The following is a 72,089-nucleotide window of genomic DNA, read 5'->3' on the forward strand; positions in this document are numbered from 1 at the left end:
TTGGAACTAAGTAGTTAAAGAAGAATTTCAGTTATTTGAACACTTAAGAGGATTTACAGTCCAAATACTTGCCTATTTCCCTTGAATACCTTTAGCCATAATTTTCTATAATTTATTTTCATAAGAATATCTGTTCCTTTTAATTTATTATCCTTTTACTTTTAGCAATTTCATCAACAAAATTTATTTTTCATATTTATTAACAATTACGCAATTAAGGAAGAATTTCTTAATAATAGTCCCTGTGGATACGACACTTGGTACTTTAATTTTTCATAATATTACTCTGACAACGGGTACACTTGCCCAGTAATTCAATTTTTACACATCATGAGATTCAGAATTTAGAATGAGATTGCATTCCCTTTTCTTCCATTTAATTTTGCACAGCATTTTCTGATTTTTGCAACATTTTAATTGCTTTTCATGTATCAATTTATGCATTTATGCACGAATTTGTTTTCTATTTTTCTTTTTAATACTTTGCTTTTCACTTTTCTCTTCAGATTTTTGTTACTTTTCTTTTCAAATAACTCATAACTTTGCTGTTACCCACCCTAAACTTAAAACTTTGCTTGTCCTCAAGCAAAGTTATACAATATCACAACATGTCACCCCAAACTTAATTATGAAAATCTTCTTTGGTTAAACTTAAATTGCCTCTTTCTTATTTGGATAAGACTCATAGTTTTTCAGTAGGGCTAGTATTGAAGTTTACCAAAAGAAAGGTTAAAGGCTCAAAAGGGTGAACTAAGAATTTCAGCACAAGGGAGGTTTATTTAGGCTTTAAGCATAAACAAAGAAGACCTCTATCATATATGTGAATTGTACATTTTACAAATTCAATCAAGAAACAATGCAAGTTCTAGAGGTGCAGCAAAATATGAGATCACTCAACACACAGTAAGAAATGCATGAGGTTCAAGTCTCACCAAGGATATTTAAGTGAACATGTTAATCAATAAGGCTCACAATTCACTTTTTCAGAATTATATGCACACAGTGGCATGACTACCTCATTTGAAAATTACAAGTGTGATCTCATTTTGAGAATGGAAAAACAACTTAAAAAGAAAAATTAAATCAGAATGCATAGAATTGTCAATTAAAATGCAATTATTTCACAGAAAGCAGTTCAATATCTATACTACTATTTTATGTTTTTTTGAAAATTTTTCAGTGTATTGTGAAGCTAACACATGAACAAGAGGTAAAGAATTAACCCCCCTTTTATGGTAGCTTGTGTAGGTGTCAACATCCCTGTATTTGAGTGCTGTGTGATAGTGACAAATTCTGCACAAAACACCAAAATTTTCTCAATTAGCAAGTAAAGAGGCAATTAGTTGCAAAATAGAAATATTCATAACTAACATTAAACCAAAATGTAATTACAATACCAAAAGTTTGAAATTTAATTACAAAAATTTACAAAAATTCTAATTGACAGAAATTAAAAGTCCTATTCTATTCATCTGCTTCCTCTTCATCTGAGGTGTCCTCTTCTTCTTTTGCCTCCCCCTTCACTTTAGTTGGCTTTAGGAAATGAGTTTTATAGATTGACAAGTCTTTCAAAACTGAGGAGCGCAGGCACTAAGCATTTTCTGCCAAATCTAGAGTATGGTACATCTCATCCTTGGTCATTCCTATCTTCTGACCAAGGTTCAGCAGAACACACTCTAGCAGCATGATTCCAGCTTTAACACTGCTATGAAGTTCAGTCTGTCTCTCAGCCAACTGGTTCTGCCTTTTAGCCATCAATGATAGTGTGTCCTTTGTAGCACCTTATAATTATAATTTCTAAATAAAATGAATTTCATAAAAATGTTAACAAAATAGAGGTTTTCATTCAAACAGTAGTTCAAAAACTCAATTTTATAAAATGGTTCTTAATAGGAAATGATTACAAGTTTGTTTCATAGCTCGCTACAGGACTCAAATATACATTAAATTTTCAAAATAAACTTCTAAGTCCTATAGCAGTGTCATCCATCCTTTCTTTAAGGGGCCCGGTGCTGATCATCTTGGTTACCTGAAAAATAAGCGTAAGGGTGGGTCCTTTACACTAGTATAAACGTACAGACAAGCATTAGACTCACCTGACCCATTATACATAAATTCTAATCATATTAGGAGCATACATCAATTATCATCATACATCCAAATTCTCAATTACAATAGGTTCACTCACTGTACCAATTACGAATCCATGCATTTGCACAAACACACGTGTGCTCACTGCACTTAGCCACGCTCACTGTGGCACTGTGATCACAGATTCCTGATGCCCTCAACCTCAGGGACTTACTCAGTTATACCATGAATGGTCGCCCAAATAGCTCCCACTCCACGAATACAACATGTGCGGTATTGAGCCCCCCAGGCAAAGGTGTCAGTTAGAGGCCGAGTCAGGAGGAGAGTGTGTGGCCAGTGGTGCACCCACGCTTACTGTTGGTGTCACAACCACCCTCTCTTCCCCAAGGTATTACTACCGCCCCCATCTTCCATACCCCCAATGTATCTCTGAACCATTCATAGTTCCAACACCCAAACACATCATCATTCATTCAACATGCCATCCACACTCATTTTCAACCATTCACATTATCCAAATTGCAATCAAGGGCATGTCAACACAATCTAATACATCCCTATCACCATCAAGTCAAACATCATACTACAAAATAGAATATATATATATATATATATATATATATATTCAAACAATATTACATTTTTGGGGCGTTACATCCTTCATCTTCATTGGCTTGTCTTTCTTGAATTGAGAGGGGATAGGGGCTGCTAAGGTGCAGGAGGTGGTGGTATAGATCTTTTTCACCATGGATACAGAGATAGGGGAAACAGATCTGATCCTCTCTTGATAGTCTCCAAACTCTACCCCTACATCCTCACAAAGTAAAGTTATTAATGAAGGAAAGGCTAGTGAATCTCTCTTTATTTTCAAAATATTTAGGATACATTCACTTATGACCTCTCCCACATCAATATTCATGTCATTGACAATGGCAAAAAGAAATTTTGCCCTTTTTACTGCCAATATTGAGCTATGCTTGACTGGCGTAAAAGAATTCAGAATAAATGTGCTCCAAACTTTGGCAAAGGGCAGCAAATTCTTAGTAGTGATGCACTTGGGCTTCTTGGCCTAGTTCAGCTGCCAAGTTGTTCTGGTCTTTCAATCTTTCACAAAATCTCCACATAAACTTTGTCAGGGCTATTCTTGAAAATGCTGAACTCCAGCTGCCCAAGTTTCTTCTCAGTGTTGATGTTTAGCACTCTGTTGGTGTCGGCAATTGTAAAATCCACTCTTATCCCCTTGACCATTGTGTGGAATTTGGGGATTTGATCTCCCTTGAATCTCATGGCATTGGCATAAAAATCCTGTGTGATTTCTCTCCAGCCCATGCCAGCCCATGAGTAGAAGGAGTCCCATTCCCTCTTCTGGATCTCCTCCTTGTATTCAAGGTAATTTTCTCTATCAATCTCAAATGCTCTGTCTAGGACAATTTTTCTTCTCAGTATATTTGCCCTGAAGTAGTTTTCATGGGCCAGACTCTTAAATCTAGGGTCATGCATTTCAATTGGTCTAGAGGCTGAAGCTCCATCCATTCTGCCCCTCTTTGATCTGGAAGTGCCCCTAGAAGATCCAACTAGAGTGTTGTTTGATGTTCTTGCCATTTTTCAGTTTGCTGCAATGAAAAATCAATTTAACAGGTTAAAATTACAATGCATAAAAGTAAAAGTACAGATTGCTGCTATGAAGAAAAATCAATTGAACAAGTTACAGAAATTCATTTTTTGCTAACAACTTAACATGCAGTCTGTTGTGAGGACAATTTAATATACAAATGCAGAAGTACAAATGCACAACATTGAATAATCAATACTCAGAGAGATTTCTAATTTATATCCCTAAATGGCTAGTTCAGAATGCATTCACTATCATAGAAAAATAGGGTAACATAGAGGGCTATTTTCAGGGTTCAACCAATTTTCAAACACAGTTCTGCAACCCAATCATTTTCAGCAAAAATCTATTTTATCAGAATAATGCAAAGATGATTACCATGACATTTTTCAAGCATTCAATTATATTTCAGAAGAGCAGATACTTGCAGATAATCATTTACAACAATTTTAATTCAAACATTTTCACTGAAGTCTGCGTAGGTCACTCAATTTCTGCATAAATTTATGCAGATAAATGGCACAATGCAGATTCGAATCTTCCAATAAAAGCAAAAACTATAGTGAAAACTTAGTTACAATATTTCTAGTTCCATTATTAAATCAAGTAACTCAGAACATTACCCCATTTGCCCTATTCGACATTTTCCCAAAAACTTCAAATACAGATAATCCTAACCACAGATTCATATAAATGAGGAGAAGCGTACCTTGAAGAAAGATGCAGAAATGTGTGGGAAAGAGATATTGCTTCTGGGTCGACACACACAGAGGCAAAAATCAGAGATTGTTCAGAGAGAAATGTGATTTCGTTAGGGATGAGAGTGTGTGCGTGTTCACTTTACTCAATATTTATAGTTATGCTTAGCACGTGACCACTTTCAAAATGAAAAGTGAACGTTACAACATTAAAAGCATTCAGCATGATTACTCTTTTTAAACAAAGTGAGCGTTCTAGAGAGGTTAATTTTTATAAATGAAGAGTGTGTTGTCACTATTGTTGGGCAAAGTGACAACGTGCAGGCTTATTTCCTGAGTGTGATTACTTTTATCAATGAAAGGAGGTACGCACACAAAAATTTTTGTACTTACCTGTGCGTGGTCACTTTTTCCAAAAAAAGTAAGCGTTCTAAAGAAGGGTGTCTCCTTCAGACTTTTGCATGTTTACTCTTATAAGCAAGAGTGAATGTTCCAAAAGGTATGTTTTGCAGTCAGCCTCTGCGTGATCACTCTCATGAGTGAGAGTGATTGTTCCAGAGGAGTGTGTTGTCTTTCTTGCCTCTGCGTGATCACTTTTATCAGCAAAAGTGATTGTTCTAGAGGGAAACATCAAAATGTAGTCTCTGCGTGGCTCCTTTCCTGCAAAATAGTGACTCCTTTCATCAATCTAAATTCTCTAAAACCTTATCTAGCTCACTTATCAAACTCTAATCCTTTAAATACACACTCACAACATCAAATCTTAATTCATTCAGCAGATTAATATCAGAAAACAAGTATTGCAGAATTAACAGAAATGAAATTGCAAAATTTGAACAGACTAAATGATAAAACTCAAAATGCAATACAAGAAGCTTAAAATGGTTCAGAAATGTGAGTTGCCTCTCACAAAGCACTCTTTTTACGTCACTAGCTTGACGTTAAATGTTTCTCACTCAGGAGAAACCAGTTTGACATATGAGATGTTCCTTACAATTTCCTTTCCATGATAAACCTTCAATCTTTGGTCATTGACCTTTAATTCTCTCCCTGTCTTTTGATCCTCAATCAAAATTACTCCAAAGGGGGATGTTTCTTTGATTAGAAAAGGTCTAGACCATCTTGATTTCAGTTTTCTTGGAAATAGTTTCAGCTTAGAATTAAACAATAACACTTGCTGTCCAGGTAGAAATTCTCTTTGCAGAATAAACTTGCCATGAATTCTCTTGGTTCTCTCTTTGTACAACTTTGCATTCTCATAAGCTTGATGTCTGAACTCTTCTAATTCGTGCAGCTACAAAATTCTCTTCTTTTCACCACTTGGTAAATCAAAGTTCAGCCATTTAGTGGTCCAATAAGCCTTATGTTCCAATTCCAAAGGTAAGGGACATGCCTTTCCAAAGACTAATTGGACATACCAATTGGAGTCTTAAAGGCAGTTCTATATGCCCAAAGAGTCATCTAGCTTCTTTGACTAATCCTTCCTTGCACTATTCACCACTTTCTCCAAAATTTGCTTGATTTCTCTGTTTGATACTTCAACTTGTCCACTTGTTTGTGGATGATATAGAGTAGCAACCTTGTGCTTCACACCATATTTCATTAGTACTGTTTCAAGGTGTTTGTTACAGAAATAAGTACCTCCATCATTGATTAGAAATCTGGGTACTCCAAACCTTGCAAAAATATTCCTTCTTATGAAAGAGATCACAACCTTGACATCATTTGTTCTTATAGGAATGACTTCCACCCACTTAGAAACATAGTCGACTGCCACTAAAATGTATTCATGAGAAAATGATGTGGGAAAAGGTCCCATGAAGTCAATTCCCCATACATCAAATAATTCCACTTCTAGGATGATTATCAATGGCAACTCATGCTTCCTAGAGATGTTGCATGTCCTTTGACACTTATCACAACTTTCAACATATTTCTTGGCATTCTTGAAGAGTGTAGGCCAAAAGAAACCTACTTGCAAGACTTTTGTAACAGTCCTTGAACTTGCATGATGGCCTTCATATTCTAAGTTGTGGCAATGCCATAATATCTCAGCTTGCTCACTTTGTGGGATACACCTCTTAATTAAACCATCCACCCCAATCTTGAACAAATAAGGGTCTTCCCACACGTAAAATTTGCTGCCATGGAAGAATTTCTTCTTTTGCTGCCAAGTAAACCTCTTTGGAATGAGTTGAGTGGCCTTAAAATTTGCAATATCAGCAAACCAAGGCATGTCTTCTACTACAAGCAGCCTTTCATCTGATGAAGGAGTTAGTGGTTATACTTTCTAATGAAGTCTGGACAGGTGATCAACTACCCCATTTTCCTTTCCCTTTTTGTCTATAATTTCCAATTCAAATTCCTGCAACAAGAGAATCCATCTCAACAATCTTGGCTTGGCATCCTGCTTGGACAACAAATATTTAAGTGCAGAATGGTCAGTATACACTATGACTTTTGATCCCATTAAATATGATCTAAATTTGTCAAAGGCAAACACAATGGCTAGGAGTTCTTTTTTCTGTAGTTATGTAATTTACTTGTGCAAAATTCAAAACCTTGCTAGAATAATAGATGACATGCAATTTCCTATCCTTTTTCTGTCCTAGCATAACACCTACGACACTATCACTTGCATCACACATCAACTCAGAAGGTAAATTCCAATCAGGTTTTGCAAGAATAGGTGCAGAAATAAGTCTTTCTTTTAAAACAAAAAATGCATGCAAACAAGTATCATCAAATACAAAATCGACATCTTTCACAAGTAAATCACTAAGAGGTTTTGCAATTTTTGAAAAGTCTTTGATAAACCTCCTATAAAAGCCTGCATGACCTAGACAACTCCTAACTCTCTTAACATTAATTGGTGGAGGTAGTTTACTAATAACTTCTCTTTTTGCTTGATCCACCTCTATTCCTTTTTCTAAAAATTTATGGCCAAGGACAATGCCCTTTTGGACCATGAAATGACACTTTTCTCAGTTCAACACAAGGTTAGTATCTTGATATCTCTGCAAAACAGTGGATAGATTAGCTAAACAATCATCAAATGAGTTACCAAAAATAGAGAAGTCATCCATAAGCACTTCAATTATTTTCTCTACCAAATCAGAAAAGATGGATAGCATACACCTTTGAAATGTAGCAGGAGTATTGCATAATCCAAATGGCATTCTTCTATATGCAAAAACTCCAAATAGAAATGTAAATGCAGTCTTCTCTTGATCCATAAGGTCCACTACTATTTGGTTGTAACCTGAATATCCATCAAGGAAACAATAGAATGCATGTCCAGCAAGTCTTTGTAGCATTTGGTCAACAAATGGAAGTGGGAAATGATCCTTTCTAGTTGCATCATTCAACTTTCTATAGTCAATACACATGCGCCAACCAGTGACAGTCCTAGTAGGTATGAGTTCATTCTTCTTATTAGGCACAACTGTCATCCCTCCTTTCTTAGGGACAACTTGGACTGGACTCACCCATTGGCTGTCTAAAATTGGATAAATGATCCTATATCTAGCAATTTTATGACTTCTTTCTTGACCACTTCTTTCATGGCTGGGTTCAACCTTCTTTGTGGCTACACAACTGGTTTAAATTCTCTTCAAATAAATTTCTATGTTTACAAAAAGAAGGATTTATACCTTTCAAGTCTAAAATGCTCCTACCTATTGCTGATTTGTGCTCTATCAAAATTCTCAGCAACTTTTCCTCTTCTTCCTCCTTGAGTTCATTGTTGATGATGACTGGATTTTCGTGATTCTTATCCAAGAAAGCATATCTTAAGTGAGAGGGTAGTTGCTTGAGTTCTAGCTTCTGATTTTGATCTTCTTTCACTTCCTTTCTCAACTCTTCTTTGACTGAGTTTTTGCAGGGGTTAGAATTGGCAGAGCTTCCAATTGCTGCTGAATTTCCATGATGTATTCTGCTCTATAAATCTCAGATTTGGTACTCCCTGCAACTATGGTTTCTCTTAACATAGAATTTTCATCAAGCTTATTAATAGGATAGTATGTAATAAGAGAATCCAATATATCTACTCTCATGCATGAATTATCTTCAACTGGATATTTCAATGCTTCAAAAACATTAAACACTACCTTTTCATCTTGAACTCTAAGCATTAGCTCTCCTTTTTGCACATTAATAAGATCTCTCCCAGTTGCAAGAAATGGTTTGCCTAGAATCAAAGATATGTTTCCATCCACCTCCATGTCCAGAATTACAAAATCTGCAGGAAAAATGAACTTATAATTTAACCAATAAATCTTCAACAACTCCATATGGATAAGTGTATGATATATCAGCTAGCTGCAGTGTAATGTTGGTGGGTTTCACTTCTTCTATGCCCAGTTTCTTCATGATAGCTAATAAATCCACATCTTACCATAGTTTTTAATATAATTTTGTCAATAATTAAGTAGTAAAGTGCTAAGTAAACTTGAAAATATCATAAAAATTGTATTAATATTCATAATTGTGTAAATAGTTTTGATTTTTAGATTTTTAGTCCAATTCTGAACAATTTGACTTAAAAAATGACTTAATCCTTCTGCAGAAGCTTAAGCTGAGAATTTGAGTTGAAGATTGAAGTGAAGAAAGTAGAGAAATTAAGCTTAAAAAATGAAGAATCAAGTATTATATGAAGGGCGTAATCACTCTGAGTACATAGAGTGAACACTTTGAAGAAGAAAATTCATGAAGATCAAGAGAGTAGCTACTTCAAGTGTTCAGAGTAGCTACTCAAACATGCGCGTAGCCACTTCAAGTGCCCAGAGTAGCTACGCAGAGCGCGTAGCCACTTCAAGCGTTCAGAGTAGCTACGCCCAAGGCTAATTCAGAACTGCATAGTGCGTGTAGCTACTTCAAGTGATCAGAGTAGCTACGCAATTCAACGCGTAGCCACTTCAAGTGCCTAGAGTAGCTACGCAATTCAACGCGTAGCCACTTCAAGTGCCTAGAGTAGCTACGCAATTCAACGCGTAGCTACTTCAAGTGATCAGAGTAGCTATGCAAAAATAACAGAGTTTTAAATATCACTTCTAAGTGTCAACTTTGGACGATTGGAGTTCTTAAATTAGTTTTAGAAGCTTCTAGAAGACCTTTGATGCTAGAATTCTCAGAGATTGACATGTAGAAAAGCAAAAGGCAGGAAATACCATATAAATAGAAGTTGAAGGTTTAGAAAAAAGGGACTTTTGTTTATTTTTGTTATTTTCCACTTTGTAACTGTTTTAACTTCCAAGGGAAGTCAGAGAAAGAGATTGGGAGCGACTTTCAAGCTTCATTTCTAGAGGAATCAAAGTGAAGATTGGGTCTTGGAAGATGTTCTTCTGCTTCTTGTCTTCTTCTTTTACTTCTCCTCTCTCCATTGTAATGTTGTTCTAAAACTTTTTAGTTAGGGATCTATGGATCCAGATTTGATGTTGTGATGTAATTGTGGATTGAATCTTGTGATTTTAATTGAATTGAGTATGTGATTCTGTTCTTAATGCAGTTGTGAACTACTCCTTCATTCAATTGAATTTAGAGGAATTTTCATCAATGGAAATTGAGTTTATTTCTCATATCTGAATCATATGCCTAGGTTATTGAGATCTTAGGAATAAGTATTATGATCTAGTAATCCTATAATTTCCAGAACTTAATGCAGTATTTGATTAAATTTCACTTAAGGGATTAGGGAGGTTTAATTAGGTATTAGGATCAATGAGGCAAGAAATTGTCTTTTGGTTAAAGAAGTGAAATTGATTAGCAATAAATTAAAATTCTCAAGAGTTCAGAACATGATTATATTGCAGTTGAAAATCTGGTGAAGTGATTCTTAACTATTTTCCACATAGTATTCTTAGTACAAATTTTGTATTCTATTTTTACAGCAATTCCATTACCTTTTATTGTCTTTATTTCTTACTTTCACATATTACAAACCTCTCAATGAATTGTTTTGGTCAACTAATTGTTGAAATGTGAAGTGGTAATTGAAATAAGATCTTTGTGGATGATACTTGGGGCTCATATCGAATTTCAAATTTTATTACTTACTACAACTACCTAGTACACTTTCTAGTTAGTTCTCCAATTGTGTAACAATAGCTAAAGGCATCAAGTTAATGCTTGCTCTCAAGTCACACAATGCTCTTCCTACAGTACATTGTCCTATTCCGCATGGTATGCTGAAGAATCCTGGATCTTCTAGTTTTTGAGGTAGCTTTCTTTTAAGAATGGCACTGCATTCCTCTGTCAATGGTACTGTCTTATCATGTTCTAGTTTCCTTTTTCTGAAGGGTAGTTTTTTCGTAAACTTTGCATATGATGGCATTTGCTCCAAAGCTTCTACAAAAGGAATATTAATTTGTAATTTCTTTAAAACATTCAGAAATCTCTCAAATTGTTCCTCTTGTTTAGGATTTTGCACTCTTTGAGGATAAGGCAGCTTCTTGTATTTTTCTAGATCTATTGGCTTGCAAGCATCTTCAGAAAGCTGCTTCTTGGTCTTCCTCTCAGAATTTATAGGAACTTCTACCTTTTCTTCTGAATGATCTCTCTTCAATAATTTGAAATTTCCTTGTTGCAGATCTTGTTCAATTCTTCCTTCTTCTACTACATTACTTGCTTTCTTTTCTACAAGTTTAGGACTTGCAACCACAGCTCCAGTCCTTGTAGTTATGGCTTGACACTGCTCTTTAGGATTTATTACTATGTTGCTTGGAAACCTTCCTTCATCTTTGCTAGACAGTTGCTCAGCTAGCTGTCCAATTTATGTTTCCAACTTCTTCATGCAAGCCTCTTGATTCTTGAAACTTGTTTGGGTTACTTTCATGAACTGCAGCATGGTTTCCTCTGTCTCAGTCAACCTTTCAGTCATAGTCTTGAAAAACTTCTGATTTCCTTGAGGTTGAGTAACTGGATTCCTTTGGAAATAAGGTTATTATGCTGCTGGACCAGCATTTGAAAAAGGCAAATTAGAATTAGAATTCTTGACAGCAGAATATTGATTATTCCAATTAGAATACTGCTGCTTTCTATTATTTGAAAATTGCTCATATAATTCACTTGTTCCTGTGGTTCACTTATAGATGCATCGCATGCACCATTGGCATAATTTCCTCCACAAAAATCACAGCTTAGTTGACTGGTTTGCACACTTCCTGCTTGAAGATTGCTAATCTGTTGAGTCAAGGCAGCTATTTGTTCTGAAAATATCTGGTTTTGTAGCTGATTCTGTGCAAGAAAAGTTTCTAACATCTTGGCTTCATATCCAGTACTTCTCCCTGCATTTCTTTAGTTTGCATTCTGTTACATTGATGAAGCCATCATCTCAATGATTCTTTGAGCTTCTTCTAAAGATTTCATGTTTAAAGAGCCTCCTGCAGCTGCATTAACCATGGTTCTTGTTGCTGCATTCATCCAATTGTAGAAAGTCTCCAATTGCATCCAATTTGGAATACAATGATGTGGACACCTTCTCAATAATTCCTTGTATCTTTCCCAAGCTTCATACAATGACTCTCCTTCTTACTGCACGAAGGATGTAATTTCTTCTCTCAGCTTGGCAGCTTTGGATGGAGGGAAGTACTTGGTTAAAAATTTGTTCACAAGCTCTATCCAAGTTGTAATGCTTCCTTGTGGTTGAGCTTGTAACCAACATTTTGCTTTGTCTCTTAGAGAGAATGGAAACAATCTCAATCTTGTGGCATCTTCACTTACTCCATTCATTCTTATAGTATCACATAGCTACAAAAAATTTGAAATATGCATATTAGGATCATAAAAAATTCCACTAGAAAATTGGTCCTATTTCACTAAATGTAGCAAAGCTGGTTTAATTTCAAAGTGATTAGCTTGGATGGCTGGTCTAACTATGGAAGAGTTATAGCCCTGCATGTTTGGAATTGCATAGTCTCCTAATGTTCTCATCATATGTTGCTCTGCCATCTCTATTTCTGGAGTTAACTGTCTTAGAGGTGTAGGTGTTCCTTTTTGGATAGGAGTATTTTGAATCTCTAGAGATTAGATAACCTCAAATTCATTATCACTTCCTAAGAAATTTTTGCTCTAGCCTTTCTTCTTAATTTTCTCAAAGTTATATCTATATCAGGATCAAAGACCAGAGTTGATTTATTTTTATTTTTGCTATGCATATACAATCAACAATACAGATATAGTAGAAAGAAAACAGAAAATTGCACTAATTCGCAATATACATATGCAAAATAACTACTTACAACAATATAAAATCAATCAGAAATCAAAACTACACAATTATGAAATTAACTATTTCAACTAATTGCAAATAGAAAAAATTTAAATGTAATCTAATATTGCAGAAACTTTAAAGAAAAAGAAATGCTCAATCTAATTACTTTCTTGTTACTAATGATATTGGAAACAATTATTCCTCAGCAATGGCGCCAAAAACTTGTCACACTTCTAAAGAGAAGTTGATTTTACTAGTAAGTGTACTAGTCTTGATGTAGCAAGTTATAAAAATGATAAAACTGTGTTAGAGTCCCAAGTATTGATCTCAGGGAATAAAAGTGTCCAATTACTACTTTACAAGCCCACAATTAGTTGAGCTTCACGAATTTCAAAGAGTGTTTGGAATTAAAATTGACATATATTGAAATCAGAAGAAAAATAGAACAATTAATATGTAAATGTGTGATGAACAGATGTGGAAGACATAGCTAGGGAGTTGTTTCACCAAAACTTCAATGTTGAATTAATAAGGATCTGAACTTTCAAGTAATTAGAAAGAATGACAATCAGTTTCATGTTTTATTATTCAGAGGTTAATTTCTTAACTCACTGAACCTAACATGCAATCAAAATACTCTAATTCTTTAAGTCTGGTTTAATTCAATGTTGCTTTAAGTGTGAGAAACCAAAAGATTGCAAGATCAAGTTCTCTTATCCCTAAGAAAGCTATAATTCTAGTAATTGATTAAGATATGAGTAACAAATCCAATTTCCATTAATAAGAATTTGTTCTTCAGATCTGAATCAATCACCGAGATTTTAGTTTTCTTAGGGATAAGGAACTTTGATCTTGCAATCTTTTGGTTTCTTACACTTAAAGCAATATTGAATTGAATTAGATCTAAGGAATTAGAATGGTTTAATTGAATGTTAGGTTCACTGAGTTAAGGAATTAACCTCTGAATAGTATAATGTGAAACTGATTGTCATTCTTTCCAATTGCTTGTTAATTCAGAACTTTATTGATTAAACATTGGAGTTTTGGTGAAGCAATTCCCTAGCTATGGTTTCTCCCTCTGTTATCACATAACTGTGTGTTCATTGTTTTGTTTTCTACAAGTTCATTTTACTTTTAATTGTTCCAGTTTGCTGTTATTAGATGTTACCACTCTTCTTACAATTTCAAAAAAGCTTAAATGGTTATAATTCTATGAAGTGATACTTGAATCTAAATTCCCTGTGGAGACGATATTTGGATCTTAAATTTACTCATCACTTGCTGCAATCCTAGTGCACTTGCTAGTGTAGATTGCTAACAACAAGTTTTTGGTGCCGTTGCCGGGGAATTTTGCATTTCAATATCATTAGTAGTAGAAAAGTAACTAGATTGAGCATTTAATTTGTTGCTTTGCTTTCAAATTGCTTTCTGCATAATTTTACTGCACCTTGTGTAATATTCTGCATAATATTTCTGTCTGCTGCATAGAATTTTTACATCTTTGTTATCTGCATAATTTCAGTTTTCATTGTTCTTCATAGTTGTAATTGTCATTCTGCATATTTGTACATGATTTTACAATTCTGCAACTGCTAGATTTAAGTTTCTATATGCTTTTACTGATAGATTTTGCATGAATTCTGTTGTACATTTCTGAGTATCAATTGTAGTCTAATTTTGCTTCAAACTGATTTGTATATGCGTGGTAAAAACAAGAATAAATCAATTCTGGTCTTTGATCCTGACATAGACATAACTTTGAGAAGATTGAGAAAATAGTCTAGAGCAGAAAAAGCCATAGGGAGTGATAGTGAGTTAGAAGCTGTCCATTCTTTAGAATCTCATAGTAATTCTAGAGTAAAAAGAACATCTACACCCTTGAGACAACCAAATCCAGCAATAGAAATGGCAAAACAGAACAGATTTAGAACATTAGGGCACTATGCTATTCCTAACATGCAAGGTTTTAACTCTTCTATAATTAGGCCAACTATTCAAGCCAACCATTTTGAGATTAAACCTGCCCTACTACATTTAGTCCAACAGGATTAGTTTTCTGGTGGAAATTCTGATGATCCTAACCTGCATATTTCAAATTTTCTGCAGCTATGTGACACCATAAGAATGAATGGAGTTAGTGAAGAAGCTATCAGATTAAGACTATTTCCTTTTTCCTTGAGAGATAGAGCAAAATGTTGGTTACAAGCTCAACCACAAGGAAGCATCACAACCTGGACAGAACTTGTGAATAAGTTTTTAACCAAGTACTTCCCTCCATCCAAAGCTGCTAAATTGAGAGGAGAAATTACATCCTTTGTTCAGCAAGAAGGAGAATCATTGTATGAAGCTTGGGAAAGATACAAAGAACTGCTTAGAAGGTGTCCACATCATTGTATTCCAGATTGGATGCAATTGGAGACTTTTTATAATGGGATGAATGCAGTAACAAGAACAATGGTTGATGCTGCTGCTGGAGGTTCATTAAATACAAAGTCCTTAGAAGAAGCTCAAAGGATTATTGACATGATGGCATCTTCAATGTATCAAAATTCAAACTCAAGGAACCAAGGAAGAAACTCTGGTCATGAAGCTAAAGTTCTGGAAACTTTTCTTGCACAAAATCAGCTACAAAATCAAATGTTTTCAGAACAATTAGCTGCCTTAACACAACAAATCAACAATCTGCAAATAGGGAGTGTGCCTGCCAGTCAGCTAAGTTGTGATTTTTGTGGAGGAAACCATGCAAATGGTGCATGTGAGGCATCCACAAGTGAACCACAAGAGCAAGTGAATTATATGAATAATTTTCAGAGACAACAGCCATCATATCCCCCTAGATTTCAATTTCGAATAATAGAACTCAGCAGTATTCTAATTGGAATAATCAATATTCTGCTGCAAAGAATTCTAACTCAACTTTGCCTTTTTCTAATGCAGGTCCAGCAACACAACAACCTTATTTTCAGAGGAATTCATCCACTCAACCTCAAGGAAATCAAAAATTTTCGAGACCTATGAATGAGAAGTTGACTGAGATGGAAGAGACTATGCTGCAATTCATGAAGGTGACTCAAACAAGCTTCAAAAACCAAGAAGCCTCCATGAAGAAACTAGAGACACAGATCGGACAATTAGCTGACAACTATCCAGCAGGGATGAAGGAAGATTTCCAAGCAATACAGTAATCAATCCTAAAGAACAATGTCAAGCCATAACTATAAGGAGTGGAGTTGTAGTTGCAAGCCCTAAACCAGCAGAAAAGAAAGTGAATGATGCAACAGAAAGAAAATTGAACAAGATCTGCAACAAGGAAATTTTAAGCTATTGAAGAAAGAACATTCAGAAGAAAAAGTAAAAGTTCCTATGAATTCTGAAAGGAAAACCAAAAAGCAACTCTTTGAGGAAGCTTGTAAGCCAATAGACCCAGAAAAATACAAGAGGCTGCCTTATCCTCAAAGAGTCCAAAATCCTAAACAAGAGGAACAATTCGAAAGGTTTATGAATGTCTTTAAGAAATTACAAATTAACATTCCTTTTGCAGAAGCTTTGGAGCAAATGCCTTCATATGCAAAGTTCATGAAAGAACTACTTTCCAAAAAAAGAAGCTAGAGCATGACAAAACAGTACCTTTGACAGAGGAGTGCAGTGCCATTCTAAGAGAAAACTTCCTCAAAAGTTGAAAGATCCTGGATCATTTAGCATTCCTTGTGAAATAGGAAACTGCACTGTGGGAAGAGCATTGTGTGACTTGGGAGCAAGCATAAATCTGATGCCATTGGCTGTTCTGCAGAAACTTGGCATAGAGGAAGTGAAGCCCACCAACATTACACTGCAGCTAGCTGATAGATCATACACTTATCCATATGGAGTTGTTGAAGATTTATTAGTTAAAGTTGACAAGTTCATTTTTCCTGCAGATTTTGTAATCTGGACATTGGAGGTGGATTCTAACATTCCTTTGATCCTAGGGAGACCATTTCTTGCAACAGGAGAGCTTTAATAGATGTGCAGAAAGGTGAACTTATGCTTAGAGTTCAAGATGAGAAGGTAGTGTTTAATGTGTTTGAAGCTTTAAAATATCCAATTGAAGATAGCACATGTATGAAGGTAGTCATCATTCCAATTAATGAACTTAAAGGGAAGAACAAGAGGAAAAAATTGCTTCCAGAAATTTTGGAGAGAGAACACAAATCTGCAATTGGATGGAATATTGCAGATCTGAAAGGTATAAATCCTTCATTTTGTAAGCACAGAATTTTATTTGAAGAGAATTTTAAACCTGTTGTGCAGCCACAAAGGAGGTTAAACCCAGCCATGAAAGAGGTAGTTAAAAAAGAGGTCATAAAGCTGTTAGATGCAGGAATAATATACCCAATTTCTGACAGCAATTGGGTAAGTCCAGTCCAAGTTGTTCCAAAGAAAGGTGGTACGACAGTTGTACCTAATGAAAAGAATGAACTTGTCCCTACTAGGACTGTGACTGGATGGAGAATGTGCATAGACTATAGGAAATTAAATGATGCAACCAGAAAAGATCATTTCCCACTACCATTTGCAGATCAAATGCTAGAAAGACTTGCTAGACATTCATTTTATTATTTTCTTGATGGGTATTCAGGATATAATCAAATAGCTGTAGATCCTTTAGATCAAGAGAAAACTGCATTTACATGTCCATTTGGAGTCTTTGTATATAGGAGAATGCCATTTGGTTTGGGTAATGCCCCTGCCACTTTCCAAAGATGCATGCTTTCTATTTTTTCTGATTTGGTGGAAAACATCATAGAAGTATTCATGGATGATTTCTCTGTTTTTGGTGATTCTTTTGATGATTGTTTAGCTAATCTATCCACTATTTTGCAGAGATGTCAAGACACTAATCTTGTGTTAAATTGGGAAAAGTGTCATTTCATGGTACAAGAAGGCATTGTCCTTGGTCACAAAATTTTAGAGAAAGGAATGGAGGTGGACCAAGCTAAAATAGAAGTCATTAGTAAATTGCCTCCACCTATCAATGTTAAGGGAGTTAGAAGTTTTTTAGGACATGTTGGTTTTTATAGAAGATTCATATCAGATTTTTCCAAGATTGCTAAACCCTTGAGTAATTTATTTATAAAGGATGCAGATTTCATATTTAATGATAATTGTTTTCATGCATTTTCTGTTTTAAAAGAGAAACTGATTTCTGCACCTATTCTTGCAAAACCAGATTGGAAACTACCTTTTGAACTCATGTGTGATGCAAGTGATAGTGCAGTGGGTGCTGTTTTAGGACAGAGAAAATGTAGGAAATTACATGCTATCTATTATTCAAGCAAAGTGTTAAATCCTGCACAAGTGAATTACACAATAACAGAAAAAGAACTTTTAGCTGTTGTATATGCTTTTGATAAGTTCAGATCATATTTAATGGGTTCAAAAGTGATTGTATACACTGATCATGTTGCTCTTAAATATCTCTTGACAAAACAGGATGCAAAGCCCAGATTATTAAGATGGATTCTACTCCTCCAAGAATTTGAGCTAGAGATCAAAGATAAGAAAGGGAAAGAAAACAGTGTTGCTGACCACCTATCTAGATTACCTTTGGAGAGTTCACCCACTGAATCATTGGAAATAAATGAAGAATTTCCAGATGAAAAGCTGTTCGCAGTGGATAAAATGCCTTGGTTTGCTGACATTGCAAATTTTAAAGCCACTCAATTCATTCCAAAGAGGTTTACTTGGCAACAAAAGAAGAAGTTCCTACATGACAGCAAATTCTATGTGTGGGAAGACCCATACCTGTTCAAAATTGGAGTAGATGGGTTACTTAGAAGATGCATTCCACAAAGTGAGCAAGCTGAGATATTATGGCATTGTCATAATTCAGAATATGGAGGCCACCATGCAAGTTCAAGAACTGCTGCAAAAGTTTTGCAAGCAGGCTTCTTTTGGCCCACACTCTTCAAAGATGCCAAGAGGTATGTAGAAAACTGTGACAAATGTCAAAGAACTGGAAATATATCAAGAAGACATGAGCTGCCATTAACCAACATCTTAGAAGTGGAATTATTTGATGTATGGGGGATTGATTTCATGGGACCATTTCCCCCATCATTTTCACACGAATATATTCTAATGGCAGTGGATTATGTGTCTAAATGGGTAGAAGCAATTCCCACCAGATCAAATGATGTGAAGGTAGTGATTTCTTTTATAAGAAAGAACATTTTTTCAAGATTTGGTGTGCCTAGAGTGCTAATAAGTGATGGAGGTACTCACTTCTGCAACAAGTATCTTGAAGCTGTATTAATGAAATATGGTGTGAAGCATAAGGCTGCTACTCCTTACCATCCACAAACAAGTGGACAAGTGGAGGTTTCAAATAGAGAAATCAAGCAAATTCTGGAGAAGGTAGTGAACAGCTCAAGGAAGGATTGGTCAAAGAGGCTGGATGATTCATTGTGGGCATACAGAACTGCTTTTAAAACTCCAATTGGTATGTCTCCATATCAGTTAGTATTTGGAAAGGCCTGTCACCTACCCCTAGAGCTGGAACATAGAGCATATTGGACTACAAAATGACTTAATTTCGATCTGTCAAGTGCTGGAAGGAATAGAGTTCTGCAGCTGCATGAATTAGAGGAATTCAGACAGCAAGCATATGAGAATGCAAAGTTGTACAAAGAAAGAACCAAGAGAATCCATGACAAGTTCATTCTGCAAAAAGATTTCAGACCTGGCCAGCAAATGCTGTTATTCAATTCAAGGTTAAAATTGTTCCCAGGGAAATTGAAATCTAGATGGTCTGGACCATTTTTAATAAAGGAGACCTCTCCCTTTGGAGCAATTCTTATAGAAGATCAGAAAACAGGAAGGGAATTCAAGGTCAATGGCCAAAGATTGAAGGTCTATCATGGAGAAGAGTTTGCAAGAAACATATCATGCTTGAAATTGGTTTCTCTTGAGTGAGGAACAACTAATGTCAAGCTAGTGACATTAAAGAAGCGCTTTGTGAGAGGCAACTCACATTTCTAACCCAGTTTAAGCTTTCTATAGTGTTTTTAGAATTTTGCATACTATTGTTCTGTAAATTTCTGACATTCTGCAAAAATTCCACACAAATATTGCTGAATTAGAGTTTCTGAGGTGCATTTGGTTGCTTAATCTGAGAATTGATGAGGTAAATGTGTAGTTAAGAGTTTCGTATTCTGCACAGTCTGATGTTACCAACTTCTGGAAGTTTCTGCATAATGTATGTGAATATTCTACTGAATCTGATTTTCTGAGACATAATTGAGATACTTGAACTAAGATTCAATGTGGAGAGTGTGTATTTGATGGATTCAAGAGTGAAAATTTAATTAATTGAGGTTTTAGAGGTATTTGATTAATGAGAGGAGTCACTTTATTGCAGGAAAGAAGCTACGCAGAGAATACATTTTGAGGATCTCTGTTGGAACAATCACTTTTACTGATAAAAGTGATTACTCAGAGACAAATGGGAAAATGAGCTCTCTGGAATGCCTCCTTTTTCTGTCAAGAGTGACTACGCACAGGTAAGTAACTTTTAATACTTCTGCGTTAGTCCTTTAACTGAAAAAAAGTTATCACTTTGCTGCGCGTTATCACTTTGTTCAGTAATAGTGATAACGCGCGCCTCACTCTGAAAAAAAAACCACTCTCTGGAACATTCACTCTTACGAATAATAGTGATAACGCTGGGAATTTTAATAACATAAAAGTCACTTTTATTCTCCAAAGTAGTCACGTGCTTGGGCGTGCCTATAAATATTGCTAAGGGTGAATACGCACATACGTTTTTAAATCAAAAATCCCTTCCCTCTCTGAGAGCTCTCCACTTATCAACCTCTGCATTGCGATTCAGAAGCTTCTTCTTCCTTGTTCGAATATCATTTCTGCATCTCAACCAAGGTACACTTCCCTCACTTCTAAAATCTGTGATTGGGGTTTCTGTATTTGTATAACTATTTTGGGGAAGTTGCTAAAAAGGGATAACTAAGAATGTTTGAGGCAATTAAATCAATTTGGGGATAGAAAATACTGAGATTAGGTTTTGCTGTAATGAGAGTTCTCTGAGAAAATTCAATTCTGCATTGCACTTTTCACATTAACAAATTTCTGCAGAAATTGATTTGACCTAAAAGACTTTAATAACAATGTTCTAATTGAAAGATATTGAATTTGAAAGTCTGAAATTATCTATTGTACTGTGCTCTGCATGTACTATTTTGGAAAATGTCGAGATGAGTGTTGGGAAACTATTTTGATAGTATTTGCTTCAAGAATGGACAATACTTTGGAGCGATCTTTCCCTGTCAACTATGACATTTCTGCTGGGATAATTGAAACTGCATTGCATATTATATGTATCACAGTCTGCAGCATTTTAATTGACTTAAATTGAAGTATGTGAATTGGTTGATTGGAAATTTCTAAATATGACTAATTGAAATTACCTGTTGTGATGAATTAATGTTGAGCATCTATTCTGTGCATATGTATAATACATGTTCTGACAGCAAACTTAATTTCAAATTCTGAGGCTATTTGGTTCAAAATAGAATGGATAATACTTCAGATAGTTGTTCTCTGTCATGTATGTTAGTTTGATGGGATAATTGAAATTACATTGCATATTATATGAACCACATTTCTGCAGAATCTGAACTGATAGCAACAGAACTTTCTGAAACTGTAGAATTGAAAATTAGAATACATAGCTGTGCTGAAATTGAGTTAGACATTAAATTGGGACTATCTGAAATGCATACTTGATTGCAAAATGAATACAACTTGGGAATTTTGGCTGTCAGTGCAAAATCAGTTTGAAATTTTGGTCAAGACATGTAATTATCTTTCTGCGTTACCCTGATAATTGATAAGAGTGTGCACTCTGAAATTCTACTATTAGATTTTGCATGTTTTGAATAAGTTGTGCAATTGGGTGTTGGTACTATTAGCAGACTGCATGATGAGAAGTATTAGAAAAATTTAATTTCTGCAAACTGCTTGATTGAATTTTCTGCAGTATAGGATTATTCTTTGATTCTAAAATTTTAAACTGACAATTACTCCTTCAATGCAGAAAATTCCAAAATGGTTAGGACTTCATTCAACACACCTGTAGGTCCTCCTAAGAAGAAGCAAGCTGCATCTTCTACCACTCCTAAGAAGAGGCAAGCTGCATCTTCTACCACTCCTAAGAAGAAACGAGCTGCATATTCCACAACCCCAACAAGAAGATCCAGCCGAAATCTCCAAGCTGTTGCATCAAAGAGGGCCAGAACTGATGGTGTCTCAAGCTCTTCACCTATTCAGATCTCTGAACCCTCACCTTCTCCCTTACCTCAGACAAGATCATCTGAACCCTCACCTTCTCCACCACCTTCAACAAGATCTCCTGCACCTGCACCCTCACCTACACCATCACCCCCACCAAGAACAGCCGTACCTTCAGGATCCTCACCACCAGCCACACATGATCCGAGATTCAGAAGTTTGGCTCATGAAAACTTTTTCAGAGCCAATATTCTAAGAAGAAAAATTGTTCCTGACAGAGCATTCCAAATAGCTGGGAACAACTACCCTGAATTTAAGGAGGAAATCCAGAAAAGAGGTTGGGAATTCTTCTATGCAACAGCTGGCCTGGGTTGGAGGGAAATAACTCAAGAATTCTATGCCAATGCCATGAGGTTTAAAGGGAAAGGAACCCCTAAGTTCAGTTCCATGGTCAAGGGCATGAGAATTGACTTCTCACCAGCAAATATCAACAGGGTGCTGGAAATTAATTCTGCACAACATGCTGCACAGCTGGACTTCAAAACATTTAAGGAAAGTCCAGATATTGATTTTGTGCAAATTCTGGAAAGGATTGGGAAACCAGGCACCACATGGGAGCTCAACCAATCTAAGAAGCCAAAGCATATTGTCACCAAGAATCTTCTGCCCTTTGCCAAAGTATAGAGCATGTTTATTTTAAATCCGTTCATGCCTGTCAAACATAGCTCCACACTAGCTGTGAAGAGGGCTGCTCTGCTTTTTGCCATAGTCTCCAACATCTACATAGATGTGGGAGAGGTAATAAGTGACTGTATCTTGGGAATACTGAAGACAAAAAGGGATTCATTAGCCTTTCCTTCAGTAATTACACTACTTTGTGAAGACGCAGGAGTAGAGTTTGGTGATTATCAAGAGAAAATCAGAGCTGCACCATCCATTTCTGCAGCTCTGATCAAAGAGATTTATGCAACTATTTCCTGCACCTCTGCAGCCCCAATTCCTTCACAATTCAAGAAAGAGAAACCAATGATGATGAAGGACACTCTGAAGCACCTAGCTGAAGGGCAGAATCAACTTGCTGAAAGGCAGACTGAGCTGCATAATAGCCTCAAAGCTGGAGTCATGTTAATGGAACGTATTATGCTGAATATTGGTCAGAAATTGGGAATGACCAAAGAAGAAATGTATCATACTCCAGACTTAGCAGAGAATGCCCAGTGCCTTCGTTCTTCTGTTTTCAAGAATATGCCAATATACAAAACCCACTTTCCTCAGCCACCATTTGAAGAGGTAGTGGAAGAAGAAGAAGAAGAAGAAGGTTCTGAAGAGGAAAGCTCAGAGGAAGAAGATGCAGCAGAAGATTAGTCTAGGAATTTAAATTCTGTTATTAGATTTTTGTAAATTTCTGGTAGTTTAAACTTTTTGGGTTGTAATCACTAATTGGTACAATTTGGTTTAATTTTCACTTACCTATTTTGCAATTATATTAGCTTCTTAACTAAATACCTTTATCTTGCTGCGAGTTAATGGAATTCTGGTGTTTTTGTGCAGAGAATATCACACACAACACTCACACACATTGGATGGTGACTCTTACACAAGCTGCCATGAAAGGGGGGTTTCATTCTCTACCTCTTATTCATGTGTAGCCTCACATTACACTGAATTGTTGTTGAAAAACACCAAAATACTAGAATAGATAATAAACTACTGGTTGTGAATTCTGTGTGAAATTCTTTTTAAGTTGTTTTTCCCATTCTCAAAATGAGATCACACTTGTATTTTCAAAAATGAGGCAGTTGCCACTAGGTGCATATATTTCTGAAAAGCGCATTGTGTTTTCATTAATCAACATTATCACTTATAAATGCCTAGTGAGACTTGAGCTACCTACTTCTTTCCTTGTGTGATTAATCAGATTTTACTGCATTCTCTAGAACTTGCCCTTGTTCTTAATTGAATATGCATGTTACAGTTCTCACACACATGATAGAGGCCATGTTTGATATACTTAGTTAGCCTAAAATGCCTTCCCTTATGATTAATTGCCCTAGTTTACCCCTTTTGAGCTTAATATTCTCTTTTCTTGAGTTAACTTCATTACACGCCTTGCTGGAAAACCAATTTTACCATTCAAATTGATCAAAGGCATTGTGAGTTTAATCAAAAATGAGTTTTAAAGCTAAGTTTGGGGTAGCAACAAATTAAGTTGCTTGAGGACAAGCAAAATTTTAAGTTTGGGGTAGGGGAGTAGCAAGCTATCTAAGTTTGAGTTCAAACAGTCAGAACGAAAGAACAAAAGTGCTGCAGAAAAATAAAAAAATTATGCAGCAAAACTATGGAAGAGTTAAACATGTTGCAGTAAACTGTTGAAAAATAGAATCTGAGTTGAAAAGAGCAAAATGGAGATCAAAAAGAAGAAATTAGCAGTAAACTGTTGCAGAGAAGAAGAAAAAGGAAAATAAAAATTCTGCTGCACAAAAACGATTAGTCTGCTGCATAACTGAGGAATTTAATGTGAATTGATGCTAAACCAGACTAGTTTTAAAGTCATTCACTCAAAATGCTTCTGATATTTTGAAATTGCAACTTGTTTCTTATTTTGTTCAGTATCTACCTTAACCTAAGCCCTGTTATAAACTGTAAAAAGTCCTCTTGATGTGTGATTGGCTGTACTAAGCAGAGAAGATAGAGAAATTGGGCAAGCATATGGTAGAGTGTAGCTGAATTGATGATTAAAGAGAGAAAACAATACTTAAACACTGTTGAGAATTGAGGGAAACACTGTCCAGTGAGAAGTGATCATGATTTTAATGTTTCTCACATGAACTTGGCTGATATATTCACTTAGATAGCAATTCTTGCTTCAAATTTGATGAATGCATTGTGATTGCAATGATGAGTAATTGGATGAATATCTTGATTGAAAATTTTGCAGAAAACACAGAATTGCAAATTGAAAAATTCTGATATAGCAGTTGTGAAATGGTTTCTGAAAGTGGAAGAATTACCCTTGGTTTAATTTGACTTGCTTGAGGACAAGCAAAAATTCAAGTTTGGGGTAGTGATGAATCCATATTTTGACTGATATTTTAGCATAATTCTAACACAAATGATAAGAAAAATATATAAAGAAAGCAGAAAAACTTAGAAAAAGAGAAGGAATTGAATTTTGTTTACATATGTAGTTATTTTAGCAATTATGAAATTTTTGCTTAGGAATTAAGTTTTTAATCTTGTTTTTATAGGAATAAATTGAGCAAGGATCATATTCATGGAAGTTTGATGACAAGGAAGAGGAAAAAAGCAAGTCTGGACTCCAAAAATTCAAGAATAAGAAATTTCAGACTGGGCGTGATCACTATTGTCAGTGAAAGTGATCACTTCAGACCTCAAAGAAGAAGTGAAGCCTGGGCGTTACCACTTTTATCATTAAAAGTGATAGTTCCAGAGAGGCAAAATATCAGGAAAGCTCTGCGTAACCACTATTGTCATCAAAAGTGATCGTTCCAGAGAGTCTTCAACTTGGCGAGTTGCGCGTAGTCACTTTTATCAACAATAGTGATAACGCGCAACTACCTTGGCTCTGTGTTGTCACTTTTATCATCAAGAGTGATAGTTCCAGAGAGCTCTCAATATCAGGAAAATGCGCATAGCCACTATTTCTGGGGAAAAGTGTTAACGCGCAACCAAAAACTCTCTGCGTAACTACTATTTCTCATAAAAGTGATAACGTGAAAATCTGGGAAATTTTATAAATACCAGAAACGATCCAGAAAGAGGGGATTCTGTTCATTTTCAGTTTTTTTTAGTTAGTTTCTGGTTAGAGGAAGTAAGAGAGAGGAGTGGGGATTCAGATCTTGGAGCTTCACGAAGAGGAATTGGAGTGGAGCAAGCTTCCATGGCGTTTCTGAGTTTCTTCTTCTCTTCTTCTCTTCTTCTCTTCTTCTCTTTCTTTTTCTTCTTCTGCTGCCATGGCTGTGTAATTCGTTCATAGTTAGGGATTGTAGATCTGAAATGAACATGTTGAATTGATTTGGATCTGAATTTCAAGCTTTGGAATAGATTGAGTGATTGATTCTGAACTTCACGTGGAAATTGAATGGAAATTCGATTAACTAAATTCAGAGGAACCTTTGTCAATGGAAATTGAATCTGTTCTTTAGATATGAACCAATCACCGAGATTTTAGTTTTCTTAGGGATAAGGAACTTTGATCTTGTAATCTTTTGGTTTCTTACACTTAAAGCAACATTGAATTGAATCAGATCTAAGGAATTAGAATGGTTTAATTGAATGTTAGGTTCACTGAGTTAAGGAATTAACCTCTGAATAGTATAATGTGAAACTGATTGTCATTCTTTCCAATTGCTTGTTAATTCAGAACTTTATTGATTAAGCATTGGAGTTTTGGTGAAGCAATTCCCTAACTATGGTTTCTCCCTCTATTATCACATAACTGTGTGTTCATTGTTCTGTTTTCTGCAAGTTCATTTTACTTTTAATTGTTCCAGTTTGCTGTTATTAGATGTTACCACTCTCCTTACAATTTCGAAAAAGCTTAAATGGTTATAATTCTATGAAGTGATACTTGAATCTAAATTCCCTGTGGAGACGATATCCTGTTCTTAAAAATTACTCATTACTTGCTGCAATACTAGTGCACTTGCTAGTGTTTAGATTGCTAACAACATTATCCCTAAGATATCCATAACCTTGACATTCAATTCAAATATGAGAAATTAAGTCAACTTCCATTGATGAAAATCCTCTAGGTTTAATTCAATTGAATAGCTAATTCAAGAATTGCATTAAGAAAAGAATTAAACATTCAATACAATCAAGATCTTAAAATCCAGATCCACAATATCAAAATCGGATCCATCAATCCATAAGAAAAAGAAATCAGAACATGTTGCTAAAAGAAAAAAAAGAGAAAGAGTAGAAGAAGAGGAGCTGTAGAATTTCTTCATAAATCCAATCCCCAACCTGATTCCTCAAGGTCCAGAGCTTGGAAGTTGCCCTCAATCTTCCTCTCTAACTCTCCTAAGGTGAGGAAATGAAAAAATGAGAAAAGATTACAAGTTTTTGGGCTAATATCTTATTTATAGAATTTCCCGCTTTTCTGGCATGATTACTATTTTTCATAAAAGTAGCAACGCAGAGGTTCATGGTCTGCGTGTGTTCACTTTTGTGAACAATAGGAGTCACCCGCAGCTTGAACGATCACTTTTGTCAGTAATAGTGATCATGCGTAGCTTGCTTTGCTAGAGACTTCTCTAGAACGATCACTTTTGTGAAAAAAGTGATCACGTGCACTTTGCTATACTGGGGAACTCTCTGGAGCGCTCACTTTGCTATGCTAGGGAACTCTCTGGAATGCTCACTCTTGTAAACAAAAGTGACTACGCGTGTTGTGCTTTGTTGGGAAACTCTCTGGAATGATCACTTTTGTGAACAAAAGAGATAACGCACAGGTCTTTCTTTAATATTAAGCTTCTGGAACAATCACTTTTGTGAACAAAAGTGATAACGCCTAACTCTTGCTTCATCAGACCTTGTTCCTTGATTCCAATTTTTGCTACTTTCTCTCTTGATCCTCTAACCTAATGATCTCAACTCAGAGTTTGCTGCAAAATAGGTTCTAATTAGTACTTTTTACATAGAAAACTCGCAAAATCTAAACAATTAAACTATTTAGAAATGAATTGAACATTCTATTATTTTTATGAGTTTTCCAACTTTCTTCATCATGTTTTTCATATGAAATGTATTAAAAACTAAGGTAAAATACTAGTAAATTCTGCATTTATCAATGATGCAAAACATATAGCTCAGCATGATGCAGCACAGCTAAAATCATTTTAACAGCTCAGCTAAGACAAGCTTATAACAAATCAACCAAATCTCAGTGTTTATTAAATCAGTTATCAACAGTTACAACATAGAAAAACAACTTTCAAGTATTAAATCCTTTATATCTCAGCTTTTATCAAAGAGATTTAACAAAACCAACTCAAACCTTTCTTTAATAGCATGTCAAGCTATTCAAAAAAATAGTTCATAGGCTAAAGTAAGCTTCCCTTACCTTAGAATAGTGATTCACACCAAATCTACTGAATATTACTTGTTTTGGCCTAAGAACACCATGAACTTCTATGAGAAAGAGAAGGAGAAGAGAAATGAATAGTGAATCTAACTTCAAACTTAGAGAAACTTACTTCAAATCCCTTAGAACGGATGCAGCATCACAGATCTGGAGAGAAATCTAAGTTTATAAGGGTTTAATATGAGAGAAAATGGTGGTATATGGCCTTGGAACCTTTGAGAAGTGTGAAGAAGTGAAAATGTCTTGTAAGGACCCCTATTCATAGAAAAAAAAAATTTCTTGGCACTATTCACGTTGGAGTTGCTATTCAAATTGCCTTACTATTTATGTCGAAGTTACTGTTAATGCTAGAATTACTGTTCGCTGACACTGTTCACTCTTTTTTTTTTTTAACTCCTTCTAAATCTATTCTAATACCAAATAATCCTTCAATTAACACTTAACAAGTACAAAATATTACAGATTACTCAATAATAAATTACAAGCCAGACATCTCTTAGCTTTGTGACAGTGAGCAATCTATTAAGTTCGATTACAGAATACTGAAACTTCTATTTAATGAAAGTAAAAGTAAAAAAAAAAAGATTATTGACCTCAAGCAAAAGCAAGGAGAAAATAGAAATATGAAAATACTACTTTGATCATTGTAGTTCCTATTATGAACTTCAAAAACACTTTTCACAGAATGTCACTATATTATGGGTATGCAGAGAGGGAATACTTCCTAAATACAATAATAATACTTAGAGTACAGTAAAGATTCAATGATAAAATTAGAGTAGAGTTATGCATAATAGAACTAATATTATAATAACTGTATGTGAGTACATTAAACTCTTCACACACAAAGTAGTATAGATTTCATCCATGCAATGTGAGCAACTTGATGGAATAGGAGGGTTTTGATTGCAAACATGAGATGTGATGATGTGTCGATCTTGTTGCATTTCATTTTATTCTATATTTCCCCCTCCTTTTTTCTTTTTATGTGATTATTTGAGTGAATTCTATGACTGTCTAAATATTGTAAATGCTGACTCCCTTGTGCTATTGATTTTATCAATCCCTTGTCTAACGAAGATATTGCTTGTAGAATGGTGGATGGTTTTCCCTGAAGGTTTTTAGTTGATAATCCATCTTAACGCTTAATGATAGAATAATTTCAAAATTGCCCGTACATAGACAACAAAAGAAAAACATAGAAAAGTTACATGTATGCACTTTGATTAGTGGTTTATACATAGAGTAATGGTGGAAACATGCGCACGACACAATGTGACAATCACAACAAGAGATTCATGGACTCCCTGTATGTAACACCTAAATTACTATCAAGATCCTATCTTTTAAAAATATATATATAAGACTTTCCTAAGATGGTGTACCCAAATGAACATGAATAAGAAGTCATTTATTCGACATTAATGTGAAACTAAACGACAAATTCACAATTTAATTCATAGATAAGTGTACATTATCCTCCAATCCTTCATTCAATCTGTTCATTACCAAATCACGCATAACGTATTGTATTTTACTAGTGTACTTGAAATTTCCTCAAATTAATTTCTTTTTATGAAACAGATAAAGGTGAGCGCTCGGCATCACATGCATTTGTCACACTTTCTTTACAACTGCTGTTGCAATGAAGGTAAACTGACTAGCAAGTGTACTAGTGTTGTTGTAGCAAGTTATAAAAAATCTTAGAATCAATTACCACTTCACAAGATCACAATTAGTTGAGCTTTACAAATTTAAGATGGAATTGGTATGAATGTATCAAAAATGAAATTAGAAAGTAAAACAGAATAGTTAGTACAAAAGTATATTGTAAACAGATGTAGAAATAGTAGTTAGGAAATTGTTTCACCAAAACTTCAACATTGAATCAATAAAGTTCTGAACTTTCAAGCATTTAGATGGAATGACAATCAGTTTCACGTTGTATTAATCAAAGGACAATCCCTTGCCTCAATGAATCTAGCATCTAATCAAATCACTCCAAGATTAAGATATCTTATCCCTAAGAAACCAATAACCTTGGCAATTAATTTAGATCTGAGAAACAAATTCAATTCCCATTGATAAGAGTTCCTCTATGATTAGTTGATCAAATTTCCATTCAATCACTACTTTAACAGCAAAATCAATCACTCAATCCAATCCAAAACTCAAAGTTCAGATCCAAAATCAATTCAACATTTCCATTTCAGATTCACAATTCCTAACCACAAAGAGTTTAAGCAAACATTACAAAAAGAGAAGAGAAGAGAAGAAGAAAAGAGAATGAACAAAGAAGAAACATCTTCAAGCCAATCTCCAATCTGATCCCTCAAGAAATGAAGCTTGGTGTTCGTCCTCAATCTCCCTCTCTGACTCTCTCAACAACAAAAACAAATGGAAAATGAAAAATGAACAAAAAACTGCAAAATTCTTGAGCTAACTGCCTTTTATAGAATTCCCGCTCTGCTGGCGTGATCACTTTTTCCAACAATAGTAATCACGCAGAGACTAATTTTTCATTTCCACTTGCGCGTGTTCACTTTTGCTGGTGATAGTAGCCACGCGCACTTCAAAGTGTTCACTTTTGTTGAAAATAGTAGCCACGCAGAAGCTTCCTTTGCTAATGTCATGCGCGTGTTCACTTCTGCTGGAAATAGTGAACACGCATAAGTTACTTTCTTGCGCGTGTTCACTTTTGCTGATAATAGCGAACACGCGCAGCTACTCTTCTTGGAGGACTCTCTGGAACGCTCACTTTTTCCAGAAAAAGTGATTACGCAGAAGCTCTTCTCATTGCAACCTCTCTGGAACGATCACTTTTGCCAGTAAAAGTGATTACGCAGAAGCTCTTCTTCATTTTATGGTTCTGGAGTGATCACTTTCACCAGCGAAAGTGATCACTCAGAGGCTGTTCTTCAATTATCAACTTCTTTCCTCCAATATTTGCTACTTTTCTTCTATTTTTCCTTTGATCATCCAATCCTCATGAACTTAGCTCAGAATTCCCTACAAAAGCATACTTTAAATGTCACTTTTTACATAGAAAATCAATGAATTTTAAAATAACTATGTTTAAAAGTGACATGCAACATTTTATTATTTTTTTAAGGGTTTTCTACTATTTCTAGCATGTTTTCTTTATTAATTGCACTAAAAACTATTGTAAAATACTAGCAAAATATGGATTTATCACTACCCCAACTTGAATTTTTGCTTGTCCTCAAGCAAATTAGAACATATCAAGGGTTTAAATTCTTATTAATTGAAATCCAGAAACTTTTTACATTTTTCAGAAAAATTCAGATTAAAAATCTATTTTACTTCAATGCATTCTAATTGTTTTCTCACTAAGTCATTTGTCAGGCCTGTGATTTATTATTGAGTAATTTATAATATTTTATACTTGTTAAATGTTAATTGAAGGATTAATTTGGTATTGGAATAGATTTAGATGGAGTTTGAAATTATTTATAAAAAAAAAAAAAAAGTGAACAGTACCGTATGAACAGTGTCAGATGAACAGTAAAACTGCCTATGAACAGTGCAAACCGTGTATGAACAGTGCAAACCGCGTATGAACAGTGAAAACCGTATATGTACAGTGACTGCTGACGTCATCAGTGACATCATCATGACGTCATGGCTGACGTCACATACGCGTACAGTACGCGTACACAGTATTTTCGGTGTGAATAGTGCCCTAAACAGTGTTTCCGGCGTGAACAGTAAGGCGGTGAACAGTGTAGCGGTGAACAATATATGATTTTATTTTAAGTTTGGTAAGCTCACCCTTGCATTTCTTTCTATGTCGTTGTGTGCGTGTGTACTGCGATGATCGTACGGTGGTACGTGAGCAGATGTAGCAGGTGTTGCATCTACTTCACAGGCTGCGGGGCCAGTGGAGAAATGATAAAAGCTGAAGTCGAGTAATATTGCATCTAAGTCCTTTTTCCTTATATTTTAAGACCTCATGTAGAGGGAGCTACGTAGTATAATTTTGGGTATTTTTGAATATTATGAACTAAATGTAATATTATGTTGTTCTGTTGGATATTTGTTGTAAGAAACTCTGTTTTATTTTGAATGAGAAGACAATTTCATAATTATATTTTCTATACTTTATTTCAAATAAGTTTGTGATGTAGAAACAATGTTCTCGGTTCCTTATAAAAGGGGTCGTGACATCATTCACCAATTCTTCATCATGATAGTCACACTTGACTTCTTTGTTTGCTGCACAATCTCATTCATTTCAATCAAGCAAATCATTAAAGCTACATGCAAACAGAGTTGAGAAACATTATCACAGCTCTCAGAAAGTGTTTCTCTAACTCAAATAGTGTTTAAGCTTGTGTTTGCTCTCAGCATCACCAAATTCATCAAACTCTGCCATAAGCTTACCTATATTCTCTACCTCCTTTGCAAATTTACAATTAATCACATATCAAGAGGACTTTTTAGGTAATATTAAGGCTCAAGGACAGGTATGATTTCAATGAATTCATGATATCAATGCAGCTAATTTCAAACAGAAAAAGATGCAAATTGAGTAGATAAGCTTTTAAACTTAGTAAGGACTGCATCAACTGTTTCTATTCTTAATCAACTTTCAATCACAGTTTAAATTTTTGCAGAATTATCTACCAATTTCCTTTTCCTTTTTGATTTGTTGATTTCTTTTTATTTCTTTTTCATTTTTCTCTTTTTACTTGCAGCTTTTTACTTCTTTTTCATATTTTCTCTGCATGACTTTTTCTAACTTTCTTAATTCATTTCAATCCTTTTCTCAATTCTTTCTACCCCAAACTTAGAACATTGTTTGTCCTCAAGTAATGCACTAGAAACATGATGTTACCCCAAACTTAGTTTTAAAACTTATTTTTTTTATTCAACTCAATTTGCCTCTTTTCTATTTGAATAGGTAAAATTGTTTTTCTAGAAAAGCTTGTATTGAGGTTAATCAAAGAAAGACTATCAGCTCAAAGGGGCTAACTAGGACATTCAAGAATGAAAGGCAGTCTATTTGGCTCACTAGGTAAATCTGAATAATGGCCTCCATCCTTTATGTGATTAGTGCAAAACAACACATTCAGTTAAGAAACAAAGCAAGTTCTAGAGAGTGAATCAGAATTTGAGATCAGTCACACATCAATGAATGAAAAGGTTCAAGTCTCACTAAGGAAGTAAATGGATAATATTCATCAATTCAGTTCACTATTTACTTCAAAAATTTGCATGAATAAAATGGCAAGACTGCTTTATTTTTTTAAAATACAAGTATGACAATCATGTTAAGAATGGGAAAAACAACTTATGTAATTCAACAATCAGAATTTCAATCAGGTGAAAATCAGGTTTATTTATCAAGAAAACAAAATCTAATACAGTTTAATATTTTTCTAACTTGTGAAAATTTTATGCCAAATGTAAGCTGTACACATGAAAATAGAGGTACAGAATTAAACCCCCCTTTCATGGTAGCTGTGCATATTTCAATCATTCCATGCGCTCCTTGTTCAGAGTTTGAGAGCATGGTCTGCACAAAAACATCACAAGTTGTTCATCAATTATCAGATAAAAACTCAATAAAATTCAAAGCTAGTAGATATTTAAAACAGAATTGTTCATAACCAAAATAAAACTAAAATGTAATTACAACACTAAAAAGTCTGAAATTCTAATTACAATCTTTTTACAAAAATTAAACTAATGACAGAAATTTAAATTCCTAATCTACTCTTCATCTTCATCCTCATCCTCATCTTCCAAATCATCCTCTTCTTCATCATCTTCTTCCTCTTCTGCAGCAGCTGCTGGTGGAGTGAAATGAGTTCTGTAGATGGGGAGGTCTTTGAAGACAGTTGACCTCAGGCATTGGGCATTCTCTGCTTGATCTGGAGTGTGGTACAAGTCTTCTTTGGTCATGCCCATCTTTTGACCAATGTTCATGAGAACACCTTCCAGAAGCATGATGCCAGCCTTCAAACTGTTGTGCAATTCATTCTGCCTCTCAGCTAAGGAGTTTTGTCTTTCAGCCATGAAGGCTATCTTCTCCTTCATTGTGGTTGGATTCTCTCTTTTATACTGGGAGGGAATTGGGGCTGCTGATGTGCAAGAGACAGTAGCATAAATCTCCTTCACCATAGCTACTGTAATTGGAGGTGCAGCTCTAATTTTGATTTGATAATCTCCAATTTCAATACCTGCATCCTCACAAAGAACAGTTATTAAAGAAGGGAAAGCTAGAGAATCTCTTTTTCTCTTGAGGATGTCTAGAATGCATCCACTAATCACTTCTCCTACATCTATATAAAAATCGTTAACTATAACATATAGGAGTTCAGCTCTCTTCACTGCTAAAGTGGAGCTATGCCTAACAGGCATGAATGAACTTAAAATAAATGTGCTCCACACTTTTGCAAAGGGCAAAAGGTTCTTAGTAGTGATGCATTTGGGCTTTTCTGATAGATTCAACTCCCAAGTAGTCCCTGGTTTCCCAATCCTCTCAAGGACTTGAACATAGTCCTTGTCTTCAGCATCCCTGAATGCTTTAAAGTCTTGCTGCCCAGGTTGCTTTTGAGTCTTAATGTTGAGAACTCTATTGATGTTAGCAGCAGAAAAATCAATTGTTGTGCCCTTGACCATTGAATGGTATTTAGGCAGCTGATCTCCCTTGAATCTCATGGCATTGACATAAAATTCTTGTGTAATGTCTCTCCAGCCAATGCCAGCCATTATGCAGAAGGATTCCCATTCTCTTTTCTGAATTTCCTCCTTGTATTCTGGAAAATGGTCTTCAGCTATCTCAATTGCTCTATCTTGGACAATCTTTCTTCTCAAGATATTAGCTCTGAAATAATTCTCATGAGCTATATTCCTGAACCTTGGATCATGTTGAGGATTTGGCCTTAATGAAGAAGCTCCTGCTAATCTTCCTCTCTTTGTTCTAGGAGTACCTCTAGAAGAGCCAACTGGAGTGTTGTCTGATGTCCTTACCATTTTTTAAAATTTCCTGCATAAAAAGAATATTTCAATACACTAAGAGACAAGAATGCAATGCAATGCAGGACATTTTCAATTTCAAAATAGCAGAATATGAATAATGCAGAATTTAAGAATATCATAACAATGCAGAATATGATTCCTTGAAGCATTTAAACTCAGATATTCATGATTTTGAATGCAAAATGCTAGAATTCAAGAGTTACATGTATGCAGAAATTTCTTCCTAACTATTTTTCACTTTAAGTCCTAAGGTTAACTCATGCAATCTTTCAATGTAGGTCTTTTTCCATCTAAAAATCTATCAATTGAAGTGAGAATTACTCTACATTGCCTTGTAATTGCATATTCAGCTTAGTTATTAACAAGAAAATTTCTATTTTTCCATTACTCAGTGTTTTCCCAAAATTCTGCAAAATGAAGAACCCTAATTTCTAAATCAGAGAAGTAGAATACTGACCTGGATTTGGAGAAATGTGCAGAATGAACTTCAATTAATTGCTTAGAAACAAATTTCGTTCAGCAAAAGGTCAGAAAGATTAAGAATTTGAGAAATGAGATGAAGAAATGAAGATTTGAGATTCTGAAAATGGCTCTGCGTGGTTCCTTTTATGCATTTTAATGGACACGCTTACTGCACGTGGCCACTTTTTTCAGAAAAAATGGAAGTTGTAGAGATGATGTTGTGTGCGTATTCACTTTTTCTGGCAAAAGTGAACACTTTGAGGGTAAATAGCATGTGCGTGTTCACTATTGCTAGAAATAGTGAACGTTCCAGAGGGCTTTGCATTAAGTAATTTGAAATGAGTTGCGCGTGTTCACTTTTTCCAGAAAAAGTGATCACGCGCAGGTAATATCCTTCTGCGTGATTACTATTACTAGAAAAAGTGGTAACGCGCATCAACTTTAACTTGAAACTACACATAACTCAGGCGCGTGATCACTATTATTAGAAAAAGTAATTACGCGCATCACATTACCTCTATTTAAGCCTGGGCGTGGTTACTTTCACTGGAAAAAGTGATTGTTCCAGAGAAGGGTGTCGTTCCTTGCTCCTCTGCGTGATCACTTTCATCAGTAAAAGTGATTGTTCAGAATGAAACCCTGTAATTGAAGCTCTGCATGATCACTTTTCTGCAAAATAGTGACTCCTTTTGTTATTCAAAGCTCCTTAGAAACTTAATTGCCTCATGCATTCAATTTCAATCATCTTATTTATGCATCCACAACATGAGCCTTCATTGAATCAACACATTATTCCTCTCACAAAGCGCTCTTTTAATGTCACTAGCTTGACGTTAAATGTTCCTCACTGCTGAGAAACCAAGTTAATGCAAAAAGTGTTCCTATTGAATTCTCCTCCATTGTAAATCTTCAGTCTTTGGCCATTGACTTTAAACTCTCTCCCTTCTCTTTGATCTTCAAGTAACACAGCACCAAAGGAAGATACTTCTTTTACCATAAAACGTCCTCACCATCTAGACTTAAGTTTTCCAGGAAACAACTTCAATCTAGAATTGAATAGTAGAACTAACTGCCCTTGTCTGAATTCTCTCTGCAAGATGAATCTGTCATGTATTCTTTTAGTCCTTTCTTTATACAGTTTTACATTTTCATATGCAATTTGTCTGAATTCCTCCAGTTCATGTAGCTGTAACACTCTCTTTTCTCCAGCCTTGGTTGAATCAAAATTCAACCATTTAGTAGCCCAATATACTCTATGTTCAAGTTCCACAGGAAGATGACATGACTTCCCAAACACTAATTGATATGGTGACATACCAATTGGTGTTTTGAATGCAGTTCTGTATGCCCATAATGTATCATCAAGCTTCCTTGACCAATCTTTTCTTGAGTTACTGACTACTTTCTCTAAGATCTTCTTGATTTCTCTGTTTGAAATTTCCACTTGTTTGCTTGTTTGAGGATGATAAGGAGTTGCTACTTTGTGTTTTACTCCATACTTATCCAGAACATTATCAAGGTATTTATTGCAGAAGTGTGATCCTCCATCACTAATCAGAATTCTTGGCACTCCAAATCTTGAAAAAACACTTTTCTTTATGAAGGAAATCACCACTTTGGCTTCGTTTGTTCTGGTTGGTATAGCTTCCACCCATTTAGACACATAATCCACTGCCACAAGTATGTATTCATGAGAAAAAGAAGTTGGAAAGGGTCCCATAAAGTCTATTCCCCATACATCAAACAGTTCCACCTCCAAGATATTGTTTAAAGGCATCTCATGTCTTCTGGAAATGTTACCAACTCTTTGGCATTTATCACAGTTTTCTACATAAATTTTTGCATCTCTGAACAATGTAGGCCAGAAAAATCCAGCTTATAATACTTTGGCAACTGTTCTTGATCCACCATGATGGCCTCTATAATCTGAATTGTGGCAATGCCATAGGATATCAGCTTGTTCTTTCTGTGAAATACATCTTCTCAAAATGCCATCTACTCCAATTTTGAATAGATAAGGATCTTCCCAAATATAGAACTTGCTGTCATGAAGGAATTTCTTTCTTTGCTGCCAATTCATTCTCTTTGGAATGTGCTGAGTGGCCTTAAAATTCGCTATATCAGCAAACCAAGGTACTTCATCCACAGTTAGCAGCTTTTCATCAGGAAATTCTTCATTAATATCCAAGTAATCTGATGACATTGTATCCAATGGAATTCTGGATAGATGGTCTGCAACACCATTCTCTTTTCCTTTCTTATCTCGAATTTCTAACTCAAATTCTTGAAGTAGTAGAATCCATCTCAACAGTCTTGGTTTAGCATCCTGCTTAGAAAACAAATATTTCAGAGCAACATGGTCAGTATATACCACAACCTTGGACCCTACTAAATAAGACCTAAATTTATCAAAAGCAAATACTATAGCAAGCAACTCTTTTTCAGTGGTTGTGTAATTAATCTGTGTAGAGTTTAGGACTCTACTAGCATAGTAAATCACATGTAGTCTTTTATCTTTTCTTTGTCCTAATACAGCACCCACTGCATTGTCACTTGCATCACACATTAGTTCAAATGGTATAGTCCAGTCAGGTTTAACAAGAATTGGAGCAGAAATCAGTTTTTCTTTTAAGATAGTAAAAGCATGCATACAAGATTCATCAAATACAAATGCTGCATCCTTTACAAGCAAGTCACTCAAAGGTTTGGCAATTTTAGAAAAATCTTTAATGAACCTCCTATAAAACCCAACATAGCCTAAGAAACTTCTAATTCCTTTCACATTCACAGGTGGAGGTAATTTACTAATCACTTCTATTTTAGCTTGATCAACCTCCATCCCTCTAATTGAAATCTTATGGCCAAGCACTATTCCTTCTTGCACCATAAAGTGACATTTCTCCCAATTTAACACTAAGTTGGTGTCTTGACATCTCTGCAAAACAATGGACAAGTTAGATAAACAATCATCAAATGAATTCCCAAAAATAGAAAAATCGTCCATGAATACCTCAATTATTTTCTCAACCAAGTCAGAAAAAATAGCTAACATGCACCTTTGAAATGTAGCTGGAGCATTACACAGCCCAAAAGGCATTCTTCTATATGCAAATATTCCAAAGGGACAAGTAAAAGCAATTTTTTCTTGATCAATTGGATCTACAACAATTTGGTTATAGCCAGAATATCCATCTAAAAAGCAGTAAAATGCATGTCCAGCTAACCTTTCTAGCATTTGGTCTGCAAAAGGTAGAGGAAAATGATCTTTTCTTGTTGCATCCTTCAGCTTTCTATAATCTATACACATCCTCCATCCTGTGACAGTCCTTGTGGGTATCAACTCATTCTTTTCATTTGGTACTACAGTCATTCCACCCTTTTTAGGTACCACTTGCACAGGACTTACCCAATTGTTGTCTGAAATAGGATATATGATCCCTACATCTAATAGTTTAATGACTTCCTTCCTTACCACTTCCTTCATGGTAGGGTTTAATCTTCTTTGAGGCTGCACAACTGGTTTAAAATTTTCTTCGAATAAAATTCTGTGCTTACAAAAGGATGGATTTATACCTTTCAAATATGAGATGTTCCACCCTATTGCTGATTTATGGGTTCTCAAAATTCTCAGCAACTTCTCCTCCTCTTCTTCCTTGAGTTCATTGCATATGATAACTAGATTTTCATGTTTATGATCTAAGAATGCATATCTCAAGTGAGATGGAAGTTGCTTTAATTCCAGCTTCTGACTTTTCTCTTCTTCTCCTTCATTTTTCAACTCCTCTTTGATTGATTCTTCTGCAGGTATTAAAGTAGGTAGAGTTTCTAATTGCTGCTCCATTTCAAATACGTTTTCATCTTCAAAATGCAGAGATTTAGTATTTCCTGCAGCTATGGTTTCTCTCAACACAAAAATTTCATCAAATCCATTTAAAGAATAAGGAGTGATCATAGAATCCAATGTATCTACTCTCATACATGAGTTATCATCAATTGGATATTTCAAAGCTTCAAATACATTAAATATTACCTTTTCCTCTTGAACTCTAAGCATTAACTCTCCTTTTTGCACATCAATGAGAGCTCATCCAGTTGCAAGGAAAGGTCTGCCTAAGATTAATGGTATGTTTGCATCTACCTCCATGTCCAATATGACAAAATCTATCCCCAATTTCTTCATAATGGCTAATGGCATCAAATTAATGCTTGCCCCCAAATCACACAATGCTTTTCCCACAGTACAATTTCCTATTTCACAAGGTATGCTAAAGGATCCTGGGTCTTTTAATTTTTGAGGAAGTTTTCTTCTAAGAATAGCACTGCACTCCTCTGTCAAGGGTACCGTCTTATCATGTTCTAACTTCCTTTTCTTGGAGAGTAGTTCCTTCATGAATTTTGCATAAGATGGCATTTGCTCAAAAGCTTCAGCAAATGGAATGTTAATTTGCAGCTTTTTGAACACATTTAGAAACCTCTCAAACTGCTCCTCTTGCTTAGGATTTTGTAGTCTTTGAGGATAAGGCAGTCTCTTATATTTTTCTGGATCAATTGGCTTGTAAGTGTCCTCAAATAATTGCTTCTTTGTCTTTCTTTCAGGACTTTTATGAACTTCTTCATTCTTTTCTGAATGTTCTCTCTTTAGTAGCTTGAAGTTTCCTTGCTGCAATTCTTCTTTTAAATTTCTTTCCTCTGCTGCATTTTCTACTTGCTTTTCTGCTGCAACATTATTCAGTTTCTTTTCAGCTGGTTTTGGACTGGCTACAACAGCTCCACTTCTTGTAACTATAGCTTGACATTGTTCCTTTGGATTCACCACTGTGTTACTTGGAAATCTTCCTTCATCTCTGCTTGTTAATTGTTCAGCCAGCTGTCCAATTTGAGTTTCTAACTTCTTCATAGAAGCTTCTTGATTCTTGATGCTGGATTGAGTGATTTTCATGAATTGTAACATTGTTTCCTCAATCTCGTTCATTCTTTCACTCATTGGTCTAGCTGAATGTTGACTCCTTTGAGGTTGAGTAGAAGAATTTCCTTGAAAGTACTGCTTTTGTTGGTGATTTCCTGCATTTGAAAATGGAAGAGATGTATTAGTGCTTTTCATTGTAGAATTCTGAGGATTCCAATTATAAAATTGTTGATTCCTATTATTAGAATACTGAAATCCAGGAGGAAATGATTGTTGAGGATAAGATTGTTGCTGTCTTTGATAATTCCCCATATAATTGACTTGCTCTTGTGGTTCAGGGGTAGGTACATCACATGCACCATTAGCATGATTCCCTCCACAAAAATCGCATGTCAACTGACTTGTTACCACATTTCCAGTCTGTAAATTATTAATCTGCTGAGTCAAAGCTGCTATTTGATCAGAAAATAATTGGTTCTGCAGCTGATTCTGTGCAAGAAAAGTTTCCATCATTTTTGCTTCGTATTCGTTGCCTCTTCTTGTATTCCTCAAGTTGGAATTCTGATACATGGATGAAGTCATCATCTCAATGATTCTTTGGGCTTCTTCTAAGGATTTCATGCTCAAAGATCCTCCTGCAGCTGCATCAATCATAGTTCTAGTTACTACATTCATTCCATTATAAAAAGTTTCCAGCTGCATCCATTCTGGAATACACTGATGTGGACATCTTCTCAACAACTCTTTATATCTTTTCCATGCTTCATAAAGTGATTCTCCTTCCTACTGCACAAAAGATGTTATTTCTCCTCTCAGCTTAGCAGCTTTTGAGGGAGGAAAATATTTTGTTAGAAATTTATTCACAAGTTCAGTCCATGTGGTGATACTTCCCTGAGGCTGTGCTTGTAACCAACATTTGGCTTTGCCTCTTAAAGAAAATGGAAATAGCCTCAGTCTTATAGCATCTTCACTTACTCCATTCATCCTTATAGTATCACACAACTGCAGAAAATTAGAAATATTCAGATTAGGATCATCAGAAAATTCCACCAGAAAATTGGTCCTGCTGCACTAGGTGAAGTAAGGCTGGTTTTATCTCAAAATGATTGGCTTGAATGGTTGGTCTAACAATTGAAGAATTATAGCCTTGCATATCTGGAATTGCATAATCTCCTAGTGTTCTCATTCTCTGTTGTTCTGCCATTTCAACTTTTGGAGTTGGTTGTCTAAAAGGTGAATGTTTCCTATTTGCAAAAGGAGTGACTTGAAATTCTGGAGAATGTATAACCTCTAAATCACTGTCACTTCCTACAGATCTCTCTGCTCTAGTCTCTTTTCTTAATCTCCTAAGAGTTCTATCAATGTCAGGATCAAAGACAAGAGTAGATTTATTTTTGTTTTTCCCACGCATATACAACTAAACACAGATATAGTATAATGAAAACAGAAAACTGCACATGTAATGTAATATTTGCAGAAAATTTAAAGAAACAAATGCTCAATCTAGTTATTTTCCTGTTACTAATGATATTGAAACAAATTATTCCCCTGCAACGGCGCCAAAAACATGTCACACTTTCTTTACAACTGCTGTTGCAATGAAGGTAAACTGACTAGCAAGTGTACTAGTGTTGTTGTAGCAAGTTATAAAAAATCTTAGAATCAAATTGAGTTCCAAGTATCGTCCTCAGGGAATAAAGTTCTCAATTACCACTTCACAAGATCACAATTAGTTGAGCTTTACAAATTTCAGATGGAATTGGTATGAATGTATCAAAAATGAAATTAGAAAGTAAAACAGAACAGTTAGTACAAAAGTATATAGAAAACAGATGTAGAAATAGTCGTTAGGAAATTGTGTCACCAAAACTTCAACATTGAATCAATAAAGTTCTGAACTTTCAAGCATTTAGATGGAATGACAATCAGTTTCACGTTGTATTAATCAAAGGACAATCCCTTGCCTCAATGAATCTAGCATCTAATCAAATCACTCCAATCCCTTAGATCTAATCCAATCAAATGCTGCATTAAGTTTGAGAAACCAAAAGATTGCAAGACTAAGATATCTTATCCCTAAGAAACCAATAACCTTGGCAATTAATTCAGATCTGAGAAACAAATTCAATTCTCATTGATAAGAGTTCCTCTATGATTAGTTGATCAAATTTCTATTCAATCACTACTTTAACAGCAGAATCAATCACTCAATACAATCCAAAACTCAAAGTTCAGATCCAAAATCAATTCAACATTTCCATTTCAGATTCACAGTTTCTAACCACAAAGAGTTTAAGCAAACATTACAAAAAGAGAAGAGAAGAGAAGAAGAAAAGAGAATGAACAAAGAAGAAACATCTTCAAGCCAATCTCCAATTTGATCCCTCAAGAAATGAAGCTTGGTGTTCGTCCTCAATCTTCCTCTCTGACTCTCTCAACAACAAAAACAAATGGAAAATGAAAAATGAACAAAAAACTACAAAATTCTTGAGCTAACTGCCTTTTATAGAATTCTCGCTCTGCTGGCATGATCACTTTTTCCAGCAATAGTAATCACGCAGAGGCTAAATTTTCATTTCCACTTGCGCGTGTTCACTTTTACTGGTGATAGTAGCCACGCGCACTTCAAAGTGTTCACTTTTGTTGAAAATAGTAGCCACCCAGAAGCTTCCTTTGCTAATGTCATGCGCGTGTTCACTTCTGCTGGAAATAGTGAACACGCAGAAGCTGCTTTCTTGCGCGTTTTCACTTTTGCTGATAATAGTGAACACGCGCAGCTACTCTTCTTGGAGGACTCTCTGGAACGCTCACTTTTTCCATAAAAAGTGATTACGCATAAGCTCTTCTCATTGCAACCTCTCTGGAACGATCACTTTTGCCAGCAAAAGTGATTACGCAGAAGCTCTTCTCCATTTTATGGTTCTGGAGTGATCACTTTCACCAGCGAAAGTGATCACTCAGAGGTTGTTCTTCAATTATCAACTTCTTTCCTCCAATTTTTGCTACTTTTCTTCTATTTTTCCTTTGATCATCCAATCCTCACGAACTTAGCTCAGAATTCCCTACAAAAGCACACTTGAAATGTCACTTTTTACATAGAAAATCAATGAATTTTAAAATAACTATGTTTAAAAGTGACATGCAACATTTTATTATTTTTTTAAGGGTTTTCTACTATTTCTAGCATGTTTTCTTTATTAATTGCACTAAAAACTATTGTAAAATACTAGTAAAATATGGATTCATCACTACCCCAAACTTGAATTTTTGCTTGTCCTCAAGCAAATTAGAACATATCAAGGGTGTAAATTCTTATTAATTGAAATCCAATAACTTTTTACATTTTTCAGAAAAATTCAGATTAAAAATCCATTTTACTTCAATGCATTCTAATTGTTTTCTCACTAAGTCATTCACCAATTCTTCATCATGATAGTCACACTTGACTTCTTTGTTTGCTGCACAATCTCATTCATTTCAATCTAGCAAATCATTAAACTACATGCAAACAGAGTTGAGAAACATTATCACAGCTCTCAGAAAGTGTTTCTCTAACTCAAATAGTGTTTAAGCTTGTGTTTGCTCTCAGCATCACCAAATTCATCAAACTCTGCCATAAGCTTGCCTATATTCTCTACCTCCTTTGTAAATTTACAATTAATCACATATCAAGAGGACTTTTTAGGTAATATTAAGGCTCAAGGACAGGTATGATTTCAATGAATTCAGGATATCAATGCAGCTAATTTCAAACAGAAAAAGATGCAAATTGAGTAGATAAGCTTTTAAACTTAGTAAGGACTGCATCAACTATTTCTATTCTTAATCAACTTTCAATCACAGTTTAAATTTTTGCAGAATTATCTACCAATTTCCTTTTCCTTTTTGATTTGCTGATTTCTTTTTATTTCTTTTTCATTTTTCTCTTTTTACTTGCAGCTTTTTACTTCTTTTTCATATTTTCATCAGCATTCTTGGACTGAAATTCTGAAATCATAATGAGAGACATGTAAATAAAGCAAAAATATGATTATATGCATATACGTCTCTAGTTCAAATGGTCCAAGGAAAAATCATTATGAAACAAACAAAATGAAGACCTCATAGTCCTGTATTTCAAAAGTAATTATAAACAGCCCCGAAAGAAAGAAAAAGAAATTATAAAACTTAAGAGCAGTGTTCATCCATGACAAGGTAAAAAAAAAGTAACCATCTACATATAAAACTCTGGTGGAAAGGAATCTTCACTAGGCTCGGACTCCATTCCATCAGAATCAAGTGAAGCATCCACGGGCTGAGGGCGAGGAGAGGGTGGCAGGTCATCCGGGTCACTGTCAATCAAGCCGATAGTGGGTGGGGGCGATCGAGAAGCAGGTGGTGGTGGTGAAGGGTGTCGGACAGAGGGTCCAGCTTCGTCGGGAGGAGGTGCTCGAATCTGTTGAGTGTGGCGAGGTACTGGCCTAATGGAAGATTAGATAACTTCGACATCCTTTAACTTAGGAGCAGGGGTAGGACTGGGAGGAGGGGTAGGCTCGGGGTCAAGATCGATAACGGTCTTACCTTTGTCAATAAAAATTTTAAGACGTTTAGCTGGGGCTTCTTGTAATGGAGAATGAGGGGGTGAATGGATGATAATACTCCGTTCTGAAGGTAGAGGTACGGAGACGTTTGCAAAAAGGGTGTCACTCCAACTCGGCTTCCAGCTGCCTTCAGTGAGAGGTCCCATGGTCATGGAGACCATTCCTTGGTACACGAGACAGTGCGTTGCTTGGTCGTATCTCCATACCGCTTTCTTGTCGGAGTCCTCTCCCCATATCATTGCTCGCTGAGGGTCCATCTGTCAGACAGTCACGCAATACATACAAACACGCAACAATAGAACACGAACAGAAAGAGTGAGTTCTAAATACAATCAGATTTCAGATAATGAGTAAGGAAATCAGAGTAATATCAAGCACTTGCAAAGTTACATCTTAATAAACACACAATCATAACAAAATGCCCAATAAACAGTTACGAAATGCAGGCAGAGTCACAGAGATTCGTCACAACATAATTTAAACACTAACGCTTAAAACGTCACTACTTCCTCAGTTTGTTCCCACCATTCCTCTAGTCAAGGTGATCGGAGGCCCTCGTTCCCTACAAGCACACATTGTATGTAATCCATTAAGAATATTCTCCCAATTTAACCATTTCAGTCCCTCAGAAATGAGTCCTTCCACGATCCTTGGTAATACTTGCTCGCGTCAGGATTAGTGGAGGTTTCGATGGCGACGTGTCCCGGCCGCGGTGAGCTATTCTGCACCATTTAGGCAGCCCCTCTCCACTACCCCCAAGGTTCTTCCTTTGAACCTGAACACTCACATTCCCCAACAGTGCCAAACTGTATCCTTGACTCTCCATCCTCCACACCACATGTGTAAACATCCACACATAATAACAATGATAATGTGAAATTGAGGCACACTCAAAGGGGTTCACGCATGCAAAGAAGGGGTGTGCACACGCACTCGGGAAAAACAAAGGAAAATAGGGAAAGATGGAGATGAATGTAACAATTCCACAAAATATTCAAACACCTCAAAATACATCATCTACACAAGTGCCATGAAATTTTTTTATAACATAATCGTAACCTAATCCCATATGCAAACTCAGATTTTGAAGTTAGAAACTGACAACATCCATGGTTTATTATTCAAACAAGTTTCGTTTTTAACCAAAATAGGGTTCCTTGGCTCTCGGTCAAAACAAAAGAAATGGGTTAGGAGAAGAGGTTGATTTCATGTTAAAGGATTTCAAAAAACAAGATGGACAACAAGAGTCGAGAAGAGATAAAGGCTGTATCACAAAAATCTACCATGCAAGAATAAAATCATTCAAGATCATCATTTCCATTCAATAATCAATACGAATAAGCAAGGATCATGCAAGGTTTTCAGTATTATCAACATGCAGACAATGTTTTCACTCATCCATACTCATTCAAGTTACCACACACTATTTTTAAGTCGTATTCAAATAAAGGAGTAAGGAGATGAAGAGAAAGTTGTTTGCATGTCACTTTTAATCTTATTAGAAACGAAAATGGGAAGGAAGGATATTAATCACGTTCAATCACGCACACATGAGCAAGCACATTCATTCACACACACAATCACAAACTCCCCTAACCTTATTTGGTTATAAAAAAAGATGAAGAATGGAAGGTTTGGTCTCGGTGTTGGTAAGAACTTCAACCACAGCTCGAATCTTGTGTGGTGGCACAATCGTTGGAAGGGAGGTGTAAGCAGTGTTGGGAACTCTCTAGGGTCCTTTGTATCTTCTGGGGGTGGTGAAGAGAAACGTTGCTCACGAGAACAAGAGGGAAGGGGATTGTTTGGTGTGGGGGTGAGAGAATGTTTGAGAGAGAAAAAGAGAGATGAGGTTAAGAGTGTTTTGAAAAATGAAAAGGGAAAAGGGCGCGTGAGAAATGAAAGGGTTCTTATATCGTGTCAGCATAAGATTCAGGTCTTTTCATCTCTTCAAAGGGCTGGCGGTCACGAACTGTACAAGGGGAAGTTTTTAGGGTTAGGTTAAGTGAAGTGGTGCAACTTTTTGCCTCCTCCTTGGAACAGTCACGTCCCTTAGTGCGCTGGTGCAGGTGAGACGTCCCATTAAAGCATTAAATGCTCAGAGTGGGAATAGAAGCAACGTTTAATGCTCCACATTTATCCAGCAATCAATCATTAGAGGAACACAGCCGTGATTGGTGAGTTGGTTCCCGCGAGGCTATGCAATTAAGGCAAGGTGGTTGCATAATTTTTCTGGTGGAGGGAAAAGGGTTTTGAACTTTCTACATTCTAGTCACATGAAGGGTTGTGGCTTCTAACCTACTTCGTGGCAAGGGTGGCGCTTCCTCTTCCAAAAGTGGGCATGGGGAAAAGCCTCCATAATGAGTGATGAATGCCATTAATCATGAGACAAGAGCATGCAATTAAATGAATAAGTAATTAAGGAAAGAAATTAATGGTTGGCATGATTTTAGGGTTTTAATTACACTAGATAACAACTTTTCACGTTAAGTCGCCACTCTTAAATGGACAGGTGGCGGTTTCAAGTTTCTATGGGGGAGAAATAAATTTAAACCCTCAACATTCCCTGCACATGAAACATCGAGTCCTTTGGGTGGCTAAGGAAAGGGTGACGCCTCCTCCACCATCATGCAAGTGCAAGAGTCCCACAAATAATTATTACTACCAGTAAATGGGGAAACATAACATGAATCCTGGGCATGGTTTGAGGGGGATTAAATGCCCCAGGTGAAACGTTTTGTGTTGCTTGGTTTGGCCAATTAAATGCTAGCCGCGGTTGGGTCTATTTGGGGAAGGAATGGGGTGCTTGTCTCTTCGTTTTTCCCCCCTTGGTAATTAATTCAGGTGAGTGGCACAACTAAATACCGAATTAAGATGGAAGGCCAGCCCTCATGTAAAAACAAAATTTGACATTTAATGAGAAGAATGGAGTTTCAAATTTTTGGCTACACCAATTAAGAGGGAATATTCAAAAGGAATCATCATGAGTGGCGGTTATAACATTTACCACACAAAAACGGCAGTCTAGGGAAAGGAAAACAACTGCATCTAATTAGGGTAACTAGGAATTAATAATCTCATTAAATGCATTGTTTTACGCTTCAAATCTAGGCCATTATGGCCCGTTTTTCTCTCTCTTGCATAAATAAATAACAAAAATCTGATTGCCTTATTAAAAAAAAAGTATTGAATAAAATCATAAGGTGCATTAATGAATAGGGTAGCAATTATGTGTAAGTGCTGAGAATATGGAAAGTTTTCTTAACAAAGGTTGTTGGGTTCTTGCTAATCTCGAATTAATCATAACTAAATGTATGAGAATATGGAAAGTCTATGCTTCTAGAAAGGATTGGGGTTTTAAATTTTCGGTTGCACTATATAAAAAAAAAAGTTTTTAAATAAGGTCCAATCAGAATATGGCAATCCAAGAGGCGGCGGCTGTATTTATTTAGGGTAACCTGGAACAATGGGATTGCATTAAGTATAGTTAATTTGGGCTAGAATCCTAGGCTATCAAATTCGGTTCTCTCTCCCTTCCCTAAACATAAATGACTTTTCGGTTACTAGCACTAAATGAGGGAAGATTAAAACTTGCCTCTTGAATCTTTTGTAGTACACGTGAGTTCTAGGGTAAAAAGGATGGTGGCTCTCATTAATGGTCTAACTTAGTGTGCATGGAACAAGAATAATGGAAAACTTGAGTACACCCACTATTAAAACCTAGTGAACATTCAATATAAATAAAGAAAGTTACACGTGCAGTTCCACTTAAATTAAGACAGTATATCACAAAATCAAATAATAAGATTTAAAAGAACTATGTAATATTAATAACAATCATCAGGGGAATAAAAAGAAATGGGGTCCATTCATCTGTCTCAAAAGACTATCTCGCCCTAGGTTAATCTCACTAACCTTAGGTTAAGTCAAGGTAACTTCATCACATAATCATATAGACATGCACATACGAAATTAACTAAACATACCTTGGGAGAAATAATTATGCAAGCTGTGAACATAATATGATCAGACAATTGTAGCAAGAACTGAACTAGAGTACTAAAAAAAATCAAATAAAAGAGTTACTAATTAATAATTAACACTTTCTGCTATGCAGGCCGAAATTTGGGGTGTTACACTGTACCTCGAATGTAGTTACATGCAGAAGTAGCAGGCTAGTGCAATATGTAAAGGCTCCCATCCATTAAGCTCGTGATCTTCTTTTCTTCAAATATGGCAAAAGTTTAGCATAGTATAACATTCTTACTTTGAAATTCTAACATCAATATTAAAATATAACTAAAAATGAAAATTTAATAAAACTTGTACTCTTGTCATTATATCTGTGAAAGTTCAAAAGTATTAAAAGCTTGAAAATGAAATAGTTTTCAGGGTTTTCAATTCCTCAGTAGATTAATAACTAAGATTTTCATCCAAAATTTGAATGCAAAATGAAATCAAGATAATTAAATATTAATATTACAACACTTCAAATCAATGATTACAACAAAATTTATCAAATGATATAAATTCTGTTTAACCTAAAATAATTACAGACCTTATTAACTGAAAGTGAAAACTTTGTAAAATATTGCACACTTCAGTTTAATTCAAATCGTACAAAGCAGTCTTGTAACATCCTCGTTTTTATATTTATTATTATAGCAATAAATGTTGGTTGTGTTTGTAAAGTTATTTGATTTTTAAAGAGTTTAAATGATGTAGGTTGCAGAATATCTCGCTGTGGTGAGAAGAGCGTCCAGAAATTAAGCATTCTGATGCTCTCTCGCTGTAACGAGGATCTTCTCGCTATAGCAAGGATGCTCTCGCTGTAGCGAGGAGCTCTTGCTGTAGCTAGAATGACAGACAACAAAGTACAATTTTGTCTGGCTTTTTTCATTGTAGCGAGAGAAGGGCCCACTGTAGCAAAAAGTCTCGTTGTAGCAAGAATGTCACGAGTCAAGGGGTATTTAAGGGTTTCCAAGTTTCGAGTAGTCTATTTGTTTGGAACTTAGTCTAAAAGTGCTTTACTAAGCACAATCTCTTACTTGAATAACGAGTTTAGTACAAAAGGGAGTATGAGATAAGTGTAAAAAAGCTAAATGGATCTAGTATGAATAATTATAGAAATACACTGGGGGTATAGAGTTCAGAGACGATAGGAAATTTGGGGAAAACATAGAGTGGTGAGCGACATTTGAGCATGTGTACACAGTCTTTTCGAGAGCGAATGTGCCATATGGCCTCACACTCGTTTCCTAACTAGTCTCCTGACTCTACCTTTGCTAAGGGGCTCACTATTATACATGTTGTATCTGTATGCATGAGCTAACCGGCGACTATTTACCTAGTTATGTAAGACCTCAAGAATTGCTAGAGGCATCGTATATCTGTGATCACAGTTCATTGGCCCTGTTCACGTATACTGTTTATGACACTGTTCACTTTTTTAAAAAAAATTAATTCCAAACTCTATCTAAATCTATTTCAATACCAAATAGTCCTTCAATTAACATTTAACAGGAACAAAATATTATAAATTACTCAATAATAAGTTACAGGCCTGACATTTAACAAGTACAAAATTTTGGAGCTGCTATGAGACTTAAATTGCCTTTGAGATGTAATTATTTTGGTCATGTACATATTATTTTGAGTCCCACTTATTTTACCAAACGGTTTGTAAATTATCGTATGAATTATATATATTACTGCAAGTTTTGTACCAATGTTGTAAAAAAATTTATTTCTAGTAATTAGGAGTTATGTTTACTGCTATTTACTTCATATTTCCTGTATTGGCAAATATTGTTAATAACCTTAATTATAAATAGGTATTTTATCTAATTGTACTTAGAAAATTTTTGATATATGAAAATTTTATACAGGATACTGAGTTGTATAAATGGAATAAGAAGCTTTTAAAATTTAAAGATTTAGGATGTTACAAATTGGTATTAGAGCAGTTCGTCCAAACCAGCCTGAGGGTGTGGGACTAGTTCGTTTGTGTTGTGTGCTCGTATATTCTTGTTCTACAGGAATATGAAGTGATTGTTTGTTAAGTATAGTCTATTGGTTGTGGATTGTTTGATTTGTTTGAAATGTTTGAAATACTTGTATTGTTTGAACTAGATATAAATCGTGCGAGATAATAGCTGATATGCTTATTGGTCTTTCTTGATATTAGAAATAAAATCTTGGCATGTATGAAACAAGTCCTGGAGACCTTGGTGCATAACCAGGATGCTAAGCCAGCTGAATATCGCAGGTTATCATCGTTCACCAAGCACAACCCTCCAAAATTCAAGGAGAAATTTGACCCTGAAAGAGCTCAGAGGTGGGTAGCAGACATCAAGAAAATTTTCAATGCGATGGGCTATCACGAAGAGCACAAGGTGACTTACGCTACCTATATGTTAAGTGGCAAAGCAGAGGATTGGTGGAGATTTGCCAGGCATACCTTGCCACATGAAGAAGGATATGTAAAATGGGAGGCATTTAAGTCAAGTTTCTTAAGGAATTACTTCACAAAAGATTTGAAGAAACAGAAGGCCAGAGAAATCCTTTAGCTGAAGCAAAGAAGTATGTCTGTGGGAGAATATGTTGCAAAATTTCATGAGTTGATGAAGTACTGACCACATTTCCAACATGAGGATGGTGACAAAGATTTGTGTGCCCTGTTTGAGAATGGATTAAGGCCTAAGATTCGGGCAGTGGTCAGTGTGTTCTAACTGACGGACTTGCCAACTTTAGTGAGTAAGTGCAGAATTTTTGAAGCCAACTCTAAAGGCAAATTTGTAGACACTAGAGTTGGATGACCAATGAGGCAAGACCGGAGACCTCTGAGGTTCTAGAGAGGGCCATACTCTAGTGCTAGTCAGTCTCAAGCAAGTCAGACTGTGTCTTGTGGAGGCAATAGCGGTTGTTCCACCTTTTTAAGGGGACCAATTAGATGTTTTCGCTGTGGAGGACCTTATACTATGAAGAATTGTCCACAACCACCATCAACATGTAATATTTGCAGAAAGATGGGTCATTCTGCAAACATTTGTTGGTCTACTCCTCAGAGAAGTGAGAGTGTAAGTGGAAGTAATAGGCTTGCATCTTGAGGAATCAGTGGGGCAAAATCGAATGTGCTAGGCAAAGTATTTGCCATGAGTTGGTTAGAGGCGTCTAAGTCAAACGATCTTATCAGAGGTAAATACATCATTAAAGATAGAATCCTTAATGTATTGTTCAATTCTGGTGCTACACATTCTTTCATTTCTATGAATTATGTGAGTTGCCTTAGATTGCCTGTATCTTTTTTACCATATGATGTTGTTGTATCTACCCCAACAGCTAAGTTTGTTGTGACTTCTTCTGTGTGCTTAAGTTGTTCTATAATGGTTCATGGTAGGGACTTTAGTATAGATTTAATTTGTTTACTGCTTTCTTAACTTGATGTTATTTTGGGAATGGATTGGTTGTCATCCAATCATGTTCTTTTAGATTGCCAAGAGAAAGCTTTGATTTTTGGTGCTGGTACACCAGAAAACCATAGACTCCAGAGTGTGGGCGAAGTGAGTAATGTGAACAATACCAAGGCTTTCATGGTATTATTTTTGCTAGAGACAGAGAAGAGTATAAAGGCTGAACACATATCAGTGGTGCGAGACTTAGAAGTTTTTCCAGATGATATAGTCGAATTGCCACTGGAAAGAGAGACTGAGTTTACTATCGATCTCATTCTGGGAGCAAGTTTAGTTTTAGTTGCACGTATCGAATGTCACCAATGGAATTGACTGAAGTAAAGAAGAAAGTGGAAGATCTATTGCAGAAACGATTTGTGAGACCAAGTCTATCATCGTGGGGAGCACCGATACTCTTGATGAAAAAGAAGGATGGAAGCATGAGGATGTGCGTAGATTATCGTCAGCTGAACAAAGTGATGATCAAGAACAAGTATCTTCTTCCCAGAATCGATGATCTAATAGACTAGTTGCGTAAAGCCTTTATGTTTTAAAAGATTGATTTACGATTAGGTTATCATCATATTAGAGTAAAGAATGAAGATATTCCCAAAATGGCCTTCAGAATTCATTATAGGCACTATGAATATTTAGTTATGCCATTTGGTGTAACTAATGCTCCAGCGGCATTCATGGATTACATGAACCAGATCTTTCATGAGTATCTGGATCAATTCGTAGTTGTGTTCATCAATGACATTCAGATTTACTCCAAGAGTCATGAAGAGCATACTGAACACTTGAGAATCATCTTACAGATATTGAGTGAGAGACAACTATATTCAAAACTATCAAAGTGTGAATTCTGGCTCTCACAGATACAATTTTTGGGAAACGATGTGTTAAAAGAAGGTATTATGGTTGACCCAGCAAAAGTGGAGGCAGTAGCTCAATGGTCAAGGCCTACTACCTCAATAGAGATTTAGAGTTTTTTGGGACTTGTTGGTTATTATAGAAAGTTTATAAAGGGATTTTCCAAAATAGCGCTACCTTTGACAAAGCTAACACGAAAAGGAAGAGACTTTGAATGGATTGAAAAGTGTGCAGTTAGTTTTCAGAAAATAAAAGAGAAGTTGACATCAGCACCAATGATGATTTTACCAGACCTGAAACAAGAGTTTGAGGTGTGTTGTGATGCTTCAGGACAAGGACTTGGATGTGTCTTTATGCAAGCCAGGAAAATAGTTTCTTATGCTTTAAGGCACTTACGTCCTCACGAAATCAACTGTAACATCCCCAAATTCGGTCACTCGTCATGAGTCGTTCGTCGTTAATTAGTGTCCTTTCACTTTATTTCTTTTCATTCTAATTTAATTCTTGCTGCAAATTAAGATCTTTTGTGTGATTAATTGAGTTACAGCCTATATTTTTATTTTTATTTTTTTGATTAATTGGTTTATGATTCTTGCTTGCATAATTTTTTTTTATAATTCCCAATGTGTTATATTTTGTTTATTTATTCATAAATACATATGTCTATATGGTCATGTAGTGGAATATGTTTTGAAAACCCAAGGGATAGCAAGACAAACCCTAGAGTAAAAATTTTCTGATAATTAGAATGAATGGACCCTACTTCGTTGTTATTATAATTATTATCCCTCTAATCTATTATATTTGTTATTTTCTTTATTTATTTTGATTGAGAGAGGAGTTACACGTGTGACTTTTGGCATTCCCTAGCCGTTATTAATGACTCTCTCTCTACCATTAAGTATCCACTTAACCCTAGTCAAAATATACATGAGCTTTTTCATTTTTCCTCTCATCAATGCGCACCAAAACTTGTCATTTATTATGGAATAATTCCTTTTCACATTATGTTTTACGTGAAGGGGGAAGCCCAAAGGCCATCCTCACTGTCACTCTATTATTTTTTTAAAATAGCCGAAATGCATTAATGCTGGAAAGAGAAAGAGAAAGAGGAAGAATCAACATTAATGACACAAATTTAAAACCCTTAATGATTGTATTTAATGCATATTTTTCGGTTTCCCAGTTACCTCATTTATTAGCAACCTTCCCACCACAGATTACCACAATTCACGTCGCAATTATTTGAAACTTCCCTCTTAATAGTGCAGCTGAGAATTTGCTTAACATTTAGAAGGAAGAGATTAGCCTTAACCATTAGAATTTAAGCCTTTATTCATTCTCTTTAAATGCATACTTTTCGTATTCCCAAGCATTTAATTAGGGCTGACCATTCACCTTAATTCTGCATTAAACTCGTGGCCATTTAATGAGACAATTCCCTAGTAAGTGTGCTTTGATTGCACTTGATCAATAAACCTCTCCCTTACCCATTTAAATCGCCACTAAACCCATTTAATTTGCCTCTCCCCTGCATTTAAATCCCAAAGAGAATATGAAAAGATGTGTGCTCTATTCCCTCCTCAAACGACCTAAACCGTCAGCTTGCATTTAATGGGCAACCCAAACAACATTTGAATTTGCCACCTGAAGCATTTAATTGCACATTCCCACTTTTCCTATTTTTGCTGCAATCATTGCATATTATGGAGGGGTTTTGCGTGCACTAGGCTCATAAGAGGCGCCACTTGTCAGAGAGGTAAACCAAGGGTCACACCCATTCAAACACTTGGAATATGGAAGGAGGAAAGACATGTACCCACCCTGACTCTCCATATGCAGTTTCCTGACCATCACGCCCTTTGAAACGAAGGGAAACCACATGCAACCCATGGATCACACTCACACTATATAAACCCTCTTTGCCTCCATGCACCCTTTTTCTCTCTTCATCACGCAACCCACAAAAGAAAGACAAGAGCCACAAATTTACCCTTGTTGCACTTAGACCCATTTGCTCTTACCCTTGCCTTTTTTTTTTCTCTCTCGTGAACATCTCATTATCACCTCACCTTTCTGAAAGAACCAAACAGACACGAAGGAATCGTCTTCACGGCCTGCACCTGCACTCCCTTCAGCGCTCTTCACTCTCACTTTCTTCAACATTCACACCACCACTAAGGAGCTACTCTGTGGACGAACTTTTGCAAGCAACAAGAACAAGCTTTCGACTTTCCTCTCACCCTCATTTTTGACAAGGTAAAGGGAGTCCTTGCTTGCATGTGAATGTGTGTGCTTGAATGTGTACTGTCAAATATGGTGTGTGTCTTCTTCTCCCTCATCCTCATCTCTGATTTTTGTTAAAAGGTTCACATGCAAGTGGTTTTTCCTTCATCTCCTAACTATTCTACTTGAATGACACCTTAAAAAGGATATTTTGTGACTTGAATGAGTGTGATTATGAGTGAAATATACTTGCATGTTACTGATTTTGTGATATTTTCATGATCCTTGATTGTTCTTGCCTTTTTATTAAATAAAAATGATGACTTTGAAATAGTACGTTGTTACATGTCATGTTTTCGTGTGGATTACTTACTTTCTTCTCAGTTTTCATTGTTCTACCTCTTTTCATATCATTCTTTTTATAAAACCACTTAATTTCTTTCTGTCCATGTCTTTTTGAGTAAAAATCGAAGAAAGAACTTACTTCCCTTTTAAGTTTTTATCTTGTCGAGAGCCAATGAACCACTTTCTTTTAAAACTCAAATCTTCATCGCTGACTATGGATTGTGAATGAATTATTCAAATCTTGTTGGTTTAATTTTCTTTGAGATTAAAAGGTGTAATCCAAAAATGATGAAGTGTGGATGTTATTACATAAATATTCATATGCATAATGTGAAAAAGGGAGAGTCAAGGTCACAGTTTGGCACAATTGGGGAATGTTATTTGTTTAGGTTCAAGGGAAGGACCTTGGGGTAGTGAGGGGGGTTGTCCCAATGGCGCGAAATAGCTCACCGTGGCTGAGACATGTCATCGGCAAACCTTCACTAATCTTGACGCGGGCAAGCATTACTGAGGATCGTGGTAGAACTCATTCCCGAGGAATAATGATGAATTAAAGGAAAGGATATCCTTATATGTGTGTGTGTGTGTGTGTGTGTGTGTGTGTACTTTATGTGCTTGTAGGGAATGAGGGTCTCCAATCACCTTGACTGGAGGAATGTTGGAGAATTGAGGGAGTAACGATTGCATGAGTGATATACATTTCATTGATGATTCTGTTTAACCTTATTGTTTGTGTCAAGTTTAATTGTATGAGATTTTTATGTGAAATCCAAAAATAGGTGCTTCCCAAAATTCTGATTCCTAACTTCTCTTTATTTTAATTATTCGATTTTTGGTAAACCTTTATGTTGGACTCACCCTTTCTGTTGTGTTTCTTCTATGTTGTATTCTTTGGCATATTTTGCATGATTGTGTGGCAGATGGATCCACAGTGGGCAATGATTTGGGGAATGGACTCCGGAGGGAGAGAGGTATGGATGTACGATCCAGCAACAAGCTATCTCGTGTACAAGGGAATGATCACTCTAAACTTGTGACTAACTTCTCATCAATATTTTTGTACCTCTGCCGTCTAAGAAAAGTATCATCATCCACCCACCTTCTCCATCTTCACCAAACCAAATGCCACCCCCTGAACTTTCTAGGACCTTTGATAAAGGTAAAGCCCCTATGAGCCTTGAATCCTCTCCTACTTCTTGCCCTGATTCTTCTTCTGCACCCGATGTGGTATCGAAGGATGGAATTATGGTGGATCCTACAAAGGTGGGAGGAATAGCCCTATGGCCAAGGCCTATGAATGTGACATAAATCTGCAGTTTTCTAGGACTAGCGAACTATTATAGGAAGTTCATTGAAGGATTTTCTAAAATAGCTTTACCCTTGATGAAGCTGACCCATAAGGGGAAGGAGTTTAAGTGGAACAGAGAGTGTGAAGCTAGTTTCCTAGAGCTGAAGGGAAAGTTGACTTCAGCACCTGTGCTGGTTCTGCCTGATCCAGAGAGGAAGTTTAATACATATTATGATGCATCTGGGCATGGACTTGGGTGCGTTTTGATGCAAGGTGGGTGAGTGGTTGCCTATGTCTCGAGGCAGTTTCGTCCACAGGAAGCCAACTACCTGACTTATGATTTAGAGTTTGTCGTGGTGGTTTTTACTCTTAAGGTGTGGAGGCACTACCTTTGTGGAGCAAGGTTTGAAGTGTTCAGTGACCACAAAAGCTTGAAGTACCTATTTGACCAAAGGGAATTGAACATGCGGCAGAGGAGATGGATGGAATTCCTTAAGGACTATGATTTTACATTGTCTTACCATCTTGGCAAGACGAATGTGGTGGCCGACGCATTGAGTAGGAAGTCATTGCACGTGGCAGCGATGATGGTAAAAGAGATGGAGTTAATTGAGGAGTTTTGGGACATGAATCTGACTATGGAGGTAAGGCCAAGGAGTTTGTACCTCGGGATGATGATGATCCACAATGATGAGGTAGAAGAGTGAGGTGAAGGACTTGGAGTTCCACTGTGATGAGAATGGGGTGATCAAGTTTCAGAACCGTGTGTGCATTCTCCAAGTGGATGAGTTGAATCAGATGATACTTGAGGGGGTGCATAAGAGTAAAATGAATTTCCACCCTAGTGCAAGCAAGATGTATCAAAACCTTCACAAGATGTTTTGGTGGAATGGGATGAAGAAGGATGTGGCTGAGTATGTGTCGATATGCCTAACTTGTCAGAAGGCGAAGGTAGACCATCAACATCCACCTGGGTTGTTGCAACCTTTGGAGATCCCTGAGTGGAAGTGGAATAGCATTTCAATTGACTAAAGCTGCATATTTTCTTCTGATCAACATGAAGTATAAATTAGAGAAGCTGGCAGACATGTATATGAGAGAAATAGTTAGACTGCATGGAATGTCGACTAGTGTGGTATCTGACAGAGATCTGAGGTTTACTTTGAGGTTTTAGGAGAGCCTGTAGAAGGCGTTGGGTACTAAGTTGAAGCTTAGTTCAGCTTATCACCCACGGATCGACGGTCAGACTGAGAGGACCATCCAATCCTTGGAGGATTTGCTGAGAACTTATGTGATCGAGCAACAAGGAACTTGGGAAGAATATCTACCATTAGTGGAATTCACGTGAAATAATAGCTTTCATGCTAGTATTGGAATGGCACCATTCAAGGTTCTGTATGGACGGAAGTATAGGACTCCTTTGTGTTGGCACGAGACTGGAGAGGCTACACTGTGTTCTCCGGACATGGTTTAGAAGCAAAATTAGCAGATCAAGATGATCAGAGAGAAGATGAAGGTCACATAAGATTGGCAGAAGAGTTACTATGATAAAAGGAGGAAACCTTTGGAGTTATAGGTGGGTGACTGATAAATCCACATTTTACTAAATTTTTAGCCTAGTTTTTGTTAGTAAATAAGGAGTTAAATAGTAAATAAACTTGAAAATACCATAAAAATTGTATTAATATTCATAATTATGTAAATAGTTTAGAATTTTATATTTTATTCCAATTCTGGACAATTTTGCTTAAAAAAACTTAACTTTGTGCAGAAGCTTGAGCTGAAGATGTTTGAGTTGATGATTGAACCAAAGGAAGTAGAGGAAGTGAGCTTAAAAGATGAAAAATCAAGTGTTATTTGTTGGGCGTAGCCACTTTGGGTGCATAGAGTTAACACTTTGAAGAGAAAAATCCATGAAGATCAAAGAGAGTGTCCATTCTAAGTGCTGAGAGTAGCCACGCATAGAAGAGAGTGTCCACTCTAAATGCTGAAAGTAGCCACTCAAAGTTGTGCGTGGACACTCTGGTCACTTAAAGTAGCCATGTGTAACGCCCCAATTTTCATAAATTAGCTAATAGCTCTTAGATTTTAATTATTAGCTGATTCCGGCTTGCTAGCGTCGGAATAATTAGATAGATGCTGAATTTTAATTTTTAGAATATTGATTTATTTCTGAGTTCGGCATTTTAGGGTAAATGCATGCAAAATATTTGGTTCCAATATCGTCCAAGAATTCCCTGATATTGTTCAGCAGTATTGTCTAAAATATCCTCGAAAGCTTTATCCGAAAAGTTAAATTCTGTCTTATTTGAATAATTGTCAAATCATAAGTATCCATCTCGAAAAACGTGAGATTTCCTAATCATTACAACGATTTAGTAATGCTTTCTTAGCCGTCAAAATCATTGCATAAAATTCCGTGAGATCTAGCAATCATTACCCGGAGATTTCCAAATCTAGTATCGGCCACTAGATTTTCATGCAAACAAATCTTGTCCCCCATTTTACAAACATCGTGATTGCCCAAATATTCTGAAATCTAGTATTGACCACTAGAATTCCGTGCACGGGATTTTGTCTCCCGATTTGCCAGCAAAAGTCATTTCGGAACTTTCTTTTCATGTCTTCCAAATTGCCAACATCATAATTATTCTAACCAATCACATTCTCTCAAACTTAGCACCACATCAAAAGTCTCGTCCAAGTGACAACCTAGGATGTTCCATGCATTTTGCTTGCTGAATTTTACTAACTTTGCCTACAAGTTTTCCCTAAATTCACTATTCATGCACTAAAAACCGTGACACCTCTTTCCTTGCACCAATTTACCAAATTCACTTCAGCTTTTACTCAATTAAAACCGTGTGCAATTTTTCAGTTTGGAAGTCTTACCAAGCAAGCCAAAATACAAATGTTAAGTGGCAATTGGTCACTTAAAGCTTAAACCCTCCATATAAATAGATTTGCTAAATGAGATTAAGCCTTTTGGAAGCCAAAAAAACTGAGAATCTCTCTCTCTTTTCTCTCTACCTTTCTCTCACTCTTCTCATCCTCTCAAAGTCTTAAACTCTCTCAATTTCTCTCAAGAAAACTGAGAGCTTGCAACCCCTCAAACACCACCACTCCTTCATCCAAATCACTCAAACACTTTACCTCACCATCACAAACTTCTTCCTCCTTCATCCTTTCAATTTTCGTGTGGAAGGAGCCAACTTTGGAGAAAAACTTTGAAGAACTTGGCTGCTGTTTTCTCGGTCCAGCAAAGCTTTCCTTGGAGATCCATCTATTCCAACCCCTTCTCCATTTCATTTCACACCTAAAACTCAAGGCAAGGGGGAGTTCTCATCCTTCGTTCCTTTGTTTGCCTTCGTTGGTTGAAAACTATGTAAAATCTTGTAAAGGTTCCATCTTTATTTCCAATAACTTTGATCAAGCCATTGTACCATTTGCATGTTAAATTCTACTTGATTTCTTCACTTTATTTACCTCTAAGTTTGCGGTTTATGTGAAAAGGAGGTAATCTCTCTAAAAGCTTGCATTTTGAACATTTGCATGTTGTTTACTTCTTTGAATGATTTGCATGTTGGTATTGATCTAGTGCCCTTGAGGGTTGAATTATCAAGAAGGACCTTGGACCTAAATAAAATTATTGGGAATATCATGAATTTGAAATATATTGAGTGGCTGAATAAAGAGAGTGAGGAACCACATATATCTTATAAGAAAAAGTGTGAAAATCTGAGAGGATAGAACTTAGAAAGAATGGTGAATGAATTGGTCTAAGTTAGTAACATGACAAGGACATAAGCTTGAATTGTTTTCCCTAAATAAAAGTAAGAAAACCGAGAGGTAATGCCTTTAAATCTAGTGTAAGTTAAATTGTTTGGTTGATGGTTTGGGCAGCAGATAAGTTTCATAATTTATCCATTTAAGGAGAGAAAAACCGTGAGGAAGAAATGCAGAAAATAAGAATTTGATCAAGAGAATTATGGATAATCAAGGGATAGAGGTTAATAAGCATAATGAAATGAATAGGATGGATTTGAATGGTGAAATTACAAGGATTGAGGGATGGGATGGTGCTGAATTTTAAAAAAAAATGAAGTGAGAAAAAAAAAGAAATGAATTGTGAAGGCTTGAATGATTTGCCTAAGTTAAGGTTCAAAGATGTAACGTGCTGCACTAAAATTTTCCATGAGTATGAAATTATAAAACCATGAGATTATGAGTTTGATGAGAAATTATATGCTATGTCCTGAGTTCCTGAATTATATTATCTTGAGAGTATTATTATGAACTTAGTGAGATTTATTGTGAGACTCATGGTATCTATTTATCCATGCTATGGCATGTGACTCATGGAGATTATCTATCCATGTTGCTAAGTCTATGATGACTTTTAGCTTGATGCTATATGCTATGTTTTTAAGTCCAATGTGACTTCTATTATATCTGTGCAACAGCCCGAGTGGCTGGATGATATGAGTTGAGAAAACAATCACAAGAAAACTGAAAATGCTACTTCATGCATCATATATAATCTTGTGAAACGACTTGATGGCATTACAGAGGCACAACTGTAGGTATTGGAAGCTCGGTCCAAAGTAGATCTTCTGGGGATGGCTAAAGGGGGAACATCCGACCTAAGTGGCACATGGCAGCTGAGCTCCCTATAGCCGGGTCATGACCCACTTGCAAGACCTTAGCCAAACCTGACGTGAACTGCATAATACTAGGGTCGTAGAGGTCCATTCCTGAACGTGCCGTATGGCCTTTCACATCAATGATATGCTATTATTATTTTTCTATCATTATATCTGTGCAGAGTAGGGAATGGAGTCCTCCGATCGCCACACGACTTGAATTTATCAATCTATCTCTATTGTAAATGCTGGGCAAGTCGCCAGTCATAGAGAAATGGGATCCCCATGCATCATTTGCATGCTAATAACACATGAGTGACTATATGAGAGAGGTGGAAACTTGCATTCATGCATCATATGCATTATTATTAAGGATGGTTGAATGCTTGTGAAATTGACTATGATTGTGATTACATTTATCTCCTTATTATATGCTTGAACTTTGTATGATGCTGAGTGAGAATGGTTGAATGGATTTGTGACTGTGATGTCGCCTTCCTTGGGGTTTGGCTATGATTGTTGTTTGTGTTTGGAGAACTCACCCCTGTGTTTGTGTTGTTCGTATTGCTTTTCTTTTATTTATATAGATGAACAGGAAAAAGGTGAAGGTGTTCATCCTTCCTTCTGAGGATGACATATGGGTGTTTGACTCTGCAGCCCAGCAGAGCATTTTCCACAGATTTCCCCGAGTGATTCATGGAGTCGATAGTGGAGACTCATGGATTACCCAGAATACTGCCGACACACCCATCGAGATTGTCTTCTTTGTACCTCCTGGTGACACTCAGTTACCTTACCCCGCCTTGTTTGCTTCTCCCACACCCATGTCTGTAGACCCCCGTACACCTACTGCGAGATCTACTCCTGTACCTGCACCATTCTCTTTTATGTCCCCTACTTCTCCACCTGTGCCAATGGAGAGGGATATCCATGTGGTGGAATCCTCCATTAGGTATACCACCATGCCCTCTTACATGCATCCTACACACCCATCTACTTTGGTTCCACCTACTGTTACCCGTTCATCCGCTTACCCTGTTGGATGGGTAGAGGAGGATAATGGAGATTTTGTGGCTGTAACTCCTAGTTCCACTTCCCCGACATCATCTGAGGAGTCTGACCCTATTGAGGATTATTCGGCTCTTGATTGATGTTATTTTTAGTTATGTTGTAGTGGAACTGCTCTTAGGGAGTTGAGTCTATTTCTATCTTACTTATGCTGTTTCCAAACCATGTTGACCGTACTGTTGAACTATGAACCTATCGTTTCCGCACATTATATTTAATATATTTGAGGTATCTTTTGATAATGAGTTGTGATGATTTGATATGAGTATATTATTGATAGTGAGTTATAGATTAATAAGATGAGAAGATATATGCATGTTAACTCTTCTTGAAAGAGAACTATTATTGCAAGCTGTGTATGTGTCTGAAAAAAAAAAGAAAAAAAAATATTCCAGATTTTGGTGTTTTTTGAATTATCATGTTATAAAGTAGTATCAATAAATGTAGTGAATTTGGGTCGTTACACTCAATATATTTCAAATTCATGATATTCCCAATAATTCCATTTAGGTCTAAGGTCCTTTTTGATAATTCAACCCTTAAGGGCACTAGATCAATACCAGTATATCATTGTATAATTATTTTTGCTGCACAATCTCTTAATTCATCAAGGCTTTTGTAGTGAGATGGAAATGATGCATGTAGCACTATCAATATAGACATTTCTTGGCATAATCATAACAAATAGTAAGTCATTCAAATTTTCTAGCCAAGTGTCAATTCAACCTCTTCACGGTTTTTCAAGGAATAATATAATTCATGAATAGTACCTTATTTCACATCACTTACATTTTTCCAGCATTCAAGCAAACATCACTAATTTCAAGTACCAATACCAAGCAACATCAAGGTCAATCACAACCAATTTTACAATCAATCATTCAATCACACACTCAACCAAGTCCCACATGGTTCAAGGCATTCCAATCAAGACAACACACTTTCAAATTCAGTTTTAGTTTCCTTAAAATGCAAGGTACATACAAGATATTTTTCTGAAATTTTGCAACACTTTTGGATGTCAAAACCGAGACCATCCAAGTCCATTTCCACTTTTTCCTTCATATCTCTTTTTCTCATTACTCTTAATAAACTTTTCAAAATTATTTCAAGGTTCCAAATCAATTAATTTCAACCTTTTTACTCAAAATTTTCAGAACTGTCCAGCCTCCAAAATCTCATCATTTGACAAGTCACTAACAAGCAAATTAGGGAAAATCAACATGCAAACACAAGGTTCCATTATCTAAGTGCAGTATTTTAATTTTCAGCAAAGGACTATGTTTAAAAAGGGTACACCGAGACAACACAAGAGCAATTTAGTGTTCAAACTCTCAAAATTACTAAAGGAGTTCTTTTTATGAAATTAGGTTTGGTAACAAAGTGTTCAAGACATGCAAATTCACGGTTCCAAGGTCTCAAGGGTAAATTTCCGTTTATTCAAGAGATTTGGCAAGAAAACCTCTAAACCGAAACTTGTACAAAAGGTTTCCAACATATTTTCAAGTCCAAAATTTTGTACAAAGGTTGGATGTCACATGTAAGGGTTAAAAATTCAAACTTTCTAAAGAATCTCTTCACACAAAACCAAAACCAAGACTTTGAAAGTGAATCAAGTAATTTTCAAGCGAAAATCCCACAAGCAAGTGAAGGAATACAACATGCAAATTCATGGATCATGACTTTGAAGGTGGATCATCATAGAAATCAAGGATTTCAAACATGCAAAGGCAAAACCGAAATACTTTCAAGGAATAAATTGCAAGCATTAAATAAAGTTTCAAGCTTTGAGAGAAATCAACACATCTAAGCATGAAACCGAAAATTTCAAAGAGGTAAAGTGGAGTACAAGGCAAATACTCAACATGCAAATGAAAGATATTGCCATCCAAGCTCATGGTTACTTAATATCAAGGGTGGATCATCATTGGAACAACAAACTCATTCAAAGAAGTGAAAATACCGAGACATTCACATGGAGTAAACAACATGCAAATGTTCAAAATGCAAGCTTTTAGAGAGATTACCTCCTTTTCACATAAATCGCAAACTTAAAGGTAAATAAAGTGAAGAAATCAAGTAGAATTTAACATGCAAATGGTACAATGAGCTTGATCAAAGTTATTGGAAACAAAGATGGAACCTTTACAAGATTTTACATAGTTTTCAACCAAGGAAGGCAAACAAAGGAACAAAGGATGAGAACTCCCCCTTGCCTTGAGTTTTAGGCGTGAAATGAAATGGAGAAGGGGCTGGAATAGATGGATCTCCAAGGAAAGCTTTGCTGGACTCAGAAAACAGCAGCCAAGTTCTTCAAAGTTCTCCTCCAAAGTTGGCTCCTTCCACACGAAAATTGAAAGGATGAAGGAGGAAGAAGTTTGTGATGGTGAGGTAAAGTGTTTGAGTGATTTGGATGAAGGAGTGGTGGTGTTTGAGGGGTTGCAAGCTCTTGGTTTTCTTGAGAGAAATTGAGAAAGTTTAATACTTTGAGAGGAGGAGAAGTGTGAGAGAAAGGTAGATAGAAAAGAGAGAGAGATTCTCAGCTTTTTTAGCTTCCAAAAGGCTTAATCTCATTTAGCAAATCTATTTATATGGAGGGTTTAAGCTTTAAGTGACCAATTGCCACTTAACATTTGTATTTTGGCTTGCTTGGCAAGACTTCCAAACTGAAAAACTGCACACGATTTTAATTGAGTAAAAGCTGAAGTGAATTTGGTAAATTGGTGCAAGGAAAGAGGTGTCACGGTTTTCAGTGCATAAATAGTGAATTTTGGGAAAGCTTGTAGGCAAAGTTAGTAAAATTCAGCAAGCAAAATGCATGGAACATCCTAGGCTGCATGCACACGGTTTGGATATCACAAATCCCAAAATCGGCACAAAATACCAAAGCTAAGATTTTGGGGCAGCAATGCATGAAATTTGGTTGGCCGAGAAAATGCGACATGACTAGGTTGTCACTTGGACGAGACTTTTGATGTGGTGCTAAGTTCGAGAGAATGTGATTGGTTAGAATAATTATGATGTTGGCAATTTGGAAGACATGAAAAGAAAGTTTCGAAATGACTTTTGCCGGCAAATCGGGAGACAAAATCCCGTGCATGGAATTCTAGTGGTCAATACAAGATTTCGGAATATTCGGGCAATCACGATGTTTGTAAAATGGGGGACAAGGTTTGTTTGCATGAAAATCTAGTGGCCGATACTAGATTTGGAAATCTCTGGGTAATGATTGCTAGATCTCACGGAATTTTATGCAATCATTTTGACGGCTAAGAAATCATTACTAAATCCTTGTAATGACTAGGAAATCTCACATTTTTTGAGACGGATACTTATGATTTGACAATTATTCAAATAAGACAGAATTTAACTTTTCGGATAAATCTCTCGGGGATATTTTAGACAAAATACTGCTGAACAATATCACAGAATTCTTGGATGATATTGGAACCAAGTATTTTGCATGCAGTCATCCTAAAATGCCGAACTCAGAAATAAATCAATATTCTAAAAATTAAAATTCAGCATTTATCTAATTATTCCGACGCTAGCAAGCCAGAACCAGCTAATAATTAAAATCTAATAACTACTAGCTAATTTACGAAAATTGGGGCGTTACATTGAGTGGCTGAATAAAGAGAGTGAGGAACCACATATATCTTATAAGAAAAAGTGTGAAAATCTGAGAGGATAGAACTTAGAAAGAATGGTGAATGAATTAGTCTAAGTTAGTAGCATGACAAGGACATAAGCTTGAATTGTTTTCCCTAAATAAAAGTAAGAAAATCGAGAGGTAATTCCTTTAAATCTAGTGTAAGTTAAATTGTTTGGTTGATGGTTTAGGCAGCAGATAAGTTTAATAATTTATCCATTTAAGGAGAGAAAAACTGTGAGGAAGAAATGGAGAAAATAAGAATTTGAAACAAGAGAATTATGGATAATCAGGAGATAGAGGTTAATAAGCATAATGAAATGAATAGGATGGATTTGAATGGTGAAATTACAAGGATTGAGAAATGGGATGGTGCTGAAATTTAAAAGAGAATGAAGTGAAAAAAAAAAAAGAAATGAATTGTGAAGGCTTGAATGTTCACCTAAGTTAAGGTCCAAAGATGTAACGTGCTGTACTAAAATTTTCCATAAGTATGAAATTATAAAACCATGAGATTATGAGTTTGATGAGAAATTATATGCTATGTCCTGAGTTCCTGAATTATATTATCTTGAGAGTATTATTATGAACTTAGTGAGATTTATTGTGAGACTCATGGTATCTATTTATCCATGCTATGGCATGTGACTCATGGAGATTATCTATCCATGTTGCTAAGTCTATGATGACTTTTAGCTTGATGCTATATGCTATGATTTTAAGTCCGATGTGACTTCTATTATATCTGTGCAACAGCCCGAGTGGCTGGATGATATGAGTTGAGAAAACAATCACAAGAAAACTGAAAATGCTATTCATGCATGATATATAATCTTGTGAAACGACTTGATGGCATTATAGAGGCACAGCTGTAGGTATTGGAAGCTCGGTCCAAAGTAGATCTTCTGGGGATGGCCAAAGGGGGAACATCCGACCTAAGTGGCACATGGCAGCTGAGCTCCCTGTAGCTGGGTCGTGACCCGCTTACAAGACCTTAGCCAAACCTAACGTGAACTCCATAATACTGGGGTCGTAGAGGTCCATTCTTGAACGTGCCATATGGCCTTTCACATCAATGATGTGTTATTATTATTTTTCAATCTATTATATCTGTGCAGAGTAAGGAATGGAGTCCTCCGATCGCCACATGACTTGAATTTATCTATCTATCTCTATTGTAAATGCTGGGAAGTCGCGAGTCATAGAGAAATGGGATCCCCTTGCATCATTTGCATGCTAATAACACATGAGTGACTATATGAGAGAGGTGGAAACTTGCATTCATGCATCATATGCATTATTATTAGGGATGGTTGAATGCTTGTGAAATTGACCATGATTGTGATTACATTTATCTCCCTATTATATGCTTGAACTTTGTATGATGCTGAGTGAGAATGGTTGAATGGATTTGTGACTGTGATGCCGCCTTCCTTGGGGTTTGGCTATGATTGTTGTTTGTGTTTGGAGAACTCACCCCTGTGTTTGTGTTGTTCGTATTGCTTTTCTTTTATTTATATAGATGAACAGGAACAAGGTAAAGGTGTTCATCCTTCCTTCTGAGGATGACATATGGGTGTTTGACTCCGCGACCCAGCAGAGCGTTTTCCGTGGATTTGCTCGAGTGATTCATAGAGTCGATAGTGGAGGCTCATGGATTACCCAGTATACTTCCGACACACCCATTGAGATTGTCTTCTCTGTACCTCCTGGTGACACTCAGTTACCTTACCCCGCCTTGTTTGCTTCTCCCACACCCATGTCTGTAGACCACCATACACCTACTGCCAGATCTACTCCTGCACCTGAACCATTCTCTTTTATGTCCCCCACTTCTCCACCTGTGCCAATGGAGAGGGATATCCATGTGGTGGAATCCTCCATTAGGTATACCACCATGCCCTCTTACATGCATCCTGCACACCCGTCTACTTTGGTTCTACCTGCTGCTACCCGTTCATCCCCTCACCCTGTTGGATGGATAGAGGAGAGTAATGGAGATCATGGCACAGCTGCTGCTTCTAGTTCCATTTCCCCGACATCATATGAGGACTCTGACCCTATTGAGGATTATTCGCCTCTTGATTGATGTTGTTCTTAATTATGTTGTAGTGGAACTGCTCTTAGGGAGTTTGGTCTGTTTCTATTTTATTTATGTTGTATTTGGATTTCCATCACCGTGTGGTTAAACTATGAACCCATCATTTCCACAAACTTATATTATTATATTTGAGGTACTTTCTAATGATGAGTTGTGATGATTTGATATGAGTATATTATTGATAGTGAGTTATAGATTGATGAGATGAGAAGATATATGCATGTTAACTCTCTTCTTGAAAGAGAACTATTATTGCAAGCTATGTATGTGTCTGAAGAAAAAAAAATTAATAATGACCAGATTTTGGTGTTTTCTGAATTATCATGTTATAAAGTAGTTATCAACAATGTAGTGAATTAGGTCGCTACACCACGCACAAGGCTTATATGCACAGAACACATGCGGCTGCGCATGGACACTCTAAGTGCTGAGAGTGTCTATGCAAAATAACAAAATTTTGAAAATCACTTCTAATTGTCAACTTTGGACGATTTAAGTTCCTATTTCAGTTGTAGAAGCTTCTAGAAGACCTTTCATGCTATAATCCTCAGAGATTAAAGTGTGAAAGTGGAAAAGGCGGGAAAAACATTATAAAAGTTAAGAGTTCATATTGGAAGTCTTTTGCCATTTTTTTTTTTCTTTTCATTTCTACATCTTAGGAGAGTTAGAGAGGGAGATTAGGGGTGACTTCCAAGCTCTAGACCTTGAGGAATCAGGCTGGGGATTGAATTTATGAAAAAATTCTGCAACTCCTCTTCTTCTACTTTTTCTCTCTCTTTTTCTTTTAGGAACATATTTTGATTTCTTTTTGTTAGGGATCTATGGATCCAGATTTGATATTGATGTAATTTTGGATCTGGACCTTGAGGTTTCGATTGAACTAATTATGTGATTATGTTCTTAATGCAGTTATGAACTAATCCTTCAGTCAATTGAACCTAGAGGAATCTTCATCAATGGAAATTGAGTTTATTTCTCAGATCTGAATCATATGCCTAGGTTATTGAGATCTTAGGAATAAGTATCATAATCTAGTAATCCTATAATTTCCAAAACTTAATGCAATATTTGATTGAATTTCACCTAAGGAATTAGGGAGGTTTAATTAGGTATTAGGATCAATGAGACAAGGAATTGTCCTTTGGTTAAAGAAGTGAAATTGATTATCAATCAATTAGAATTCTTAAGAGACCATAACATTATTACATTGCAATAGAAAATTTGGTGAAGTGATTCCTAACTATTTTCCATATAGCATTTTAATACAAAACTTGCATTTTGTTTTGCTGTATTTTTCAGATTTCTACACTTTATTGCTTTTGTTTGTTAAATGATTCAAAACACTCCAAATTCGTTTGGCTTAACTAGTTATTAATTTGTAAAGTGGTAATTGATAGAACTAATCCCTGAGGACGATACTTAGGACTTACATTGATTTCCAAATTTTATTACTTGCTACAACTACCTAGTACACTTGCTAGTTAGTTCTCCAAATTTGTGAAATTGATTGCGTGTTTTTGAAGGTGTCGCCTGTGACTGGAGTCAAAAGAGCTCTGAAATCTAGAAAGTTATCTCCTAAGTTCATTGGGTTGTTCGAAGTGCTGAGTAGAATCGATCCTGCAGCTTACTAGATAGCATTACCTTAAAATCTCTCAAACCTACGTATGGTATTCTAAGTGTCTCAGCTCAAGAAGTATGTGCCGGATTCTTCCCACGTAATTGACCTTGACTCGGTTCAAGTGAGGGAGGACTTGTCTTATGATGTGTACCCAGTGAAGATTATGGATCACCGTGTCAAGCAGCTAAGGGGTAAAGAGATATAATTGGTGAAGGTAATATGGAGTGCAAGTGATGAGGGAGATGCCACATGGGAAACAGAGAGTAGAATGAGAGAGTTGTATCCAGAGCTGTTTGTATGATTGGTTGAATTTCGAGGATGAAATTTCATAAAAGAGGAGAAAGTTGTAATGCCCCAAATTTTGTAATGATATTTTGTTTATTAATATAAATTGTGGATTTCTATTTGAATGTGCATTTTGATTTATGTGGTGATAAGAATATGTGTGTGAATATATGTGGATAAGTATGTAAGCATAAATGTGAATGTTGATTATGGACTGAGATTGGACTAATTGAAAATATAGGCTAAGAAGGTCCTGGGTGAGTGACGTGCATCCGTTGCACTCTCACTGCAGCGAGAGGGCAACAAATTGGGTGCATTTTTGTGGTGTAGTCTCGTTGTAGTGAGATTATGAAAAAACCAAAGTGTAATTTCCTCTAATATTTTTGCTATGGCGAGAAAGGGTCTCGCTGTAGCAAGAGTTCCTCGCTGTAGCTAGAGTATCATGAATCCTAGGGTATGTGAGGGGTTTAGGGTTTGAGAAACTCATTTCTCACTCCTCCCTTTGAACCCTCTCTCGATTCTCTCTAATTTCAAACCATTTTCACCGATTAAATTGCCTCCAAGCTGTTTGTGAACTTGATTGAAGGGTGGAATCATGCTTGGAACGTTTAGAGGTAAGTTTAAGAGCTAGGGTTTGCATGTTTTCATCCTTTGCCAGTTTTCTTCAGTTTCTCATGGAATTCTTCGATGTATTTAGGACGAGATACTGTGTGGGGGACATTTTCTACCATTAATTCATGTTAGGTCTTGAATACGAGTTAAGGGAGGACTCTACCCTATCTCGTTGTTCTTAAAAATCTATTTATTTTGCTATGTGTTGCAATGTAATTAAGATAGAACGTAGGAAAACGTGTAATATGATAGAAATTCATGGTAATCATAATGTGGTGGACATTGGATGTAGTGTGTGATGGAGTGACTTTATTGTAATAGGATTGTGATAGAAATTGAGGATTTGAATATAATGCGATTGATATAGAACATTGGAAAATGTGTGTTTGGATGAAAATGACTTGGTTGTAGTGAGATTCTGATGGAAATGTGTGTTTGAGTGTAATAGGACCAAACATGTGTGGATATGCTATTAGTTATGATGAATAATATGAAATGATTGAAAATGCGTGTGAATGGCATGATGGGTGTGATTGTAGTTGTGCTTGAAATATTGGAAACTATGAATGCTTACAGCGATACACTGGGGGTATGGAAGATGAGGGCGGTAGAATTACCTTGGGGAAAAAATGGTGGTGGTGACAACAATACAGAGCGTGGGTGCACCATAGGTCACACACTTTCCTCTTAACTTGGCTTCTGAGTAACACCTTTACTAAGGGGCCCTTGACCACACACGTTGTATCCGTGAGGCGGGGGCTAATCGGCGATCATCCATGGTGTGAAACTGAGTAAGTCCCTGAGGTTGTGTACATTAGGAAGTTGTGATCACAGTGCCACAGTGAACGTGGCTAATGTGCAGTGAGTGCACGTGTGTGTGTGAAATGATTGAAGGTGTAGTGAGTACACCTGTGTATGAATTGATGTGTAAATATGTGTGTGTGTGGTTAGAAAGAATATATATTAATGC

General features: G+C 36.1%; 3 non-coding genes across 3 annotated transcripts; 2 read left to right on the plus strand and 1 right to left on the minus strand.

Annotated features, from left to right (window-relative positions):
* The first annotated feature begins 11,857 nt into the window (after positions 1 to 11,857).
* Positions 11,858 to 11,964, plus strand: LOC113853440. Its single transcript, XR_003502612.1, has one exon. It is a non-coding gene; the product is annotated as a small nucleolar RNA R71 (small nucleolar RNA).
* Positions 11,965 to 14,899: 2,935 nt separating this feature from the next.
* LOC113853336 lies at positions 14,900 to 15,006 on the minus strand. The gene has a single exon (XR_003502509.1). It is a non-coding gene; the product is annotated as a small nucleolar RNA R71 (small nucleolar RNA).
* Positions 15,007 to 41,092: 26,086 nt separating this feature from the next.
* Positions 41,093 to 41,199, plus strand: LOC113853365. Its single transcript, XR_003502538.1, has one exon. It is a non-coding gene; the product is annotated as a small nucleolar RNA R71 (small nucleolar RNA).
* The last annotated feature ends 30,890 nt before the right edge of the window (positions 41,200 to 72,089 follow it).

The sequence above is a fragment of the Abrus precatorius genome, unplaced genomic scaffold (assembly GCF_003935025.1).
Source record: "Abrus precatorius isolate BTA unplaced genomic scaffold, Abrus_2018 Scaffold10, whole genome shotgun sequence".
NCBI lineage: Eukaryota > Viridiplantae > Streptophyta > Magnoliopsida > Fabales > Fabaceae > Abrus > Abrus precatorius.